A 72089-nucleotide genomic window follows, 5' to 3' on the forward strand; every position below is an offset into this window, starting at 1 on the left:
GAGAGATTTTCTGGGATGATGGGAAGTACGACGATTGGAAGGAACTCAATTTCAGAACAAAGAGGAGAGGACAATTCACACAACAGAGGGGGAGATCAGTTTGCTGGAAGCACTAGTTTTCCATGCCAGATTGGAAACTTCAACTAGGGAGGAGGCACCGTACCAAGGTATACAAGACTTGATTTTCTTACTTTTAATGGGTTAGAAGACCCTTTGATTTGGTTACATAGGTGCAAAAAAATTTTTATCCATCAAAGAACTGCAGCTAATCATATGGTAGGGTTGGCTGCATTCCGCTTGCTTGGGGAAGCACAACTTTGGTTTCATCAAGTTGAGTCGGATAGATTAGTGTTGGATTGGGAAGAGTTTAAAGAATTATGTACTATATGATTCAGTCCTCCAACCCACAGCAACCCCTGGAGATTTGGTGTTGTTACGATAAACTGGTCCAGTGGAGCTCTATCAAAATCAATTCCAGGAAAAATTGGCAAGAGCTAGCTGGATGGTTCGCATATACCAGCAGGTCAATTTATTTACAACGGGTCTTAATGAATCATTACGGTTAGAGGTGGAGCTATATGCACCTGTTGACTTAGCTCGAGCAATGAATGTAGCTCGCGCACTAGAACTTCGACAAAAAATTCAAAACAGGAGGCCAGCTTGGCAAGGGGGGCGGAACACTTCCACTAGCTGGCAAGGGAGGCGCAACAATAATACTCAACTAGCTTCTCTGGCAGGGCAACAAGTCAGAAATTATCGCAGTATTAATCCTACAGCAGATACACGACCCAACAACCCACCTGTCCAGTATATTCGAAAATTAAATAGTGGGGAGATGGCGGAGTGCAGAGCAAAAAACTTATGTTACAATTGTAATGAGACATACAGGGCAGGCCATCAGTGTAAACGATTTTTCTAGTTAGAGGTCAATGAAATCACAGAAGATATCACTGAACCACTACAGATTGATACTACTGAGGAGGATCCACCGAAAATCTCTCTGCATGTCATTATAGGACAGAAATCCACCAAAACGATGCAAGTCCGCACTCGAGTGCTGGACCAGGACCTTGTCAGCCTTGTGGATTCGGGAAGTACACATAATTTTCTCAGTTGGACACCTTCAACTGCAGATACTTCCACACTCAACAACAACTATTTCAATTGCCAATGGAGAAAAAGTTCCTAGCTTTGGCATCAGCAAAAAATTTAAGTTCTCAATCGGTATGACTTTCTTTCATTCTGAATTTTTTGTCATACCTCTAGCTGGGTTCGATATGGGTTTGAGTATTAAATGGCTGCAAACACTTGGCTCTATTTTATAGGATTTTACTGTTTTATCTATGAGTTTTGCAATAGGCGAACAACAAGTATTATTACAGGGCAGTCATGTGGACCAACCCCATCATATTCATACGATTCACTCACAGGACAATCCGGACAGCAATCTAGATAATCTCCTGGATGATTTCTCGGACTTGTTCCAAGCCCTTGGGGCTACCTCCCATCAGATATGTTTAAAACAGGGATCAAAAGTGGTGGTTGTTCGACCTTATTGGTACCCACATATCCAGAAAGATGAAATTGAACGACAGTGCCAAACAATGCTACATCAAGGCCTTATCCGCAACAGTCGTTCCCCATTCTCATCACCAGTCCTCCTCGTAAAAAAACATGATGGTACATGGCGTTTCTGTGTTGATTATTGGGAATTGAATACCCAAACTGTGAAAGATAAGTTCCCTATTCCGATGGTGGAGGAGCTTTTAGATGAATTACACGGTTCTCATATATTCACCAAGTTGGACATGTGCTGGGGATATCAACAAGTTTGTATGTACCTAGACGACATCAAGAAAACAGTTTTTCGCACTCATCATGGCCACTTTGAATTTATGGTTATGCCATTTGTGTTATCCAATACCCCATCCACATTCCAGGCATTAATGAACGAGGTATTCTGCAACTATCTTTGTAAATTTGTACTTGTTTTCTTTGATGACATACTCATTTACAGCCAATCTAGACATCAACATTTAGAGCATTTACGATTGGTATTTGAATTGTCGCATGCCCATCAATTATACGTAAAGAAATTGAAATACTCATTTGCATCATCACATGTGATCTATCTCAGCCATATTATTTCACATGATGGAGTCACAGTGGATTCCGAGAAAATTCAGGCTATTGCAGATTGGCCGCAATCTATGAATACCTCGGCTTTGTGAAGGTTTTTGGGATTGGCAGGTTATTACAGGAAATTTATCAGAAACTATGGACCGATTGTTGCACCATTGACAAACCTCCTCAAGAAAAAATTCTTTATTTGGAATGAGCAGGCTACTCAGTCCTTTTCAGATATCAAATTAGCTCTTGCATCCACACCAGTTCTGCAACTTCCCAATTTTGAAGAATTATTTGAGGTCGAGTGTGACGCATCAGGTGGGGGCATTGGGGCCGTTCTACAACAACACTTTCACCTTATTGCATATTTCAGCCGCCAACTAACAGTACGACATCACAAATTGCCAGCATATGAACGGGAGTTAATCGGGTTGGCCAAAGCTATGCAACATTGGCGGCCGTATTTATGGAGTCGTGCATTTCTTATTCGGACTGATCATTACAACCTCAAATATTTCCTGGAGCAGTGCCTCAAGAATTCTCCTCAACAACACTGGATAAGTAAATTACTGAGATTCGACTTTACGATGGAATACCGCGCCAACAGATTAAACAAGGTGGCCGATGACTTGTCCCGATGTTTGGAGACCCCGCCACTTCTATATGCTATCCGCCAGCCTCATTTTCTTCTTTTAGACTTGGTGAAGGAGGAAAATGCCAACAATCCGGTTCTTCTCGATCTACTCAAGAAAATCACAGAGGGGGCCATGGACTCTAGATGGACCATTCAAAACTCTCTTGTTTATTATCGCTCACGCTTATATATCCTACACAATTCAGATTTGGTTTCAACCATCATTTCAGCATACCATGACAGTACTCATGAAGGCATCCAAAAAACCTTGCATCACATTCGAGCAGATTTCTATTGGCAAGGTATGAAGACCTCTATTGCAGCATATGTAACATCTTGTCAAGTTTGTCAACGTAACAAGGCCAAACACTTAAGTCCAGTAGGTCTCCGACAACCTTGGACACTTCCTACACAGATATGGGCCGATATTGACTTCGTCGAAGGTTTTCCACTATCTTCTGGCAAGTCGATATTATTTGTGGTGATGGATCGATTCTCCAAATATGCTCACTTCATACCCATGGTTCAGCCATATACAACATCCAGTGGCACATATATTTCTTGAGCATATTGTTCGTTTACATAGTATTCCATAATCGATTGTCAGTGATTGGAATACGGTTTTTACTAGCACTTTTTGGCGTGAACTGTTTCATCTCTGCGACACCAAGTTGAAGTTCTCATAATCATGTCATCCTCAAACAGACAGACAAGCAGAGGTCATTAACCACACTGTGAAAATGTATCTTTGACGTCTTGTAGGCGATCGTCCTAAAACCTGGGTGCAATGGCTACCGTGGGCAAAATATTGTTACAACACATCCTTCCACACAATTTTACAATCTACTCCCTTTAGTGTTCTCTGTGGCAGAGATCCGCCTCGGCTTCTATCGTATACTTGGGGCTCCACCCTCGTGGACTCTATCGATCACGCACTTATGGAATGGGACCAGGTGCTACAGAATATTTCGGATCGCCTCCTCAAAGCACAGGTTTGTATAAAGGACTTCTACAACAAGGGACACCGGGATATCAAATACAAGGAAGGTGACTATGTCTGGTTACGACTCTATCCGTACCGTCAACACTCACAAGCGGGCTAACAACGTCATAAACTCTCCCCAAAATGCTTTGGGCCTTTCATTATTATTCGATGTATTGGGCTAGTAGCCTATCATTTGCAACTTCCCACAATGGCTAAATTGCATGATGTGTTCCATGTTTCATTACTTAAACCCTTTAAGGGTCCACCTCCGTCGGCAATTCCGTCTCTTCCTTTGGTGGACAATGGACAAGTTATTCTTACTCCAACGACGATATTGCGGGCCCATCAGATTGATGACCAATGAGAGATTCTTGTATAGTGGAAGGACACCGAAAAAGAAGGTGCGACATGGGAGCAGGCTGCCAACTTCCAACACGTCTGCCCCTCTTACGAGCTTTAAGACAAACTCTTTCTCCATGGGGGGGGGTGTTGATGTTGAGGGCTCAATTGTACACCGAGTCACCCCAAGGAGGAGGCAATGACTCACTGAGTTTATTACTTTTAAATTTCATAGTTTATATTGCTTTAAGTATAATTTTTCATTAATTATGTAATGAGTAAGTATGCAGGGGCATAATTGTCAATTTTAGCCCTAAAACACTTATGACGTCAACCCTATTTAGAGGGTAGAGAAATAGAGAAAAGGCAAGTATTGAATTAGGTTAAACAGGGTTTGGAGTTCTCCTTGACGAGCTCTAGGGTTGGGAGGTTTTCTTAATGAGCTTCAGGTATGGTTCTCTTGATTTGAGTTTTATTTCTTCTCTCTTTGAATTCTGCTTTGCATTGAGATTATCTAAGATAAAGGGAGAGCGTCTTAAGTATTGTTTTCCGAGTTCAAGGAGGGGCTTTAGCCTCTTCCACGTTTACAGTAGCAAGAGGGAAGAATTTTCCTTCAATCCGAGCAAGAAAAGGGAAGTCTTGAGTCCCTCATCGAGCAACACCTCTAAAAGAGGCAGCTTTAGCTTCTAACCGAGTAAGAGAGGGTTAGGAAGTCGTAATCTATCCTCACTGGGCAGCAACAACCTTTCTAGAGGGTCCCTACCCTCTTAGATGTGAGCAGCAAAAGGGGTTTAGCCCTTTCTGGCCGAGAAAAGCAAGATAAGTATTTTATTTACGTAGAAGACTAAGAAAAGGAAACTCCTTTTCAATCCTACCGAGAACAGGTAAGGAAATGAGGTTCTTTTCTTTATTACCGAGACCAAGAACCCTAACACAATGCTGGATTCACAATTACCTCGCCGAGTTACTAAATCAATGGCTATGGACCATAACAGAGAGTTACTCCCCTATTGGTATGTTTAACAAATATTGAATGTTCCACGTCATATTTTTGAAAAGAAACAAATAACCACTTTACTAAAATTTTCAAACCACACACGAGGAGATTGTATTAGGCCATAAATGAGGACATTTTTAATTGACATACCTTCTCCTCACCAACCACAAATTTGGGTGATTGAGACACAAACTTCCTCACGTAGAAGTCACCATTGAGAAAGGCACCATTGACATCTAGTTAATGAATTTCCCAATTAAAATTGACAATAATAATAATCCCACATATTGTATTAAGTGGCCACCAATGAGAAAGTCTCTTGACAATCAATTTGATAAGACTGTGTAACCTTTAGTGGCTAACTTGGCTTTGCAATGTGGCATCCCGAGTTGTGTTTCACTGTAAAACTCATCTACATCTCATAGTTTTTTTAGTTCATAGGTGGTAGAAGGGTCAAATCCCTAGTTTGAGTCTCATATATAGTTGCCATATCTGCTTCCTTAATAGTTCTCCATCGTGAATCCTTTAGAGCTTCATGATCAATCTTACAAATCGACATGAAGGATAAGACTTCTTAAAAAGATCAACAACTTGAAGATAATCCTAAGTCAACATAAAATTTCAAATAGTATGAGATCTTGCAGAAATTGGTATGGACTGCATACAAGAACGGGTAGGTTTGCTAAGAGTAATTGGTCTATCATCATAATGAGAGCCAAAAATAATAGGTAAAGGAGTACTTACCTCAAAGTCAGTAGACTATGTAGGTGATTGATCAACCATTGGAGAGGTTGGCCCAAGGGGTAGTTCAGAGAACGATTTCTTTGTTGGTTATGATGCAAGTTGGTCCTATGGCACAATCAATCAAGACATGCCAGAAGAAAAACTAAGACCCAGAGGAGAGTTATCAACACTAGAATAAGATAGATGATGCTCAAAGAAAATGACATCACCATAGATGTATATGTAATGAGAACCTTTTTGGTTTTAAGAATATTCAAGAAAATGCATTTTAATGCTCTTAGATCAAGTTTACCTTTCCCAAGAGATAAGGTATGTACAAAATAGACATAACTAAAGACCCATATAGAGAGAGGGAATTGATGGAGAGCATGAATAAGATAAGCAAAGGGAGTTCGAAGTCTAAGAACAATAAAGGCATTTGACTTATAACACCCTTTACTTACCTTTTTCCACGAATGAGATGACATGTAATGAGACCTGATAGGGCCAATAAATTGAGGAACATTCTTGGAAACCAATAAGTGAAGTTTGATGGATAATGCATTTTGCTTGCATAAAGATTGAAATTGATAAAATAAATATTCTTTTTCATAGCTAGAGCAGAAAATCTAGAATTTTTTTCTGAAATTGTGTTTCAATCATGGTACAAAAAGATTCAGAAATAAGGAAAACTTTAGAGCAATCTTTCATTAATTAAAGCCAAGTAAGTATAATCTTTCATAAAAAAACAAAATATCTAGCCTGAATGATATTAGAAATTTGTAATGGGCCAGGGACTACATAAAATGGATTAAGGCTGACTTTCTTAGATCTAGAAGGAAACACATTTATAAGGCTCTTGAGTACTTATCAACAAAGTAAAGGAAAAGCCATGTAATTTAACATAGATATCTGGTATTCGAAAGAAACACACTATTAACAGTTACTTGTTATCTTCTCTCTCGGTGTAACAGCAGATGGATCAGCATCCAGAAGAAACTTTACTGCTTCTCTCATAGAAGGGCGAACTGAAGGCAGCTTGGTGGTACAAAGAACAGCAACCTTCAAGACCTTGGTCATGTCCTCCTCAGCATAAGTGCGAATTCGCTTGTCAAGAACACCAAGAACATCTTTTCGATCATTAATACAAGATGAAACCCAATAGACAATATCTTTTCCTTCTCCATAACCATGTTCTAATGGCCTTCGACCTGTTACTAACTCCAACAAAACAACACCAAAACTGTAGACGTCGCTCTTCTCTGTCACCTTGAGAGAATAGGCAAGTTCTGGTGGAAGAACCGCGCAAAGTTAGCACAGGTTTGACATGAATTGCAACTTACAAATGTATAATATGCTGAGAATAAAATCAATGATATGGTTATGCTAACCACAGAGAACTCACCAGGGGCAATGTAACCATGTGTACCGGCAAAGCAGCTTGAATCAGAAGATGCAGTAGATTCTTCCACAATCTTTGCAATCCCAAAATCAGCAATCTTTGCTTCATAATCCTCATCAAGTAAAATATTGGAAGATTTTATGTCCCTGTGGATAATTGCAGGTGAGCAATCATGGTGAAGATAAGAAAGCCCTTTTGCAGCTCCAACTGCAATTTGGTACCTCCGAACCCAATCCAGCTCTGGTTGCCCACCCTTGATTTCCCGCTGAAGGGCTTGGAACAGATTTCCATTAGTCATGTACTCAAAAACAAGGAAATTTGATGCTCCTTTACTCAGACAAGCATAAAGCTTGAGAATATTTCGATGTCTGATTTTTCCAAGAATCTCCATCTCTGCAGCCAAAACCTTCGTGTCAGTTCCCTTCCATAATTGCTTCACAGCAAATGTGTTACCACTCTTCTTCAAAGCTAGACGATATACTCTCCCTGTACTTCCACTCCCGATCAAGTTCTCCTCTTCCAAGTTACTCATATCCTCAACATCAAACTCCGTCTGGTGGAAAGATTCAAGTGTCCAGTTTGGGTCTTTTTCTGGATCATGTCCGTGATTGTTTTCTTTAAGAGATTCATCAAGCATGAAGCTGCGGTAGCTCACGAAAATCAATCCAGCCAGAACAAAAACCATCACTAGGGAAAAGATGCAGACAAGAACCACTTTACTTTGCATGCTTTTCTTCTGTTCCTGGCTTGTGTTGCAAAGTCTCATATCAGAATATCTTGGGCTCCCAAATTTTGTGTCCTCACAAAGTCCATTATTCTCATAAAAAGCTTGTTCTCCTCCTATCATCAAAAGTTGAGGAGGAACTCTTCCGGAGAACTGGTTAGCAGAGAAATCTATGAAGCTTAACTTCAGCATCTGTAAATCATCAGGAATTGAACCTGAAAGCATGTTTTTAGACAGATTCAAAGAGTTCAAAGAATTCAACAGAGACAGCTTTTCAGGAATATGACCACTCAGAGAATTCTCAGCTAGATTCAGGTCTACTAATTTAGAGCATTCACTGAGTTCAGGTGGTATTGGCCCACTTAATGAATTTTGGTCTAAATGCAAAGATGATAACTGGTTAAGGTTTCCAATTTCAGAAGGTATTTTGCCAGTGAAAGAATTGTTGCTGGCCATAAGTTTCTGTAGCTGCAAGACTTTGCCTAGTTCAACAGGAAGCTCACCAGAAAATTCATTGTTTTGCAAGAGCAGTGTATTCAAGCTTGCTGAAATCTCAATCTCTGAAGTTATGCCCCCAACAAAACGGTTATCTGAAAAATCTACAATTTTGGCTTTAGGTAGACCCCAGACTCCATCTGGAATCCTCCCAAATAATTCGTTTTGGCTGATCCTTAGCCTCTCCAGTGACTTGCAATTAGCATAAGCGTTGGGCAATTCACCTGAGAAATCGTTATCCAATGCAAGCAAGAACTGCAATTTGTTGCCTTCACATAAAAACTTCGGAAAACCACCTGAAAACTGATTCTCAGATATGTCTATACTTCCAAGAGGCGAGAATCTGCCAAAATTCTCAGGAAATTCTCCAGAAAATTGGTTCTTGTAAATAGAAAATGCCACAAGATTCTGCAGTTCCCCAAATCCTTTTGGAAACTCTCCTGTAAAATAGTTTTCATACAACTGAAAAACAACCAAATGTTTCAAGTTGCCTAACTGAGGAGGCAATGTCCCTGTCATTTGGTTCTTGGAAATATCAAACTCACGCAAAAGTGTGAGGTTTTCAAACTCTGGAGGTATTTCTCCAGTGAAATTGTTTGAATAGAGTTCAATCTTCACAAGATTCCGTAAAGTTGTAATGGCTTTCGGAAAAATTCCTGAGAGCTTGTTTGTAGAAAAATCTAGTGTCTGAAGAGAACTTAACTGGAAGATCGAGTCAGGAATCTCTCCTCTGAAATTACAGTCCGCCAGATAAATCAGAGTTAAGTTTTTCAACTTCCCAATATTCTCTGGAACCTCTCCCTCATTGAAGGGATTTCCTGCAAGGCCCAGTGAAGTCAAGCCAGATAATTCTCCAACCCATCTTGGGAACTCGCCTGAGAAGTAATTCTGAGACAAGTCAAGCACCTCCAAGTTTATCAAAGCTGATAAATCTGGAATTTCTCCTGCAAAACTGTTATCTGAGAGATCAAGCTCTCGAAGACTAGTAGCATTCATTAATGCATGAGGCAGATTGCCTGAAATGGAATTAGATGTAAGTACAAGCCTAGTGAGCCCAGGGAGGTAAAAAATAAAAGGAGACAGCTCCCCAGAGAGGGACTTTCCCACAAGGGAGATCTCAGTCACTTGATCTGAAGCTGGATCACAAGATACACCAGAGAAGTTGCATGGAGAATTATAATCTCCCCAGTTGTCTAAGGCACTGGATGGGTCTTTTAACTGTTTTTTGAGTTGGAGGAGGACATGCTTCTCTACTACAAGAGACTCTGAAAGCAGGACAAGGCCAAATACAAATAAGGTCGTCAACAGAGTCAGAGATAGTTGTGTGTTCGCCATTAAGGAAGAAGTATCAATTAGGATATGACTGATTGGTCTTGGTGGCACTTGGTAAAGCATAGCATTGTCAGAGGTTCAACAGTGACCTGTAAGATAAGCATAAGGAAACTGTCAGTAGCTGCTTTCTCACTAAAAACAGATGATGAACCATTAAAGGACAAATTCCTAAGTATTTTCTGACAGGTCCATTTCACATAACAACCGTGTGACACATAACAGAACAAACAGCAAGTTGTATTTGGCTACAGAATCCCAACCTGAAATTTTTTTCTTTTGTTTTATCAGAACCTACACCAACCTGATTCCCAGACTATAACAGTCATCAGCTTCCTGTGAGTATTAACTGGGCCTGTCATGACAAGCCCATGAGGTCAAGATCTCACTTGTTTTCTGTAGTAAAAGTTGAACAGCTGGCTAGTTGGCATTGGAAATCAATAAGTGGCCCAAAAGCACCTAAAATTCTGTGCTCAGCTATCATGTAACATAATGCAACAATTTGGGCCAGATTCTAGCCAATAATAGATAAATACAACAAGAAAACCTAGAAATCAGAAAATACATGGACAGGCGATATGCCCTACATCCTTCTTAGGTCAAGAATTTGCTCAGAATTCTCCTCAATCCTCCTGATCCAATACCCTTCGGAGCAACTGCCAGGAGAGAACCTTCCACGTCAACCCTCCCCCCAAAAAAATAAAAAATAAAATAAAATAATAATCGAGCAAATGAACAACTGTAGTCGGATCTTGGACCTCCGACAATTTTTTACCATCCTCTACAGTATCCAGGACACGCTTAGTCTACAAGTCAAGCGTACGGGAGGAGAGGTAGCCGGTAAACAACTCCGTTACTCGTAAAAAATCCGAATCAGTGCCCGCTTGCCGCCGCTTTCCGGCTCGAGTGAAGAAGAGTCAACCAGAATTCAAAAAATGAAAAGCACACTCTCTTAAATCGCTTCTGACTTCTGACCGAACCGTTCCGTTTGGCTAAGAAAGTGAATGAAAGAAACCATGAATCAATACCTCTCCTAGTTCCCGTTTTCCAAATTTTATTACTATTTTTTTTTTTTTTTTTTGAAAAGAAGAATGGGGTTGAAATCCTCGAAAATAGATTTTGCCATTTTTTAATACCCGTAACGCATCCAAAATCCCTCGAAGGAAAATATCGAGTTTTAACTCTATCAGTAGATTTAATATGGAAACCAGTAACAAATCAATCAAGATATGCTGGAGAATTGACGAAGGGAGTTAATATTCCTCAAAAAAGATTTCCTGGATAAATTTCGTGGCTTTTTTGAACGATTTTTTAGGTGTTTGCTCTTCACTGTTTACAGCTTGTCAGGAAAATTTCAAACTTCAATTGCCATCTTTGATTAGAAATCGGAATAGAAAAATAAAAAAAAATACACTACTATACATTTGGAAATTCTTTTAAAAAGAAGAAAGTTATGGATTTTCAAAAACCAAACGCCATGCCATGAGATACGAACAAAAACAGAGGAAAGACAGCACCGACAAGGAACTAGAGAAAAAATTCAGCCTTTATTAGATTAAACTAGATTATTAAATTAAACTATAATTATAACAAAAAAGATGAATCAATGCAGACGATTTCTTACCCGGAGAGTATCCCGTCTGTCGATGATTTGATCTGTTAGCAGTCGAAAGTAGAGCTCCAAAATGGTTCTATTCAATAACAATGCCTTGTCATAGCGCAAAGCATCAAATACCTTCCGCTGCTACTAGAGCCTCATTCAGGATCAATCGATTCTTTGTCGCCCGAGAAATTTGAATAAACAAAAGATCTAGGACATGAGCTCGAGGAAACACGCTAGCCTCTTCTGCACATTAAGAATCCACACAAGCAGAACCGGTTCTCGTCGAAATCGCCACTGTATTCAGCCAACGTAGGAGCAAAAGAAAGCACAGCGCAAGCCTTTCCCAACGAGATCGAAGCCGGAACGGTCACTCGTCATAACGGACGGAAATCGAAGCAGTTACATTGGAGAAGTGAAGGGAGAGCGAAGCAGCGGGGGGGCAAATAACGCGACGTGGGTAGAGAGAACGAGAGGGAAGCGGTAGCATTTTGCTTCAGTCTTCAGATACTGTAAGAAGACATGTTTGCCCAAGTGAGGGAGGGGCTCAATTATTGTTATCGTCAAGATGAGTTGACCGCATTATCACTAATAAGACAATCTTCTAGAAACTTTTGAAGGGTATTTTCGTCAGTGTAAAATAATGACGTCAACCAGCTGTTCACACGAGGCAACAAAATAAGTATTATTTTTCTGAAAATTTCCTCTTCTGACAAAAAAATTAAACACGGAAAGAAAACAAATTGACGGGATATGACGATTCAGAAAACGAATTGTTTATTAAAAGCATTCATGGCCTTTCACTCAACTTGAAACCCGTTGTCTCATTTGTGATCAATAATTGAATTACTTTTATACCTGGTGTCCCACCGCGCAAATCACATTTGATCATCAATGGTTAATAATAAAGTCTGCAAGCTTTTGAAAGCTTAAAGACGGTCTAAAGATCATGTGAGAAGAAGGTCCAAGAGCTGGTTTAATGTTTCTTACAAAGGTACTGGAAGGATCGGTTTTGAGGAAAAGTACTTGTTAATTACCTTTTTTCTTCTGTGTGTTTGAAAAGCAGCCTTTCATGTCTGTCCTGACTCTTGAGTAAAGTGGGATCAAATTAATAAGCTTTCGGCAATCCTCCTCTGCCGTCTGCATCATCTTCTAAAAGAATGATTTGATGAGGATACTGAGTTTCCGTGGAACATTGATGTCACTCCACATTGCTTTATTCAGAGAAAAAACTGGATTCAATCCAATCATTCCTCAGTTTAGGCAGCACGGTAAATGCCTAATTTCACTGTTGCCCTATGAAATTTATCCTAGTTTTAAGATTGAGAATAGAAGAAGAAAAAGGAGCGATGAGGTGAGATCCAGATCCAGATTTTTTATCCATTGCAGAGCAGAAAATGAAAGCTGGAAGATGCACTTTACTCGTACTCCCCTTCAGAATTCTGGCCGGAAGTAGTCCTCTCTTATGTTTCAAAACTTGGATGTCTACATCACGAGGGGACACGTGCACAACTTCCAGGTATGGCTTTCAAGTGTCCCGTGAATGCAATATGGTCGGTCGGGTCGGTCGGGCTTATCTTTACAAGCATCTCCATCAACACATATGGCTACAATTGTAGCCCACCACTGCAATTGGGATTGGTTGGCTGTCATTAATCGCTATAGAGGGGGGGTTGAACTAGACTAGGCAGTTTACTTAGGTTCATATACATCCTAAACATTATGTAAACTCTATAGGTGACTCTAATAGATGAAGAGGACCGACACATTATTAGACAAGTGTTGGAATCATATATGTTTCTATTATTTTAATGGTGATGAATTGAATACATCGAAAATGTATTATTATGATTTTATTTGTGTAATTAGACACTATTCTTAATCAAACAATTTAGTGATCTCTGAAATTGAAGATTCGATATGCCAAGCAGACGCTCAAACTAAAAGTGGAAGATTTATTTATGTGAATAAGACAACTGAAGTGGAAGACCCTGTTGATTTCTAAGGACAAAATATAAACACAAGAGATCTTAAAGGAAGGAGAGAAGAGAATAACTATAACTCTTGGAAGAGAAGAGAAAATAAACCAAGGGAGAGAAGGAAAAGGAGAATAGAGAGAAGTCTATGGACGAATTTGAGTCAGGCTTGAATGCTCTATCCCATGCCTTGAAACTATATTTATAGTTGTGTGGAGGTGTTTACAATAACTAAAATGCCCTTAAGGTTATATGTTTCAAAAAGAAAAAGACATAAGATGACATACACTAGCTTACATAATTACAATTCTTTGTCATCTCTATGAAAAATTTTCTTAGTTACTAGTCATACCACCCCTACACATGTGAGTGTCTTTTAACACTCACCCTCAAACTGGTGTTTGTAACTCCACTTTGAAAATAATCTTGGTTAAGAAACTTGCATGCTTGAAAAAAAATTCCGATCTTGTGTGGCTTGAGAAGAAATTTTGGTTGCCTAACTTTGATTTATCTTCTTCTTGTTCACATCTTGCTTGTAGTCTTCATCTTGTTCTTATCTGGCTTCCCCCTTACTTGGATATTCTAGTCATATAAAATTTGATTACCATAACATGTGAAATTCTTCATTATTGGTTACCACTTTCTTGTACTTTTTCTTCTACTTTCCCCTCTCAAGTTGAGGATTTTTTTGTTATTTACCAAGAGACCCAACCTACACATCATAATGGTGAGAGAAGAAAAATCACTCCTAGTTGTATGACAAAACTCCATATACCAATTAAAACAAATTGAAGTAGGAATTAAGAGTGTGAATAACAATATAGTAACTCTCATACTTCAAATGGAAGGAGACACACAATGAAGTTCTTCATTCTTCCCATTAAGAAGGAGACATTTTTAGACCAATAAATAGATAAAAAGTGACCAAGTTTGACTCAAGAGGTAGATAAAAAAATAATTCCTCTATTAACATGATAATTAAGGAAACTTAAACAAATTCCAATAAGAAAGTTTTGAGATGAAACATAATAATAGAAACTTTCTAAAAAATAAAGTTTTTAAATAAAGCAATTACTTTTTAACACAACTTAACCAATTTATAAAAAAAATATTCAAGAGATAACTCTGGAATAAGGAGATTTAGTACACTTATTTGAAATCAAGAATTAGGAAACAAAAATTTCTAAATAAAAAATTTTAGACTTTATAAAATAGGAAACTAAACTCATAATAGGAAAAACTTCTCTTAAGGAAACTAATGTAACATGAGATCAAACCAAAGAAAATTTTAAGGAAGGAAAGATACTCAAGGTGGTAAAATCTTGACTAGATTTTGAAAATAAATAGGAAACTCAACCAACATTAGCAAGTCAAAAAGTGAAACAAAAAATTCGGCTTAAGTTCAGATCTTCGCATGCAATAAGATACCAACATGACCTTTGATTATTTCAATGTGGATATCTCTCTCTAAAAAGTTCAGATTGAGAAAATGTTTATTGGGATAGAATGTAGACTCACATATATTTCTTTTGAAATATAATTCTCAATATAAATCATCAGTAATTTTGGTACAAACCGTTCAAGAAGTTGAACCTTATTGCTTCTACATGAAACTTTTCTATCGCTTGACCTTTATTGTTTTAGATGTCAATTTCTCTTTCTAGAAAAATCTGATTTCAACGATTATTTTTTAGTTCGAAACTAGAATCAAATATCTTTCTAATGATATATATAATTTTATATAGGAAAGACACGGTGAGAGAGTAAAACATCTAATGAAAAAAGGAATTTGGAAAAAAAGTACTTAAAGGAAAAACGAGAAGCTCTTTTTTTTTCCTTTTCTTCTTCTTCTTCTTCTTCCTCACTTTCTTCTCCATCTTCTTCTCCTTTTCCATCTCACATATTTGTCCACTCTGATACCATGTTGATTTTTGGGGACAAGATATAAACACAAGAGATCTCAAGGGAATGAGAGAAGAGAAGAACTCTAGCTCATAGAAGAGAGAAGAGAAGAAACCAAGGGAGAACAAAAGAAGTGAATGACAAATTTGAGCCAAGAGGAAGAGGATTGAATGCTCTACCCCATGACTTGAGGCTATATTTATAGTTTTGTGAAGGTGTTTATAATGATTACAATGCCTTTAGGGCTACATGTTTCAAAAGGAAAAAAGACATGAGAGGACATACACCAACTTGTATAATTACAATTCTTTGTTATCTTTATGAAAGTTCTCCTAATCTACTAGTCTTGCCATCCCTACACACATGGGTGTCTTTTAACAAGCCCTTAAGAATTGTAAAGGGTCATTTTAATGTAAAACTTTTATTTTTTTCACTTAAAATTCTATTTTGCTTATTCTCTAAAGTGTGAATAAACTACTCAAGTGGATGAGGACATGAGCAAGAATCAAAAAAATCATTTTGAAACAATAAAAAAAAAATTTCAAAAAGAAAAAAAAAATTAAAAGAGATAGTATCCAAAATGTAAGAATTGTTGATTTTTCTTTTGACTTTCCCTAGAATTTATCAAGTCAATGAAGTTTAGTTGACTAGATGATGTATCAAGTAACTAGATATAGTCGATCAAAACCATCAAGGGAAGCTTTTTTTAAGTTGTTTATTGGGTATATCAAATTAATTTTATGTTGAATGGAGTCGACTTAATCCTCATGTTAGGCTCAAGAACCTCATTAAGCTAGTATCGATAATAACAAACACTTCAACTATTAATAATGTGTATTTAGTATACCTTGATAGTACAAAAAACTCCAAATAAAATTTCTAACAGCATAACCATTCAATCGACCAAGGGCCGTCCATATGAACTATGGAAAAAGGGAACAAACAACTCGGGCCAGAAAATAATCTATCCAAATACCGTAGCAGCACCCATTCGTTTGAACAAGAGAGAGAGCTTTTTGGAAGCAACCGTCTAGGGCACTTCTCAAATGACCAAATTGAATATTCAAAACAACAAGCAAGGTAGGCCACTCAGTCCAAATGGTATGGAGTCAACCGTCTAAACAATGAAGAGAGAAAGTTCGGCCAGATTACAAATTCTAAAAATATAGCAACTTATTTATCTCAAAATAAATATATTTTATGAACTCAAATTATACCTAGTTTTTGTCAATGTTTGAAGTGTTTTCATAAGACTAAGAATGGTGATGTCATCTCTCATAATTTGTCCTAGCTAGATTTTTCTATCATTATTTCCCAACTAGAGTGAGAGAAGTATAAGATACTAATGGTAGTATTAGTGGGGTCTAGTGTTAGTGAAGCTTGTTAGATTTTACGATTTCATACTTGAGAAGTTTAGGGTTAATGACGAAAAGAGGTAAGGTGAAGTAGAAGAGATAAAAAGAAAAGAATAAGAGAGAGGAGAGATACTCATGTGAGAGGAAGGAGAGACTTAGACAACAAGAGAGGAGCTTGAGTATGAGCGTAAACCCTCTAGAGTTCTTATTTATAAAGTTAAGTAGAAACCCTAATACATGATAAAGATAAAAAAATATTAATAATCTTTAATAATTACAAGAAATGTGATTAGTGCTTCTTTAACTCTCCCCGTCGAGTTGGTAAAAAAACATAAAAAAATTTCAAGTTTTGAACAAGTAGAAAGAAGTTGACCAACTGCTATGGTTGAAGATATCTGCTAGCTGATTTATGGTGGGAGTGTATTGCACGAATATAACACCAGGTTGTAGTTTCTCTCAAACAAAATGGAAATCAATTTTGATATGTTTTATTTTCATGGAAAACTAGATTGGTTATGATATGAATAGTTGTCTAGTTGTTAAAATGTAATTGAATGGGTTTGGTTATTGGAAAACCAAGTTTTGTTATCATACTTAAGCCACAATAATTCGCTTAATGCATGTGATATAACCCTATGTTCTGCCTTAACATGTGATTTAGCCACAACAATTTGTTTTCTTCTTCTCAAAGTGACCAAGTTTCCTTCTATTGCAGTGCAATAACCTGAAGTAGACTTTCTATCATTTCGTGAACTAGCTAAATTTGTATCTACAGAACCTTTAATAGATCAACGAAATGATTTTTACAGGTGAACGGGTTAAATGGATACGAAACCCAATTAATCAAGCGGCCACTATTTTACATATTATGTTCACACAGTATTGTATGGTGATGTGACGTCTTATTAGTTTATCATCTCATGCCCAACAACACCTCATATATCTACCATTCCAAAGTCTAATCGAACCGCCTTAAATTTTACCATTATCAAACCAAAAAAAAAAAAAAATGAGTGGGTTAAACGGTATCCAAATGACACCCACTTTCTAATGATTACAATTAAGTAGATGATCTTTATGAAATCAAATAAATGCAAAAATCAGAAAAAATGTGTATTAAATATAACAAAGAAAAGGTAAAAATTGTATTGAGTGTGACATACAAAAGGTGTTTTAAGCTTCTACAACGGCCTCCATAGATTTAACATTTTGACAATTGCTATAATCTACAATCTACCAATAAAATTTTCCGACTATTGTACATATCGCTCATTAGATAACCCTTGTGGAATGAATAAACTCTTGTAAACAACAAAGGATGGTCCAAAATCAACGTATAATACCACCTCACTAAATTGGCCTTTGTTCATTCTAAAATATTTCACCATGTAACCCTCGGAATTAAACTCTTTTTTAGCTTACAATTATTTGTAATCTAACCAAATGCAATACAATGAAATTAACACTTACCTAGAAAGAATTGTTGTATGTATATTCTAAGATTTGTTAATTAAAGCAAAACTCCAAAAAGAATTTAAATTGGAAAGGAAAAGGTAATAACCTTCTTCAAGAATTCATAATTCAGATCAAATAAAAAAGTCAGATTAAGATATTAGGAAAAATGTTGCTACCCCTAAATTTGGTCTTAACAGAGGAGGGAAAATCAGTGAAATTACATGCTTTGAAGTTTGAACACTTCTTTCATTTTTTGAAATATATTACATGCCTTAACGTGGACAACCTCTTTCCATAAGAATGTAAACATTGTACCCCGCTAGGGCATTTCAACGAGTCTGAAGCATGAAGAAAAAAACTGCCTCAACCCACCACCTCTTCCAGGCACTTGGGCAACGCGTCCTACCATTACTACAGCTATATCGACTTTTCACCATTATCTCTTGGAAAAAACTTCGTTTAATTACAGGTTTAGCTGCCTTTTCTAAGAAATACTAAATTTTGATAGTGACTAAGATGTCAAAACCATTTCTCAGATGTATACCTGCATAGAAAACTCACCAGGCTAACATCTTAAAAACACAAAAATTATTTCAGTGTTAAGGAGAAGAAAATTCCCGACCCTAAGCACTGCAATCGACGATGAGGGTCGGGGGGTGGGGACAGGGGACCACCACCCCACCCCCACCGGCTGAAAGAGGATAGGTGGGCTCCACCCTCTCTGAAATTTCCAAACAGCAGGAGGACAGACAACTCCTTCATCCACCAACGAAAGAGGGAGGGGGCAGCAGTCCCTCTCTTCTCTATAAATCAGGGTTCTAATTTAAAGAAAGCGAGCACCCCCTCCCCAAGGCAGTGTGGGGGAAGCCATCCTTGCGCCCTCCTATCAATGGAAGGGAGGGCAGAAGCAACCACCACTGGTCGAAGGAGGGGAGAGGTAGGCTCCACCTCCCCTCCGCAATTTCCAAACAGCAGGAAAGTCGACCAACGAAAGAGCAGGAGGGTGGACCACTCCTCCATCCACCAATGAAAGAGGGACGGAGCAGCGATTAAGGAAGAGCTCCCGCCATCACTGCCATGCAGCGATAACCCCTCCCATGCTGCTCCTACACGTAAATGATTGCAAATCAAGTTACTCAGTTTGCTTGTTTGACTAGCAAACTTGACCAGGTTAGCTATGATTTTTTCTTTCACCGGATCTTACAAACCTATAATCCAAACGAAGGACCAGGAACAGGTCCGGTAGAACCCGATTCAACTGGACGGTTCAGTCCGGGCATTATAATATTGTTCAATATCATATTCTGCAATAATAGCCTGGGCTGGTATCCCAAAACCGCTTACTCTGCATCTCTTGCGTCTTAATTAGGAGAGTTTTCAGAGCAAGGGTTGAGCTATGCGGCTGGTTTAAGCATGTAAAATGCAGGATATTGAAACAAGAAACTTGTTTTGCCACCCCTAGGGGGACAGATTTGCTAATTACAAATACTTCAAGAAAATATAAGCTGCATACCTTAAGCGTTCCAGTTAAATAGACCAAAGAACCTTCAAAATATCAAACCAAGTTAAATAAAACGAAAATCTTTGTCAATTATGGACTCACTTTGCTTGTCACCAAGCTTGGTTATAAAATACATCGTTGTTCTTACACAGACCAAAATGGTAAGATTTCAAACTTGATACATGTCACAGATTAAGAAAAGGTTATGTTCGATGAATCGCAGCCAATATGTTACATGTCAAAACTGTGGTTAAATCGGTTGATATGGCCCGAAGGAAATTAATGTATGTCATCAGAAAGACAGATCAGACTTTATCCATTAGACAAACGGCAGTACATACAGAAAAGTAAAAATTTCATTGCATGATTGCTACAGAAGTTCACTGAACAGCTAATACAAAGACATACTGCACATGTTCAGTAGTTACAAGGCTTGTTTACTCCTGGAAGTAGTACCATAACACATCATGGGACAAGCTGGAAGGGGTAGTGAAAAACCTTAACCTTCTTGAAGATCATTGATTTGTATGCTTTCCCAAGCATGATTAGGTTTCCTCTGTATGTATTGGCGAAGAAAAATCCGTGACATGAAAATTAGTTCAAATCATAACTTTGCCCATAGAAGTCATGGAGAACCTGTCACCCCGGGGAACAGCTCTGATATTTTGTTGAATACATCCATTACCTGGGAAAAGCATATAACAAGTCAAAAGAATGAAAGTTTGAACACATGGCTGAGAAACTCAAACAAAGCAATTGGTAGATATGTGCATACAAGTTTCAAGAACACGTAACCTATGATAAGGCAATAAAGAAAGTTTTACATCAGTGTCGTGTATCACCACTGTCTATTCCAGATAAAGGTAGTCAAGAGTGAGACCGGAGTGTTTGTAGCCATGTAGTACATAATATGGCTAATTAAAGTGAGACTAAAAGCTGGGCAGAAAATCATGACCACAACAATTCAAAAATAATTAAACGGATCAAAATTAATACAATGGATGAAAATGTAACAAGTAAATTAAGCAGCTTCTTTTTGGCATGTTATCCTGTACAGAGGTATCAGATGCTTCAGAATCACACAAATAGCGCTACATTCAGTGGAATAATAGTTGAGTACAAGATGACAATCACGCAGGTAGCCCAACGTCAATTATACATCAAGGTCAATAGAGGATACAGAAAGTGCTTTGGGTTTTCACCTCTTTATCATTTTGATACTTTGCTATACTCAGAGGGTTCTGCGAACACTGCATAAAGCCATAACTGTCAAAACCATAAAAAGAAAAAAAGAAAAAAACTTATTAGCAGAGAGCATGTTAATAGACATACATCCATGATAGCAGCTTGAACTTTGGGGTTTTGAAAGGCCATAGCAACTTCAGGATTTGCCATTATTTTTGAAATCACTTCTTCAGGAGTGAGCCCAATTTGGTCTGCAAAATTGATAGTTAAACAACAGATATATAACTTTATAAAAGAATTTGATGTTATATACTAAGAACACAGTATAATTTTCAGCTAACGGTCATAAAATCAATCATTTTCTTTAAAAATGATGAGGAAATCAAACCATACTTACTGTTGGAAGATATAGTGGACTGCTATTTTATATGGGAAAATCCTATGCACCATTTGCAGCAAACTAGGAGTTTACAATGCCCCCCCGCCCCCCCGGCTTGAGGGGGAGTGTTGGAAGATGGGCCCAAGCCTACACGTCCAAGTGTGTGGATGATGGGCTCAAGCCCATAGACCAAGGAGAAAGCCCACACAGTGGTGGCATTATGGTAAATAAAGAGTCATCTCATAAAGATGGCACTGATGTAATTAGCTTATGATTTATGTCTCTTATTCAATTTTACTAAGGTGAAGGGTATTCTTATAATATTAGTACTTTTGATATCTATAAATACAACTTAAGGGGGAGGGTTTGAAAAAGTCCATTACCCTAAAAAAAAATATCCAGTGTGCGAGGAGGCGTCCTTATCTGTGACTATAGAGTTGGCCCAAGTAGGTTTACCAAATTTTTCCCAACATTTCTCGGAAATATGATTAGTCCTACCACAATAAACACATTTCCGATCCCCACTATCATTTCGGCCACGGCCACGGCCACGGGTTGTGTAAGAGTGATCTCTACCTCTATTATTACCACCATGAAACTGACCATCAGGCTTACCAGTAGAAGATTGAAGGTTAAGAGTAGCTGCTTCTGAGAGAGCTCCACTTGACTCATTCTTATTTACAACTGCACCTTCAACTCGAAGAACTCTGTTAAAGGCTTGCTCAAGGGTAGTCACATCCTCATTGACCAATAACTGGGCTCTAATAGCATCATACTCATGCCTCAAACCATCTAAAACGGACTATTTGAATCTGATTTTCTTTCTTATGAATGTCTTCAACATTCGTAGTAAAATGATGGAATGTACTAATCTCTTGTAGTACTCCCCTCGTCTCAGTGAAATAATCAATCACTGATCTACCTTCATGCTTCATATTAAAGAACTTCACATATAACTCATAGATCCTTGACACAAAATGGAAGCCAATGTAGTCCACATTGCCTTAGCAGTACTGCAACTCAAAGTTTGTTCACTAAATCTGGATTCCATATTGTTGGCCAATCAAGCCATTATTAAATTATCTTCTGCCACCCAATCTTCAGTAACAGGAGGATCATCATTTATATATTTTGTCATTCTTCTGGCCCTCAGATACATCAAAACTGATCTAGACCAGTTTGCATAATTCGATTAATTCAACCCGATGGTAGTTATCTGAATAGACTGTGAGAATTTCACATCTAAGCTCTCAGCGGTCCTCTGGACAGCAACCCGTGTACTAGAATCAGCCATTAAATATCACCAAACACCACAATTCAATACTCTAGGGCATCAATTAACCAAAGGGAAGCATTTTTCCCAAATTTCTATGCTTGCGTAGTCAAGTGGGCCCCACACCGAATTCAATTAGGGCAATTCAGCACCCAATTCATTCAATTTAGAACCAATAGTGATCAATTCTAGCAATAGAGACCATAAATCGATGAAAGAATGACCTAATTGCAAGAAACCAGGATGACATAGACTATATGGATGCTGATGCAAGCATTGGGTTGATAACGTAGGCAGATATGATAAATTTCCTCAAATTGGGATCATCAAACACTAAATCCCAACAATTAATCAAATAGAAGCAGTAATCATTAGCCAATAGGCTAAGATAGGCAGAAAAAGGGAAAAAAATGGAATTTTTACCCTACCAGTTCAGAAATATGGGAAAAACATTCAAGAAAATTGCTGAAAATGGAGAGACGATCTACAAAATCGAAAGAAACTTGCCCAAGACTTGCGTTACTGCTTTGATACCATGTTGGAAAATGGGCCCAAACCCACACAACCAAGGAAGGCCCACACGTCCTAGTGTGTGGAAGATGGGTTTATGCCTATAGATCAAGGAGAAGGCTCACAGGCCCACACAGTGGTGGCATTATGGTAAATAAAGAGTCATCTCATAAAGATGGCACTGATGTAATTAGCTTATGATTTATGTCTCTTATTCAATTTTACTAAGGTGAAGGGTATTCTTATAATATTAGTACTTTTGATATCTATAAATACAACTTAAGGGGGAGGGTTTGAAAAAGTCCATTACCCTAAAAAAAAATATCCAGTGTGCGAGGAGGCGTCCTTATCTGTGACTATAGAGTTGGCCCAAGTAGGTTTACCAAATTTTTCCCAACATTTCTCGGAAATATGATTAGTCCTACCACAATAAACACATTTCCGATCCCCACTATCATTTCGGCCACGGCCACGGCCACGGGTTGTGTAAGAGTGATCTCTACCTCTATTATTACCACCATGAAACTGACCATCAGGCTTACCAGTAGAAGATTGAAGGTTAAGAGTAGCTGCTTCTGAGAGAGCTCCACTTGACTCATTCTTATTTACAACTGCACCTTCAACTCGAAGAACTCTGTTAAAGGCTTGCTCAAGGGTAGTCACATCCTCATTGACCAATAACTGGGCTCTAATAGCATCATACTCATGCCTCAAACCATCTAAAACGGACTATTTGAATCTGATTTTCTTTCTTATGAATGTCTTCAACATTCGTAGTAAAATGATGGAATGTACTAATCTCTTGTAGTACTCCCCTCGTCTCAGTGAAATAATCAATCACTGATCTACCTTCATGCTTCATATTAAAGAACTTCACATATAACTCATAGATCCTTGACACAAAATGGAAGCCAATGTAGTCCACATTGCCTTAGCAGTACTGCAACTCAAAGTTTGTTCACTAAATCTGGATTCCATATTGTTGGCCAATCAAGCCATTATTAAATTATCTTCTGCCACCCAATCTTCAGTAACAGGAGGATCATCATTTATATATTTTGTCATTCTTCTGGCCCTCAGATACATCAAAACTGATCTAGACCAGTTTGCATAATTCGATTAATTCAACCCGATGGTAGTTATCTGAATAGACTGTGAGAATTTCACATCTAAGCTCTCAGCGGTCCTCTGGACAGCAACCCGTGTACTAGAATCAGCCATTAAATATCACCAAACACCACAATTCAATACTCTAGGGCATCAATTAACCAAAGGGAAGCATTTTTCCCAAATTTCTATGCTTGCGTAGTCAAGTGGGCCCCACACCGAATTCAATTAGGGCAATTCAGCACCCAATTCATTCAATTTAGAACCAATAGTGATCAATTCTAGCAATAGAGACCATAAATCGATGAAAGAATGACCTAATTGCAAGAAACCAGGATGACATAGACTATATGGATGCTGATGCAAGCATTGGGTTGATAACGTAGGCAGATATGATAAATTTCCTCAAATTGGGATCATCAAACACTAAATCCCAACAATTAATCAAATAGAAGCAGTAATCATTAGCCAATAGGCTAAGATAGGCAGAAAAAGGGAAAAAAATGGAATTTTTACCCTACCAGTTCAGAAATATGGGAAAAACATTCAAGAAAATTGCTGAAAATGGAGAGACGATCTACAAAATCGAAAGAAACTTGCCCAAGACTTGCGTTACTGCTTTGATACCATGTTGGAAAATGGGCCCAAACCCACACAACCAAGGAAGGCCCACACGTCCTAGTGTGTGGAAGATGGGTTTATGCCTATAGATCAAGGAGAAGGCTCACAGGCCCACACAGTGGTGGCATTATGGTAAATAAAGAGTCATCTCATAAAGATGGCACTGATGTAATTAGCTTATGATTTATGTCTCTTATTCAATTTTACTAAGGTGAAGGGTATTCTTATAATATTAGTACTTTTGATATCTATAAATACAACTTAAGGGGGAGGGTTTGAAAAAGTCCATTACCCTAAAAAAAAATATCCAGTGTGCGAGGAGGCGTCCTTATCTGTGACTATAGAGTTGGCCCAAGTAGGTTTACCAAATTTTTCCCAACATTTCTCGGAAATATGATTAGTCCTACCACAATAAACACATTTCCGATCCCCACTATCATTTCGGCCACGGCCACGGGTTGTGTAAGAGTGATCTCTACCTCTATTATTACCACCATGAAACTAACCATCAGGCTTACCAGTAGAAGATTGAAGGTTAAGATTAGCTGCTTCTGAGAGAGCTCCACTTGACTCATTCTTATTTACAACTGCACCTTCAACTCGAAGAACTCTGTTAAAGGCTTGCTCAAGGGTAGTCACATCCTCATTGACCAATAACTGGGCTCTAATAGCATCATACTCATGCCCCAAACCATCTAAAACGAACTATTTGAATCTGATTTTCTTTCTTATGAATGTCTTCAACATTCGTAGTAAAATGATGGAATGTACTAATCTCTTGTAGTACTCCCCTCGTCTCAGTGAAATAATCTATCACTGATCTACCTTCATGCTTCATATTAAAGAACTTCACATATAACTCATAGATCCTTGACACAAAATGGAAGCCAATGTAGTCCACATTGCCTTAGCAATACTGCAACTCAAAGTTTGTTCACTAAATCTGGATTCCATATTGTTGGCCAATCAAGCCATTATTAAATTATCTTCTGCCACCCAATCTTCAGTAACAGGGGGATCATCATTTATATATTTTGTCATTCTTCTGGCCCTCAGATACATCAAAACTGATCTAGACCAGTTTGCATAATTCGATTAATTCAACCCGATGGTAGTTATCTGAATAGACTGTGAGAATTTCACATCTAAGCTCTCAGCGGTCCTCTGGACAGCAACCCGTGTACTAGAATCAGCCATTAAATATCACCAAACACCACAATTCAATACTCTAGGGCATCAATTAACCAAAGGGAAGCATTTTTCCCAAATTTCTATGCTTGCGTAGTCAAGTGGGCCCCACACCGAATTCAATTAAGGCAATTCAACACCCAATTCATTCAATTTAGAACCAATAGTGATCAATTCTAGCAATAGAGACCATAAATCAATGAAAGAATGACCTAATTGCAAGAAACCAGGATGACATAGACTATATGGATACTGACGCAAGCATTGGGTTGATAACGTAGGCAGATATGATAAATTTCCTCAAATTGGGATCATCAAACACTAAATCCCAACAATTAATCAAATAGAAGCAGTAATCATTAGCCAATAGGCTAAGATAGGCAGAAAAAGGGGAAAAAATGGAATTTTTACCCTACCAGTTCAGAAATATGGGAAAAACATTCAAGAAAATTGCTGAAAATGGAGAGACGATCTACAAAATCGAAAGAAACTTGCCCAAGACTTGCGTTACTGCTTTGATACCATGTTGGAAAATGGGCCCAAACCCACACAACCAAGGAAGGCCCACACGTCCTAGTGTGTGGAAGATGGGTTTATGCCTATAGATCAAGGAGAAGGCTCACAGGCCCACACAGTGGTGGCATTATGGTAAATAAAGAGTCATCTCATAAAGATGGCACTGATGTAATTAGTTTATGATTTATGTCTCTTATTCACTCTTACCTAAAAGAAAAAAAAAGTAAAAAGTAAACCCTACAACTCGAGAAACAGATACATCATCCAGCATATAGGCCTCCCTTCTCATATCCTGAACCCTAATCTCCCTCTTCTTTTCTCCAAATTCGTCACTCTTCCTTTTCTCCTCCTAAACCGTCTCTCCACAACTCTTCTTTTTCTTCTCACCCCTTAATCCTCTTCTATTGCGATTATACATAATGAAATCCTAAGTTTCAACATAGTATCGGAGTGGGTACTCATATATGGGCCTACACCTAAATTATCCACTTGTAGAGTCATAAAAGAGGGCATATACCCTAAATTATCCACTTGTAGAGACACAAAAGAGGGCATACACTTAAAATTATCCACTTATAGAGCCACAAAAGAGGGCCTACACATAAATTATCCACTTGTAGAGCCACAAAAAGAGGGCTTACACCTCAAACTTATCCACATGTTGAACCACAAAAGAGGGCATACACCTAAAAGTATCCACTTGTAAAGCCACAAAAGAGAGCATACACCTAAATTATCCACTTGTAGAGCGACAAAAGAGGGCCTACACGTGAGGGGGAGTGTTAAGGAATAGTCCCACATGGAGTAGTGAGTACAAAGATCTTGAATTTATTAACTGGGAAAGAGGTTTCCTAAGTTGGCTCATCATTTGGACCCAAGTTTACACTTATCAACTGAAAGATAGACCATGATAAAGTCAAATATGGTCGAAATTTTGATACCGTTGCTAGTCCATTACTGGTTTCTGAATCTCCAAACAACACCAATATTAAGCAACATGCACAGAATCCAAGGAAAAATTGAACCAGTTAAGTATCCAATACTTTACATTATCCTTTGGAATATAGTATAGTTATCCAATACATTACATTAACCATTATAATAAAGAAAACTGAACAACCACGCATATAGGCACAAATAACTACAGTTTTACATTCATTTGCCAACTTACTTAAACAATAATTATGCGTGTGTGCTAGAGAACAAGGAAAAGCACATATGCATTTTTTGTTTTTTAAATGGAGATGACAGAAATGTAAGAGAGAGGACTTAATCCTCAATGAATGAGGACTAGAATAAAACACATTAGTTTAGAGAACAATTTTCAATTCCTCGTCACCATTATCAGCAATTTAATCAGATTTTTTCAATATTTACCATGTAAACTATAGTTTTTTTTAAAAAATAGTGCTGAGAATTGTATAAAACAGACCAAGTTAGCTATAGTGAAACTCCATGTTATGGTTAGTACAGCCATAACAGGATGTAGGCAACAAGCTCTGCCCACTTGCTGCCAAGAACAGACATGAAAAACCTGACACCTAATAACTAAAGTGCTTTATAGAAGGTTTCAACACTTGTGAAATCATTGAACCGGTTAAATGATTTAATTCAAGTTATTCAACAACAATTTATCATTCCATGGATTACTTGTGGCAACATAACATATCTGTTATCATTCAAGTGAAAGTAGTCATAACTGCTTTTCAAAAAAGGTAATCACAAACTCACCAAACTGTTGTTTGACTTCTGGACTGCTTAAATCAAAGTTTTTTAAGGAATCCATTACCCGATTGTCCCATTCTGTGCTTCCACCCATATTATTTCTGAAAACAAAGCAACATTTGAATTTAGCAGGACACAGCAAACAAACAATTTTATAGAAGTTTTGACTGGAATAAATAATAGAAGCCTATCAGCATGGAGCAAGAGCTTGAAAAAATTCTAGGACAAACTATCTTGTTTAACAATTTAGATTTGTTCAACGTCACCATAACAATTCCAATGTGGAAATGGCTGCAATGGTTGTAATGGGAGGCTCCCTTAGTTTGTAATTTTCTTCTTTTTAATACATTACCACTTTTATCAAAAAAAATGTGGAAATGGCTGCACAGATGTCAATATGCAAAGACCATATAAACTGAGAAAAACTGGTAACAAGTAATTCAAATGCATGGTAATTCTTTGAAGCCACATATTTAAAGACAATCAAGATCAATTTTCAAATATCTGAAATCCACAGTTTAAAAGTAGAAACATATCAGTCCACTGTGGATTCTGACAGCAAGTCGGTTCCTCATTTTAGAACTGGTGGCACAGGTGTTAAACCACTGGGTCCCATAATTTTCTCATGCAAATGAGTATTACAATTGCAAGGACGACCAGCATTTTATGTCATCCACAAAAAATGTCTGGATTTCCTATAAAATGTGAACCAATATCTAGATTAAAGGAAAAAACCTTCACACCCTGTGATCACAGTTACCGACTGTATCATCAATGCGGAACTCAACCAACATCTAGTAACTTAACAAGAAAGAAGACATGAGACAGAATTGGCCTGCCATGACATGAACCAAATTATCTTTTTCTAACAAATAAACAATCATTGTTTCCGCCCCTCCTCTAGTCTTGCAATCTCAAACAAACAAAACGCCAAAAAAAAAAACAATCAATGTTTCAAAGAGGATTTGACATCAACATTCAATATCAGTAAAAGAAAAATCTTACAGCATATCTTGCAACTGTTGACGGTACTGTGGATTTTGCAGCATCCCTGAAAAAATATAGTTCAATACAGCAGATCACTACCACACAAGTTGTCCTGAAGGTTAAACTAAGACCTCATATGCATTATATGAAAAAACTGCAGATAGAAAGAACAATAATGGCTTGTTTAATTCAATCATTGTTCATCGCAGAAAAGCTCTTTGCAGAGAGGAAAAAGAAATTAGATAGAAAAATTTTGCTCCATGAGATTTCTTTCCCTTTAAAAAAAAAAGATGCTGATTTTTATAAAGAGAAAGCTCAATCGAGCAAATTACAAGGGTGGGAAGCTTTCCCAAACAATGAAAAATTGTTGGGAGGTTCCGAATTTTTCCAATTTATTAGCCAAAGAATTGGCTGATCGAGAAATTCTTTCCCAAACAATGAAAGATTGTTGGGAGGTTCCGAATTTTGCCAATTTATCAGCCAAAGAATTGGCTGATCGAGAAATTCTTTCCCTCTCTTTAACAGACTCTATTTGTCATAGGGATTCAAAGAAAATTCCAAAATAAGAAATTGCTGAAAAGTATTTTCTGGGCTTTAATCTAAATTAGAGTGCCTAAACAACTGAAGAGAACAAATTAAAATTCCACACTATAGATGCAGATGCAGAACAACATTAACAATAAGATGGTGCTCTGTGACCAGACTTAGGGCAATCATTAGCCATCACCTGTGCTTGAAAGTAATTGCTTTGCAGCTCAAAACTGGGTCGACTCATACAATATTCAAGTTGACCCATGAGATGTTAAACATAGGCCCAGATCATTTTGAGAGAGCATAAAAATGCAGCTAAAAAAAAGATAGTGGCTTACATTTGAAAGTAGAAGGGTTTCTCATCTCCTCAGGTAAATAGCTGCCCAAAATATAATAAATAAATAAAAGAAAGAAAAAACATATCAGAAAGACTGAAGGGAGGAAAATGTTAAAACCCAATCAGACAGTAGTATCAACACTAACAAATACCCCGGCATACAAATTAATTTATTCATCGATATCACGACAATATATATCCTTTTTTCCTGATTGAAAACAGGATATCAAACTAAAGACATTCACATGATTCCTAAGTGCCGAGGAATGCAAAAGGTATGCTAATTAAGGATGGGCCATTGATACAATTCATAATGATACAAATTGAAAACAGAGAATTATCATATAATAAATGATGCGAGACGAATACGTGATGCGGCGTGAATTTTAATTGACGTATCAGATATCAGCAATTGGGAACGAGAAATAAGAGAATTGAGAAGAATAATTTAGAAGAAGAAGAAGAGGGAGAAGAAGAGGAAAGGGGAGGGAGAGGGAGATATCAAAAATTCATTATCAAAACTGAATTCAACATTCTATTATAACCTATAAATAACTAAAATTAAAATTTTAAATTCAAAATAGATAAGATCACTATCTGATCAAATCCAATAAAATAAGAAAAGATAAACTAAAATTTAAATTGAAATTTAAAATTCAAAATAGATAAGATCACTATTTGATCAAATCCAGTAAAATCAGGAAAGATAAAATAAAATAATTTTAACCATAATTGGAGAGTCCACTAGGATCCAATGGGCATACTGGCATCCCCACCAATGAATGAGTGAGAAAGGGTAGAAAATGGGGTGAAATGTAGTTGATACCAATTCTAGAAGGTACCCATGTCCTAATTCTGCAAAACAGAGTAATTTGGGCATGGATTTGGCTTCCTTAGAAGTAGGCCAGCCTTCTCTTTTATTACATCTTTCATTCTCAAAAAAATTACAAATTTGCCCTTACATAATTAAAGACTGAATCAAAACCTACTTTGTTTTTTTAGCAAAACCTATTGCTTGCAAATTAACTGATCATTCCAAGAGATTGATTGATCAAAGGTTCTACAAAAAACGTGCTGCTCTCTGGTTTATCGAACAATAACAAGACTAATGATCCATCAATGCCCAAAGTGAAACACATAACAACTAAGGTTAAAAAACATATGAGCTAATCTAATGGACCAGATAGGTATCTTCCCGCCTTGGACGAAATCAAAATACTGCAGCACTAGCCAGGCACCTTGCTACCCCGCCTTGTGTCAGATTTTCCTTTGGATTACCAGCCTTAGATAACTTGCAGCTCCGTGGAAACCTGGGTCCTGACCCCACTTGCCCACACTACAATACCGTGACCCCACTTACCCACACTACAATTCTGATAGTGAGACCGTCAGCCACCTCCACATTCACTGCCAATATGCTTGGAAGGTGTGGTCCATCTTACTTGATTGAATCGGCCTGCAATTGTGCGCCACTCTTGACATTCCATCCACCCTCCAATCAGCATGATCCTTCAATGTAGCTGCCTAGGGTTCATCCTTTGGTGTGGAAAGAAAGAAAGAACCAGTGTTTCAAATGCAAATGCAGAAGCGTCGATCTCTGAAACAATTGTTAGCCATGCTTCCTCTAGGCTGCTCACAAGGAAGTAGTTCCAGCAACTTCAGGACACAACTTTGAACAACAAATGGCATAATGTGGCTCAGATGCGCCTCTCATCCAGAGCACCGAACAGGCCTCAAATTAAATTTTGATGGCAATGCTCTTGGGTGACCGGGCCCTACTGGCTTAGGTGGTGCCATCCACAATTTTGAGGGTACTCTTCTTACTGCATATGTTGGACTATTGGGCATCTCAGACTCCACCACTACTGAACTCGTCGGTGTTCTCCAATGTCTCACCATCTATCACCACCGCTTCTCCGAGCCATTGATTGTGAAAGGTGACTACAAAGTAGTAATTGATTGGTGTGCAAATGCTAAGGAGCCGCCTTGAAGGCATTGAGCAACCTATTATGACATCTATACTATTTCTTCCATCTTATGTTACACTTGGAATCATATCCCCCATTTAGCAAATTCCTTTGCTGACGGCCAAGCCAAAATAAGAACCTCCCTTCAATCCTTGTTGTAATGGGAGAGTATCCCTAATTTGTATTTCTCTCCTCTTAATATATTCACATCATATTAAAGAAAAAAAAACGAAACTTTATATCAGAAATTATATATCCAAAGAAAGATTGATGAGACTAATGTGTAACACAAAAAAGGATTTTTCATTTTGATTTTCTACAGAGAGAAAGCAACATCAAAAGAAGCATAGGTCATTCTGGCAGCAGGTTTCAAGCAACAGGTTACGAGCAGCAACACGATTTTTTCTTATCTGTCTATGCTAGTGGCAACACGTCCTCTGGAGAACAAAAAGGTTGCTGCCTATTTTGATGAAATCAGCTCCCATAGTGCTGCCATGGATAAAAGAAGGTCTAGAACTGAGGAAAAAATTTCAAAGATCGAGGCGACCATGAGAAACATCAAGTAAACCTTAATGGAGTTAATATTACAATTCCAGTATGAAATAAAGGCAGACCAGACCCAAATTGATGCTCAAGAGGCCCCCACCACTCATGCTGCCATCCACCACCCGTCGCCCCTTCCCTATGCTACCCTTACTCCTATGCCCCCACCCATACTTCCTACTCACCCAACCCTAGCCACTTGTCACATGCAACACTACCGCACTCCCAAGTCTATGTGACCAACTCCCATGCAACCCCTAACTCTTCACACGTCCATGCCTTCAACCCCCCTGCAAACCATCACACCCATCACCCTCGGCCTCCATCCTTTTTCTCACTGCCAGCCATGCCTCAACCTCCCCAAATTTAAGAACACTGAGATGGGAGATAATTTTCCAGCTTATCAACAAGAGGCTTATTAGCCAAACTCATGGTTTCGTCCAGCCCAGGAGCACCCATCTTGATCCCCTATCATGTCAGTATGACAATCAGAAAGTAAGTTGCTTTATAGTTGGTCCAAAAGTTGAGCTCCTCACACCAGTCGAAACTTCGAACTGGTTGCTGAAATTTTTTCCTTGCACACACAAAGTGTTGTCGGACTTTTTATGCACAAGGTTGCATGTCTTTTTAGTATCCTTTCCAGTCGCTTATAACACCGTCCGTTAGAGCTTAAACCTTTTGGTGGTCAATGAATCACGTAGACCTCCGCTCTCCTTTGGGTGTAGACGTCTTTAACAATGCCAGCCCATGGGAAGGATTATAACCACACCAATGGTCACATCCAAACCTTCAGGTCGAGGTTCCTCAAGAAGAGGTGGAATTTCAGTATCCAAGTAATGTAGGGGTAAATTAGTAAAAAGGGTAGAGGAGGGCAAATGGTCATTAAAATTTTACTAGAAGGGTAAGCAGTCTAGAAATTGGGATTTGAATTGATGTCTGAATTTAGAAAGTAGTTAGCATCTAAGTTGGTTTAGGAGTTCCAATCTTTACATGTTAAGTGACGCCAAAGTTTAAGAGCTAGTGTGTCAGTTAGCTTAAGATTAGTTAATTTCCATTTCCCATTCAAACTCCATGTAGTCTTTTATTTAATGAATGCTTAAATAGAGTGTATTATACTTGGGTAAAACCTAATTCTCTTCCTCTCTCTCTCTCTCTCTCTTCTGTTCTCCAACTCGTCCAAACCATAACCTCTTCTTCTCTTTTCTTCTCTCCTCTATCTTTTTCAGAATTCGAGTTCACAACATTTTTAAGGCCTCTAATGCTAGAAAGAGAATCTTCCTAAGTCATTTCTTGTTCTGGTGCTTCCATCCCGGTTAGGCAGCTCCACTCTTTCTATGATGTGATGATGCACTTGTGCTCTGCCTTTACATATGATGAAATCAGGTTTTAAGATCAGCCAATCATGTTGTTGATGTCTTAGCTAAGTCAGGTGTCACAAGATCATGTTTATCTGTTGGAGATTCTCTCTCCGTTGGTGTCTAAGAACTCTCCTCTCCTCTCCCCTCTTCATTGTGTACTCCTTTCATTTATTTATTTTTCATTTATTAGTGATTCACCATTTTCAAAAAAAAAATATAAAAATAGAACACAAGATATAAAACATAATTATGTATTTAAGCTCTTTCTGACTAAAGAATCTTTGAATTAAGTCTCCTCTATATTAAAGACAGAATTTTTTTTTTAACTTACTTGAGCAGGGATTAAAAAATCACAACGTTACCGCATTCTCAATTAAAGTAAATGGACAATCAGATATGAAATAACCTTTAACCAAATTTGTTCCATTTAATAAATGAGATCAAGGTAAACATGTATAAACTTACACATGTAAAGATTTCTGTTCCATATCATTACTTAAATGGACAAGTTTTTTTGTTTTTAGAAAATGAGTAATTTGATGAAGTAAAAAAGGCAAGGAGAAGGGAACATTAAAAAGGGGGGTATCTAGAAATAAGAGATTGAAAGGAGACCCCCTCTTTAGCAAGAGAATCAGCTAAACTATTAGCTGATCTAGGAGTACGACTCCATATACAAACAGAAAAATAAATAAATAAAAAGAAAAAAATATCTTGGATTTCATGAAAGTAATGCCAAACACACCCTAAATAGACACGTAAAACGATAGAACAGATAATCAAGTAAAAGTGCCACCCATAATGGCTGATAGTATGAGGATTTCCTTGTCTCAATTTTTAAATATCATCTGGTTAAATGGAGTAGGGTCTGAAAGCCCAAATCCATTGGAGGGCTTGAAATTGAGCTTTTTTTAAAAAAAAATATTGATTACACACACACACTTACACCTGGTGATACTTAAACTCAAGACTTCAAACATGAAACCCCTCATGTGACCATTATGACAAAGGCCCAAGTCACTAGAATAAAGCATATTAAAAGCATGAACTTTCTTGACAAATAGCTATGGAAGTATGGTAGTGAAAAGAATATGAAATGGAGAAGAGTCAACATGTGTAAAAGGAAAAGATTTCCTCCTCTACTCACTCCCATCTATGCTTCAAGTTTTTTAAATCTATCTGTAAACTTACAATATATTTTGATGATGGATTCACCATTCATGCTAGGGATGGTGAATTTCTTTTGGCTTGTTACATGGGTAAGGGGTAATCACTTTTCTTCAGCCTTTACTTCATTATTTAGATACGTCAGAGATCAAAACAGTACATTTATGAAGTGTCAAACATTTCTTGGTGGCACATCTTTATAAGTGCTCACAGGTTTGCAAACACTCTAGCAAAGATATTATTGTTGTAGACAACACTGTTCCTATTTTATTTTTCTTCTTTTTGATGTGTATATTCCTTTTGATATAATCTTCTCCACTTAGAGTAGTTTCCTTTAATGAAATCACACTTCTCATTACATTCAAAAAAAAAGAAAAAAAAATTGCAGCACTTCTCTAGCCCTAATCCTAATGTTCCAGAAAGGATACAAACAATACAGACAGAAAACATCCCCAAAAGAGGAAGTGATGAAAGCATGCCTGTACATCTAGAAATCATGAGTATTCCAAAATAAAAATAAAAAATACACATGAAGCTAGAGTTAGGCCTCCATCAACAAACAAGATACCTATCACAAGAAAACAAAGGACTACATTCATCTAGATTATCATTGAAAGATTTTATTATGTATTTGTGGAATAGCATGATAAATGTTAAAAAAAGGATGTATGAAATAAACAAAAAGCCTACATGCATTTTGAAAGTAAGAAAAAGGAAAAACATATAGTCCTATGATACTACCTTAAACCTCAATATTTGGAAATAAAATGATCATTATCAGAAAAAAGAAAAAAAAAGTTAACAAAACTGAGAAATTAATAGGTGATATTTACTCGCATAAGAGAGAGAGAAGCTCACTTACGGATAGACCATTTTCTGCACAGTTGGATCTTCCATCATTTTCTCCAAAGCTTCCACGGAGAGGTTAGGACTAGATGTTCCTGTTGATGAACAGTCTGCTTTACTTAAATATTCGAAAGAAGACAATCATGACACTGATTTTGTTTTTTGAAAATGGTGATATGCTTTTATTAAATTAAGATGAGAAAACGGAGGCCTCCGCATAGTGTACACAATATAGTACAGGCTAGCTCAAAGTGAGTGTGAGGGCAAGAGATGGCCCAAAGACCAGACATTCCCTAGAAACTCCATCTTTGGCAAGGTTGTCTAAAATTGAGTTTGCTGATCTTGGTACCTTTCTCCAAGCAATATACCACTCGGATGAAAGGTCAGTTACTTCATCTAATATGTGCCTTAGATTCTAAGGGAGAGATGATATGACATCTTTCAGAAAACAGCAAACACAGGCAGGTCAAAAATCTCGAGATCTACCATCAGATGCATCTCAAAAAATATTTACAACTACTGAACACGTAGAAACATGCGAGTATGATTAAGCAGTGAACAGGGAACTGCATCAAGGAGAAATCTGCTAGGGGACAACGAGAGAAAATATTTGTTTGCTGGCAGAGCTAATTCATAGGGCAGTGGAAGTTAATAAATGGGGAAGAGAAAAGGTAATTAACCACATAATCAAATTTAATACAATCTCTCTGCTTCTCAGAATTGAGCAGTTTATAGAACAAAGTCCCTAAAAAAGAACTTCTTTTGCAAAGAGAAGGCATAAAAAAAAGATAAATGGATGACGAACAGAGAAATTTTGAGGGAAAAACACTGGCTGGGTAAATGGACAAGTCGATTGAAAGGTCGATTCTGCACCACAGCTTAAGTGAGACATACACTTTTCACAAACAAGAGGTATGCTTGACAGTAATGCAGTGTACAAAATTGAGATTGTAAGGTTTGTAAAGATGCATATGATTCTGAGGATCAGTTATTTATTCATTGCCCTTCTGCCTCCTCGATTTGGAATGCCATGCAGTGAAAATTTTCTTTTCACTTATGCCTTCCTCCTTCCCGGATTTAATGCTTCAGAAGGTTAAAAGACCTCTTCCCATCCAGAAGGTTAATGCAGAAGACTGCTTTTGCTAAGCGATTTCAGAAGAACAGAATAGTAGGACTTTTGAAGGAATATCTAGAATTTCCAACCCCCCGGGGAAAACTCAAAAAAATTCATTGCCAAACTACAATCAGAACACAAATATGATGAAGAGACCTGGAACCAAATGATGCAGCTTGCAAAACTAATGGGAGCCATTTACTCGGGGCCGCTCTCTAGCATCCATCGGAATTCATGGTGGGTCCACTGAATTGGTGGGGGCCCTAGTATGCCCATCAAGCCCTAGTGGACCCACCAATTATGATTAAAATTATTTTTATAATTCCTTATATTTTTAGTTTATCTTTCCTATTTGACTAGATCTGATCAGATAGTGATCTTATCTATTTTGAATTTTAAATTTTATTTTTATTTTTAGTTTATCTTTCAAGGAATAGTCCCACATGGATTAGTGAGTAGAAAGATATTGAGTTTATTAGTTGGAAAAGAGGCTTCCTACATTGGCTAGGCATTTTGGGATGGGTCTGAGACCCAACTTCACATGATATCCAAGCAAGTACTCATATGTGGGCCTCCACCCAAATTATCCACATGTAGAGCCACAAAAAGGGCTTACACGTGAGGGGGAGTGTTAAGAAATAGTCCTACATGGATTAGTGAGTAGAAAGATGTTGAATTTATTAGTTGGAAAAGAGGTTTCCTAAGTTGGCTAGTCAATTTGGGATGGGTCTTGGACCCAACTTCACAATTGGATTTGATCAAATAGTAATCTTATCTATTTTGAATTTTAAATTTCGATTTTAGTTATTTATAAGTTGTAACTTGAAGTTTATTTCAAAAAAAAAAAAACAGTATGTTGAAGGTAGCTTTGAAGATTAATTAATAAAATCCCTTGTTTTCTGGTCTATCCCTCCCCCATCTTCTTCTTCCTTCTCTATTCTTCTTCTTCTAAATTATTCTTCTCAATTCTCCTATTTCTCATTTGCCTTGTCCCGCATCAAAATTGGTGGGGGTGCTAGTATGCCCATTGGGCCCTAGTGGACCACCAATTATGGTCAAAAGTATGGTGCTGGGGGAAAATATTAGGGGTCGTTCCGAAGATGTAAACCTTTCAGATGAGCCTGACATGATTCAAAGGTATCAAGATGACAGGCAAGGGGAAGGTTGGTTTTCAAAGGCAGAGGTTTGTGGTTTGAATTTGAAATACAGGAGGTGTTGCAGAAGCATGAAGAGTGAGTTGTCAGAGTGGTGGCAGCAGCATTGAAGAGCAAGTTGGAGTGCAGTTTGGGTGGGAATCGGATCTAGTTGGGTGAGTCTCCAACGAACGAGTGAGCTGGATGAGGCCCTCCCTGTGTCCGTCCGTCGGTAATCGCTCTGCTTGATTCACTGATCGATCCTGATCTAGTAAACGTTATTCTCTGCCATAAGGTTCAGGAGAGATTGCTCAATATGTGGAGTAGATCAGGGTTGATGAGGATTCTAGCAATGTCCAGTTGGATCATGCTAGCCGTACTATCGTCCATCTGGATCAACGAGTTGAATGCACTAGCGATAAATTGGAAAACATGCTCATCCCAAAGCTTAGGTGGCATACCCATAATTTAATGCCAATGGCCAAAGATCCGATTGTAGGAGATTGGGTTCCAGTCTCGCTCACTAACCCCAATCAAATCCGTAGTAGTTGGGATTTTAGTAGCCATCCATTGATCACTAATGGATCGGAATTTGATAAGCCAATCACCAGGTCCCAAGTAGGAGCATGGAGGGTGATGGTCCAGCTCAAGCTGCTAGGCAAAACCAAAGAGACACGTCCGCTCTAGTATAGCATGAGATGTTCGTGTTGGCAATGGCTGCAAACGCTAGTTTCTCCAAACCATTGTGAAACAGTTGGGAGGAAGGATGATAGCAAGGTGTTTAAAATTTTCAGGTGGGCTTGGTTGCAGGTTTTTCTCAGCATTGGCGGAGTTTAGAGGGGAGCAATTAGTTGGGGCGGGTGATTGTGCTATTGGCTTTGCGGTTGCGGTCAGGTGGCAGGGGCAATTTGAGGCTTCGCAAATGAAGGAAATAGTTCCATCCATAATTTGAGTTGGTGGCTTTAGGGATAGAGATATGCGCCATAGTGGTGCAACCTCTATATTGAACAATTTGGTATTCTCTGGTATTCCTCAAGTGGATTGTGACAAAAGTGGGGAGCTCTATTGTCCTCAATGTGCTGGATTGGTGCGAAGCAATGGCCGCCATGAACTGGTGAATAAAATATTCGCGAGCTATCATGGGGATGGATATAAATGATCTCTTTTCTCCATTTCGGAGAATCACGCGAATACAAGGATTGGTTTTCAAATCCTTCTAGGTGATTGTGAGAAGAATGTGACCATAGGAGAAGCGGAAGTTGTTGGAGCTTAGAGGAGATGAGTCCCGGTGGGTTTTGGCACGAGTTGGTCTTCGGCGGGCAGTAGTCCATTCTCCTTCATCCTCTTCGGTTTTAGCGGTCCCCAAATTGTCACTTTGAATGCCATTCCGGAATGTCTGATGCTCGCAATCTGCATCGCGATGTTGATTCAAACTCTTAGAGCAAAGTTCCTCTTGTCTATGTTAGTCTTTATTAGTCGAGCCGTTGTCCAATACCGGTCTTCTCTATTAAGTTGTGGAGCCTAATCAACACTTACGCCTTACGTGGATCGACCTTTGCAATAAGGTTGCCATGAGGTTTGGAAGGGGGGGCCAAAATGTCCACGATATATTGACTGTTGTTTCATTAAGAGTAGTTTGAAGATTTCACTCTTGTACTGTGGTTGCCCTAGTTTTCTCTTTATATTTGGGGCACTGCTTTTAGGGTTTATTTTCATTGAGAAGGATTATCAGTTGCGGCTGAGATTGGTTAGAGAAAAACACGAGTGTGTGTGATTTCTCTTGTAAACTATTTCATCTTCATAGTGGATTATTGTAGCGGCAGAAGACAGGACGTAATCTCACCTTGAGGCAAACCTGTATAAATCATGTGTTCTTGGTGCTTGCTTTTTCTTTTTCTGCAATTATTATTGCTCTCGTTAGTTTTGAATTACGAAGTCTAATTCCTAACATTCTCTACCAATTCCGTCTAGTCGCTGACGGGTCATCATCCTCAATTCTTTGGTTGCTTCATCTTCAAGATGCCCGCTCGACGGTGCTCCTTCTTAGCTCACCGTCAGTCTGTTGAGTTGGTCTTCTTCCGCGATCATCGGCATGGTCATGATTAGAAAGAGATTTCGACCATCACTGAACGTCGCCATGGCGATGTCGGTTCGCATCTCCCATCGCCATGAAGATAGAATACTCACCTCCCGTCGCCATGAAGATAGAATACTCACCGCAATGGCTTCTTAGGATGTCAACCCAGCACTCTACCCATGACCCACCTTGGCCTCCCCCCGTTCCCATAAGCAGCTCTGGAACCCAGTAATTGAAAAGTTGAAAATTGGCCACCTGGAGAGGACACCACCTCTCTACTATTGGTAGACTCACCCTATTGAAATTCGCCATAGCCGGGATACTCAACTATTTCCAATCTTTCCTCCACTGCCCAACAGCCATCTGCCAGCAAAATGACTAGCTCCGAAGGTGATTCCTTTGGAAGGGATCCAATGATGCTTTCAACTATCACCTAGTTAACTGAACTGAGGTGTGTCGGCCCAAGGCGCTTGGTGGTCTTGGTCTTCGGCAGACCAGAGACATGAATCAAGCATGTCTCCTAAAATGGTTCTAGACGTTCAATTACAAACCCAACGCCGTCTGGAGGCAATTGCTCACGGCCAAACTTGGTTGGGCCAATTGCTAGTGGACTTCGGGGGGTCAATGCCCATTATGGCGTTCATTCTTCCCCCTCCTCAACACTTTTGAGCGAGGTATCAGGTTTTTTGCTGGTTGTGGTGACTCATTGAACTTTTGGTTTGACTGTTGGAGTGACGGAGGTCCACTCTACAATACATACGCCCCTCTTCTTCAAATCAGCACTTCTGGACTCCTCATGCCAGCTAGAATCTATAGTTCTGAAGGAAGCTAATGGATTATGAAGCTCAGCTGGTTACTATGCTCCTGAAAGACCTCCAAGCAATCACCATCAAATCCACCAGCAAAGACAAAATTGTCTGCCAACCTGACACCAACAGGCCCTTCTCTGTTGCCACGGTTGACAAACACATCATTGGCTGGAATCACAATGCCACCCAGCATGCAGCTACCATTGCATGGAAGCACTCGGCTCCCCCCAAAGACAATTTTTTTCTTCTGGTATGCCCTCTTGAACAAGATCTTCACAACTGACAATCTTAGGAGGTATGGAAACACATCCCCAGGCAGTCTATGCCCCTTTAACAACCAAAGTGATGGACGGTCCCCCACTTGCTGCTACATTGTCACTTCTCCTGGCATGTTTGCTCCTTGGTGCCATTAGTCAGTCTTCCATCGCATATCTGATATTGTATCCCTTTTTCCTTGTTCCTGGATCAATGTACCTCGTTCAGCTAATTCCTTAGCTAACTCCTTGGCCAAGCAAGGAACCTCCCTCCAATCCCTTGTTGTAAAGGGAGGGTTCCTATAGCTGGCTTTTTTTGTTTTTATGTTGTCATTTCTCTCAAAAAAAAAAAAAAAAAAGGAATATCTAGAATGATTAGCGGTGTTATTGAATAAATGATTCAAATACTGCTAAAGTGAGTGCTCTTCTATTCAGCCTCCAAATCTTCAAAGAGTGTCTCAATGGCAAGCTGTTTATTGAAGGAGACTCAAAGACTGTCATCAACTGGTGTTCAAAAGATAGCTCCCCCCCTTAGCGCCACTGGCCTATCATTGATTGTATTGCTGACATTGTGTCATCCATTCATTGTAATTGAATCCTCGTTCCTAGATCAGCCAATTCTTTGGCTGATAAATTGGTAAAATTCGGAACCTCCCAATAATCTCTCAATGTTTGGGAAGGCTCCCCCCCCCCCCCCCCCCCCCCCCCCCCCCCTCCTTGTAATCTGCTCATTTGAGTTTCTCTTAATAAAATTCAACATCATTTCAAAAAAAAAAAAAAAAAAAAAACCCTCCAACATAGTACAGTCCTCAAAGAGCATTGGCAGAATGTGCTTGCTTTTTCCCATGCATGCCTCAGTTCTTCCATCCCCCCCCCCCCCCCTCCCTATTTTCACATTCTCAGGAGGGATGGGTGAAACTTAACTTTGATGGAAGTTCTAGAAGGAACCTTAAAACTGCAGAAGCAGGAGGTGTCTTTGGAATCATTCAGGTATAGGTTTTCATGTTTACTCTGCTCCCTTTGGAGTGTGTGACTCTACAGAGATAAAGTTATGTTCTTCTCCTTGGTTTAAGGCTTTATACGCAATTTTTTCTTCCCGCATTCTCATGAAAGGGAATTTGGCGGTGGTAATTCATTGGCTTACATCACCAGGGTCTTAGAGTGGCTTCCCTCGGCACCTTCCAGCTAGTACGGCCAATGGGTTACTATTACCGGACTTCTTGCTGAGCTCTGGCAGAACGCAGTTTTCTCAAGAGTCGTCTCTGAGTTTGGCTCCATCATTGCTTTGCACCCGCTCATGGAGCACTAGCACCGTCTTGATGAGGCATGGATCCTCATCAACCCTCTTCGCCCTTGTGAAGGGCAATATTTCAAATGCATTATGGTGGACAAAGCGCGGTACTGGATCCGCATCAGCATTGCAAAGATGGATGACTTTAGAGATGTGGAGCCTAAAACCACAGCCAAGCCTCGGGAAACCACACAGCCAGTCAATGCTCTATGAGTAGCACCTCTAGACTCTGCTGCCTTCCCCCCCCCCGGCAACTTTATAGTTGGCACGGGATCTATTCTCGCTAACCCCCTAGCTTTTTGTCCCACCTATCTGACACATCACTCACCCACCCATCCCAGTCTCCCACAGAAAATTTCCCTAGCCCAGACAGAACCTACCCCAAACTTCCAATTGCCGTCGTCCACCCCCCCCCCCCGGGGTCTAAACGCCAGAAATAACTTCACCCTCAACTTCCCCTCCCATTGAGACACCCACCCACAGGCCCCCCTATAAATCATCCCCATAGCCCTCACACCCCTCATGATTCCCACCTCCGAGAAATCCCCACTCCGAAAATTACCTCTCCAACGCAGAGTTCGAAACTAGTGAGCGCGCTCCCCGTGATCACATGCAAAACCTTTCTCCTCCTCCCATTGTCACCCACCAATGCCGAGACAGCTTCTCTAGGGAGGACCCAGTCCCACCACTTGATACCCCCACAACCCAGAGACGGGAGATTTCATCCTTCCAGAGTCGGGTGAAAGAGCGCAAAAGTTTGTGGCTGCTCTCTAGTCAGAACAGCATAAATACGACCCAAAAACCTAGGCCCAGATAGTGGAACTTGACAAGGTGATGGGCATCGTCTTCACAGAGCCTCTCCCGGAAGAACCACCCATCTGAGAAGTCAAAAAAATAGAAAAATGACCAATGATTATTCTCCCCAGGTATGTTCGTGGAATTGGGTCCTTGCGCCTCCATTTCGGACCTCCTTGCCTCTACCAATGCAAATGTAGCTGTTCTTTAAGAAACCAAGGCGACTTCTCTTCCCCTTGGATATATCCGAGAGTTGTGGCCCCTCAAGGAGCCCAGCTGGGCTTCAGTGGATGCTATGGGATCGGCTGGCGACATCCTACTGGTGTGGGACACCAGTACTATTGAGGTGCTTGATCGTTGTTGTAACTTTTACTCCCTTGGCATCAAGCTACGAGACAAAAGGTTCGGGGAACATTTGGTGCCTAGTAGATGTCTACGGCCCTACCAAACACCACAAGCGCCACCTTTTTTGGGATGACCTACTGAGGACTTGTTAGATGTGGCATATTCCTCTAATGCTTGGGGGGTGACTTCAATGCTACTCGCTTCTGCCATGAGAAATCCCTGTCGTCCCGGAGAATCACAACCCCATGAGGCTTGTTGTTGATTTTATTGGCAGCTGGGACCTGACAAGATTACCCTATTTAGGAAGACCTACACTTGGTCAAATGGCAAACAGCGCCCCGTCCTCTGCAAGCTTGACCGCTTCTTAGCCAGCAATGATTGGCTTCAGCTCTACAGCAATGTCTCTAGCTCTACAGCAATGTCTCTAGCAAAGTGCTCAATCGAGTCGTCTCTGATCATTGGCCGATTATGGTTGATACCCATTTTGGCAATTGCCCCCCCTCCTCCCTCTTTTAGATTCAATAATAATTGGATGGTGGAGCCCTCTTTTGATCTCTCTATCCAATCCTTCTGGGAGAATATGATCGTTGCTGGCCCGAGCAAGTGGACCTTCCCAATCAAGCTCAAGATGTTGAAGTCGTTGTTGCGGTCTTGGGCCTCTTCCTCGGCGGAGAGAGCCAACGCCCTTGCTCAGATAGCCGCTCTTGATTCAAAGGAGGAGTCTAGAGGTCTCTCTTCTCCAGAAGTCTCTCAGAAGTATGCCCTTCAAGGGCAATTGCAGTCCTTGGCCCACAACGAGCTCATGCACTAGAAGCAACGTGCAATATTCAAATGGCTCTTTGATAGGGATGCTAATACTTTCTTCCATGCAGTCGCCTCTACTCGAAGAGGGGCCAACCACATCACCATGCTCAGTGTCAATGGTGAGACCACCTCGGACCAAATCCTTATTTTAGACTCATTGGTGAAATTTTTTGCAGATTTATACTCTGATCACCAGCAAGTCCGCCCTTTCTTCCAAAGGGTTCACTTCCAGATTATTCCATCAGTTGCAGCAAGCCTCATCGAGCTCCCCTTCTCTTGTCGGAAAATTGAAATCGCAGCCCTTGGTTATCCTCTAGATCGCGCTCCAGGCCAGGACGGATTCAACAGGGAATTTTATCGCCGTTGTTGGCCCTTCATCAGAGACGACATTTCCGGCATGGCCTGCTCTTTTTATCAGCATGGCATCAGATATGGGAGCATTGAAGTCACGTTCTTTACCCTCATCCCTAAAAAAGATAGGGCAGAGCTCTCATCCGACTTCCAACCGATCAATCTCACCACCAGTGCATTTTTTTTTTATGATGTATTTTTATCAACAAGATAAAATTAAAAAGGTGGAAAGAGCAAATCCCTTACAACAAGAGATTACAAGAAAGCTCCCTCTTTGGCAAGCACATCTGCTGCCGAATTTGCAGATCTCGGAATGTGAGACCAAATACATGAAAAAGAAGATACAATATCCACAATCTCCTGGAATATGTCCCAGTGCCTCCATGGGGGAGTAGTATTGCGCTTGCACCAACCAATCACCACCTTGGAATCCCCTTCAATGTGGATAGGCCCACTACATTTGTCTCTGAACACCCGCAGCCCATTAAGAAGGCCATGTAATTCGGCCGACGTTGAGTCGGAAGTGCCTAAGACCAGCATAGGAAAAACAACGATTTCCATATGAATCCGAAATGACGCCCCCAAAACCCGCGATCCCTGGATTGCCAAGAGAAGATCCATCAAAATTCAGTTTTAGGAAACCAGTTTCCGGGGGGGTCCATTCCTTCATAACTGGAATTTTGGTTCCAATGTGCATCCTTGCCAAATTGCTCCAGTTGTCTCGAATGTCGGTGCCCTTGAAAAAGGAGAAAGGTTTTTTTGTCAATAGCCAAGTGGATATTTGCCCTATCACTCTATCAACAACTCTAGCCTTAGATTCGCTTTTAGCATCAAACCGCCTTCTATTCCGTTCATTCCAAAGCCCCCATGGAACGAAACTAGCACATGCTGAGATAATCAATTTGCCGAGGACAAGAAGGGGATTTCCCAATATCAACTTGCAGAAGCTTATCAGGTCAGCAGCAATACAAAACTGAATCTCCAACTTGTATAAAACAGAGGTCTACACATTCCATGAGAACTGACACTGAAGAAGAGTATGACTGGCGGATTCATCTTCATTCTGGCAGAAAGGACATAGTGGATCTATAGATGGGTGACCTCTTCTTCTGAGCACATCAGCCGTGAGAATTTTACTTTGACAAGCACTCCACATGAAGAATTTTACCTTGGGGGGGGGGGGGGGGGGGGGCACATAGTTTCCAGACAAAGTTGATATCATGCTCCCTTTGCGTCGGATTACAACCATTGATGTATCCATATGCCGAAGCAACTGAGAATTTCCCGCTTTTGTCAGGCCACCAAATGAGCTTGTCTTCATTGGAAGGCCTAATTTTGACATGATTCAAAGCATCTAAAAGGCTGCTGGCTTCCATGGCCTCCGTGTCTGATTAACCCCTTCGGGGGTGTAGGTTCACACCCCCTCCCTCAAAAGCATCTGCAACTGAAATTTCCATGTGAGTGGAGAGAAGGAAAAGAGTGTTGAAAGAGTTCCGTAAAGGTGCCTGCCCTGTCCACCAGTCATCCCAGAATTTAAGAGATCTGCCATTTCCAACAAAGAATCTACAAGCTGATGAAAAGTTCTGAAGAAGCAAAAAAATAGATCTCCATATCGATTTCCTCTAGACATCCACCATGACATATTCCAGCCCAACTTGACCCGAACCATATTCTTCCAAAGATTGGAGGAATTAGTGTTGAACTTCCAAATCCATTTAAGCAGTAGGGCTTTGTTCATTTCTTTTGATTTCCGAATCCCTAATCCACCCAATCTCTTAGGTAGGCAGACTTCATCCCATTTGACCAAGTGATATTTGAAAGAGTCACTTGATCTTCTCCAGAGGAATCTTCTTTTCATTTTATCTATGGCTTTGCATACTGAGGATGGGCAAGGCATAAAAGATAAAGAATAGTTAGGAATGCCAGAAACACAAGACTTAAGGATAATTAGTCTGCCTGCCTTACTAAGTAAACGCCCTTTCCAACTGGCTAACCGGGACTCAATCTTTTCAACCACTGGGATCCACAGACTTTGGGAGACACGCCCATGAAACAGAGGAAGACCAAGATATATCGCTAGAAGCGTAGCCGTAGAGCATCCAAATAAACTTGCCACCGCTTCAAGGTTTTCTGGGTTCACATTAAAACCTATGAGAGAGGTCTTCCGCCAATTAACTTTCTAACCAGATGCAATTTCAAAGAGCCCTAATATTGCTTTTATCCTCCTAGCAGTATCCATATCACCAATGCCAAAAATAATGGTATCATCCGCATATTGCAAAATCGGTATATTAAAAGCCTGATGAGAACTGGTTGGGGAGAGCCATCCAAGGTCAACCGCGGAATAAAACATAGCTGAAAGAAATTTTGCTACTATGTTAAATAAAAGTGGAGAGAGAGGGTCACCTTGTCTTATCCCCCTCACCACCAGTGCATATAAGGTGATTGCGCGCCTCCTTGCTAATCGCCTCAAGGCGGTTCTCTCTATTGCCATTCACCATGGCCAAAGTGCTTTTTATTAAGGGAATGAACATTCTTGATTCGGTCATGGCACATCACAAACTTATCCACCATTTCAAGGTTCTCAAGCTCCCCAGATTCATCCTCAAGCTTGACTTCGAAAAAGCATTTGACAGAGTTAACTGGAAATTTCTGGACACCCTCTTGGGGAAGATGGGATTCGAGGGAAAATGGCGCTTCTGGATCCAAAGTTGCATCTCCTCTGCAAGTTAACTTCGTCCTTCTCAACGGAACAGTTTGTGGGTATTTTAAGGGAACCAGGGGAATCAGACAGGGAGACCCCCTTTCCCCCTTGCTCTTCAATGTGGTGGCAGAATATCTATCCTCCTTGATCTACTCGGCCAAGAACATGGGATGGCTCCTCCCAACAATGAATTGCATAGCCTTTGATATTCTGATCCTCCAGTTTGTAGATGATACTATTTGTTTCAGGGTTGGTACAATGGATCAGATCAAAAAATTGCGTGTTGTTCTGGGATTATTTGAATTGGCTTCTGATCAGAACATAAACTAGAAAAAAAAAAAAAAACACTCTACTAGACTACCACATCGATCCAGCTAGGCTTCGGGATATGGTAGAGTACTTGGGATGTTCTGTGGGAAATCTGCCAGCTACATATCTTGGGCTCCCACTTTTTGATTCTCGGCCTTCGGCGTCACTCTGGTCCCCCCTCATTGAGAAATTTGAAAAGAGGTTAGCCACTTGGAGGGGTAAGCTCCTATCTACAGCGGAGCATCTCACTCTCCTCAAGTCTTGTCTGGCAAGGCTGCCAAATTATCTGCTATCATTTATACACTGTCAAGCCTCCGTTTGCTCCAAGATTGACATCATCCGTCGACGATTTCTTTGGAGAGGATCAGAAGACACCTTCATATACCATTTGGTTAGTTGGAAGGATATTTGCATGCCTCGTAATAGGGGAGGATTAGGCATCCGGCTTACAAAAGAAATGAACAAAGCTCTTATCAAATGGATTTGGAACTTCAACATCAAGAATAATAGTCTATGGAGGAATATGGTCAAATTCTACCTTCAGCTTTCGGGTGCCTAGTGGAGAAAGGGTGGGGTCGCTCGCCTCCTATCCCCGATATGGAAATCAATTTATAAGTTCCTCCCAGTATTCAAAGATGCTACTTTGTTTCACACGGGCAATGGAAGGAGCCTCCTCTTCTGGTCGGATGAATGGTGTGGCCCCCCTCCCTCTCGGAGGACTTCCCGAGGCTGTATAGGGTGGCTAGAGACCTCCCTTGCTCAGTGGCTGATTCTTGGAGGGATCAGTCGTGGAGTCTCCCGTTCAGCTGGGGACTAAATGATGAGGAATCTTCGGCTTTTTGCTCTCTCCTTACCAGACTCAGTAGTATTATTATCTGAGTGCATATAGTTTATAAGCTGCTTGGAAGCCCAGTATTAATGGCCAATTCACTATTGCTTCTGCTTACTCTCATATCAGAAAACAGGACTACAATATGCATGAGCACAAGGCAAATTTGGCTTAGAAACTCTCAGCGCCAAGCAAAATCAAATTTTTCTTGTGGTCGGCTATCAGATAACAGATCCTTACTTCTAACAACCTTCATAGAAGAGGCTTCACCACCCCTGATCTTTCTTGTCCCCTTTGTGGTGTGTGTAATGAGACAGTCTAGCACATCCTCTTACACTGTGGATTTTCTTGGCAAATTTGGATGAAAAATTTTCAGAAGATTAGGCTCCCAATGGGGCTACATCAGGACCTCTTCGGCACCTCTGAGATGGTTAGAGGGATTCGCCTTCCTCGGTTGGGCAAGTTAATACTTTCGGCCTATCTTACACATGTTCCATGGTGCATTTGGCTCAAGCGAAATAACTGAAGATTTAATTCCAAAGTTTGCACTTCGGACAACACGACTTCACATGTCGTTGGCCTTATCTCGAGTTGGCTTCATACAAGGAAGGAATTTTCCGCTCTATCAGGTGTTTTGATCGCTCATATGACTGGCCCCTACAAGACTTCAACTATGGCTATCTGGGATCCTCCCCCTTGTGACTCCATCAAACTCAATTTCGATGGTAGTGCTATTGGCTGTCATGGGCCGGCTGGAGCAGGTGGCGTTTTCAAAGGTCACAATGGAGACCCTATTCTTTCTTATGTTGGGCCAGTGGGCATTGCTGAATTTAATATTGCTGAAGTTAGTGCTCTTCTATTCGGCCTCCAAATTTTCAAGGAACATCTCCATGGCAAGTTAATCATTGAAGGAGACTCGAAGACTGTCATCAGTTGGTGTTCCAAAGACAGCTCCCCCCCCCCTTGGCACCACTGGCCTATCACATATTGTATTGCTGACATTGTATCATCTATCCATTGTAATTGGAATCTCATTCCTAGATCAGCCAACTCTTTGGCTGATAAATTGGCAAAATTCGGAGCTTCCCAGTAATCTCTCATTGTTTGGGAAGGCTTCCCTCCCTTGTAATTTGCTCTTTTGAGCTTTTGTCTTAATAAAATTCAGCATAATTTCAAAAATAAAATAAAATTCATTGGCTTACATCTTCAACACGTCCTCCTCGGAGGTTACTTCATCATCATCATGAGAACCATTACATGTGGTTGGGGGTTTCCTTTGTTGACTATGTAAGGATTGCAAAATGAATTTCATTTACACCCTTGTGGCTTTCTTCCAGTATTTGGTTGTAGATGATTCATTCCCAATAGATAATAGTTGAGTTTAGCATTTTAGGGAATGCTTCTAGTTTTAGTGTAATATTTCCTGTATATTCTTTCTCATGATAGATTCCTCACTTTACTCCATGAAAAAATAAAATAAAATAAAAGTTTTTAAGCTATGCAATAGAACGCTGCAAAGAACATCACTTACCTGTGGCTTCTGTGCTCTTGGTAGAAGCATAGTCACCCTGTATAGTAGCTGCTCCATTTGTTGTGACCTTTTACAGATATAATACAAAAAACTTTAAGATCCAGTAAGATTTCATGCACATATAATCTCTAATCCAATAAACAAATCATTACACCGGCTTACATTCTCAGCAGAATGAAAATCTTGAGGACTTCCCACGTTTGACATATTAGAATATCCAAAAGGATCTTGTTGCATGGTCTCTTCTGGAGTAACATCAACAAAAGCTGCAAATAAAAAGACACTAATAGCTTGTATCTGTTGTATGTTATTTCATTTATTTTTGTGAAAAGCAAAAATTAAACTTTTTCATGGGCATCAACCATCTATAAGATTACATTGATAACTTTCAAAATATAGCACATATACATCTGTTACATGATCCTGCAAAAAAATAACCATGAAATGATTATCTAAAGGTAAGTCATTTTCTCAATTCCTGCAGATTCTACATACAGAGACTTCATATATCTCAATAAATTGTAGAAATCTAAGCAGCACAAACATACGTTCTTACTAATTAGAATACAAGACAAAATCATGGAAGAAGACTTTTTATTTTTTTAAAATGATGCTGAATTTTATTATGAGAGCTCAAATTAGCAGATTACAAGAGGGGAAGCCCATGGAGGAAGACTAACAGAAGAAAAACAACAATAGAGTAGAAAACATACAAGGTCAGAAAGAGAGAACACCACGATGGCCAGATGTTCCTAATGTTCAACAAGACGTGGATGACATCTTTCAGTGAAATGAGCACCCATCTTTAAAGCCCTTTTTCAAATATACCACAGCGAAGGAAACTCAAAAGTTCGACTATTAAAATGTTCAGGCTTTCACTCAAAGAAAAGTGTTTATTCTCAAGGTGAAAAAATAAAATAACCAATATAAACCTTTAAAGGACAGAAAACACGGGCCGGCTGGAGCAGGCAGTGTGTTCAAAGGTTACAATGGAGACCCTATTCTTTCTTATGCTGGTCCGGTGGGCATTGCCGATTCTAATACTGCTAAAGTTAGTGCTCTGCTGTTAGGCCTCCAAATCTTCAGGGATCGAAGACTGTTATTAGTTGGTGTTCCAAAGACAGCTCCTCCTCCTCCCCCCCCCCCCCCCCGGCGTCACTGGCCCATCATTGATAGAATTGTTGACATTGTTTCTTCTACTCATTGTAATTGGAATCTCATTCCTAAATCAGTCAACTCTTTGGCTGATAAATTGGCAAAATTTGAAACTACCCAGCAATCTCTCATTGTTTGGGAAGGCTTCCCTCCTTTGTAAATTGCTCTTTTGAACTTTTGTCTTAATAAAAATCAGCTTCATTTAAAAAAAAAAAAAAGACAGCACAGATAAGTATTTATTCTCAAGGTGGAAAAATTAAATGACCAGTATAAAGCTTTAAAGAACAGAAAAGCAAAATTCCCCTATCAAAAAGCATAGAACACTCTCCAACACCTTGTTCTGGAGGAAGGCGCTCCGACCTAGGTTTGTTTGTACCTACTCTTCTCTTTTAATCTATTTACACACTTCTTAAAAAAAAAAAAAAAGCATAGAACATTCTTTTTTTTAAAACAAATTAACTCTTCCATCCATCCAACTCTTCTCAAAATTTTCACGCTAATACAAATAATTGACAAGAAATAATTTTGTGGAAAAAAAATCCACTAAGAAAGCACTCTGTGACAGACAGAGTGCAGATACATACCAGGGTTCAAATGAATAAAAGATACTAGAAAACAATCAAGCAAAGAAGAGAAACTTGATGCAATACAAAATATTGAAGAAAGAGAAACACTAGAAAGGGTGCTTCTCAGGGTATTAATAGTTGAGATGGGCAACTTAGAGAGCCAACTCATGAGGCAAACCCTGGCATAGTGTTCAAACCATTTAAGGAAAAGCATTGTATCAACATTTTAAAAAGAAAAGTGACATCAAATTTAGTGGGTAATCTAGCAATGTCAATCAGCTTAAATACCATATTTCTTCACTTCCTCTTTTGTTTCGGCCTCCTTGACACCTGCTTTGACTTCAGAAACAGGAGCAGTTTCCACCATTGTTGGAGTGACATCTACAGTTACTTCAGGCTGTGAAGCCACTGTAGACACGGACGAGGACCCTGAGGCCGATGTTGGAGGTGGTGGAAAAGGGAAAGATGACCCTGGTGAGAAGGCAGGAGGATTGAACTGGGCATTCTGTGATGATGGCATCTGGCCCATCAGAGTTTTGAAAGCTTGCTGCATTGCATATTTCTGGGAGAAAATTCCAATGACCGGTTTTCAATAGTAATCAAGTAGAAGTTTTTTTTTCCTTTCTTAGAATATCAAAGCACAAAACTGTGGCACTCATGAAAAGGTCAACCTGGATACAATAACCGGCACTATGATATTGCTATAAACTTTTAAGAAACCAAATATAGCAAACCTATATCCCCCGTCTCCCTTGTGCACAAGGCACTTTTACCAATAACAGTTGAACTATATCCACTGTCTCCCTTGTTCACGAGGCATTTTAAGAAGCATACCCTATAATCAATGGCCTATAATGTAAAATAGTAACATAATCTCACCTTTAGACTTGATGCCGCCTGAAATATGCAAAAAAGATTGTTAATGCCTAACCTAAATGAAAAGATAGTACTATAAAATCATGTAATTTGCACATAAATAGGATTACATTGTTGAAAAGCAAACAAACATGTTCATAATCCTCTCACCCATGAGAACAAAGCTGAGAAGGCAACTCCTACACCAATCCAGAAAAGAGGCGACCCACTGAGGAAGTTAAGCAGGAAAAATCACTACTAAAGTAAATTATGTGCTTAAGATCACAAATTTAGAAGACACTAAATGAGATTACAAAGACGTTGATGACGGTGGCAATGAGGGTTGTGGATTAACAGCGACTGCAGATGTCTCTTGACTGCTTGAAGAGGAAATGCTTGCAAAAGCCTTAAAGTCTTTTAATGCTGCAGCATGAGGACAAACAGGCAATCAGAAACCAGAACAACCGATACAAATAAAGACAGACAACAAATTTAGTATTACACAAAAAGGAATCAGTAAAAAAAGTAAATTGTGGCTGTGTGAATTCTCAAAAAAAGGCTTTGAAACTAGACTGCAACATGACAGTTCGGGAGCACATGATTGGTAAAAATTAGAAGAAGAAAAGAGTGAAAGAAATTAAGGTTTTCTGACTTTTCTTCTCTATTTATAATGTAAACAATTATCAAAATTACATCCATATCCCTACAGCCATAAACCCTAGGAATCTAGTTTCTCAGATAATATTTTCTAGAAAAAAAGTAAACCTGATTATATCTTCCAATACTCCCCCTCAAGCTGGAGTATATAACTTCAGCTTATTAGAAAATTTGTCTCAATCCCTATAAGCATAAAAAGAAAACACATATTTGGCTTCAAAAATTGATCTTCATGTGGCTTTAACAACTTAAAAAATCGTAACACCTTTGGTTCAAAATAAATTTCACCGGACACCACCATATTCCTCTACTTCTCCCTCTCATGCTAGAGATCCAAATCACACAGAGACCCAACTTGGACCAAAGAAAAAAAAAACATCCATCTCTTCCAAATAGTAAACTACCTCCAAACAACCAAAAAAGTGACAAATAAATACAAATATAACTGAAGAAAATGACTCTCAAAAACCTGCTTAAAGGGTACAACCCGAAATAAAACAAAAAGAAGGATGGGTGACAAATAAAATCAAAGCCAACACTAAGGCCACCTCCCTCACTCTGCTTCATCTCTTCTTAGAGCTCCCTTCTCCCATAAGGAAATTGAAAAGGCAGTCCTGGGCATGGCTTGCGATCGGGCACTGGGCCCAGATAGATTCAACGGTGAATTCTACCACCGAGCTTGGCCAATTATCAAGGGAAATATTTCTATGATGGTTGAGGGTTTTTTTAAGAATGGCATCTCCTTCCGCAACATGGGGGCTTCTTTCATCTCTCTGATCCCCAAGAAGAGAAATGTTGAGACCCCTGGTGACTTTCGTCCTATTAGTCTGATCTCGAACACTTTTTTTTAAAAAAAATCTGATCTCGAACACTTACAAGATTATTGCTAGACTCCTTGCAAATCGGCTCAAAATAGTGCTCCCTCTAGTTATCAACCATGGTCAGAGTGCATTCTTGAAAGGTAGAAGCATTTTGAACTCCACTATAGGGGGGTTAGTCAACCTAAGTAATTACTTGAAGTTCAACTTCAACTTCAAAATCAAGGCAATGATTTAATTCTACTTCAACTTCAAGTTGGGTGTTCGTGTAGACGAGTTCAAGTGCACTGGAAAACAGATTCCAATGTTAGTGCCCCAAAATGAAAAATATGATGTAAACAAGAAAATTAGTAACTTTTTATAATATACTTAAATATAACAAATACCTAAACATATAATTAACCAAATTAAACATGGTTACTACACTAATAAGTGATTTAATGTAGAATTAAAATATATTAATATACTAATTAATGAAATACAATATTATATTAATTAATGATTGCAGTTTATTGTACATTAATACAATAATTACGTACAATAATATAATTTATTATTAATTGTGTACTATTAACTGTATTATTAATTAATACAGTAATTACATATAATTAATTATTACAGTTTATTGTGTATTAATACAATAATTTGGATTTCAGTGTTTTTGGTAGATAGATGGATGAACTACTGACACACAATTGACATAAAAAATCTGTGATGGCTGCATTGAAAGAGTTATTTAATGTCGGATTTGAAAACTCCCATCTAGTAAACAAAAAGCAAAGTAGTGAGAAAACACATAATTGAAACAGATTCATAAAATGTTATTCTTTTCACGTTAAAGGAAGATATTGGGCAGCCAAATCGCATAGAAAGAGAGAGGTAAAGCAGATATTGGTAAATTACTAACTAGTATCCCTAATAAAATAAAAATTCATACTTTCTGAAGTTAGACGAATAGCTGGAATATTAACTGAAATTAGAAGAACAACTGGAATACTAATCAAATAAACTACTTGGCCCAATAAATGAAAATGACAGAAAGATTAAACATCCTCAAACATAACAAAACATCACTCCAAACACAACCCAATACAATCAGTAAACAGAAAGAGAAAAAAAGAAAAAGATACAAAATGAACCCCATATCGAAAACAAGCAAAATAAACTAGGAAGCACCAGGAACAAACTCTCTTCCCTTACCGGAACAAACAGAACCTTGCCGTAGCGCAGATAGCAGAAATTAAAATTGTATACTCTTTTCCCCTTCCCTGTAATTGGATTTATTTAACGGATGTAGAAAGCAAACAATCATAAATGCGTCGGAGCACACACAAGAGGAAGGAAATTTCTATCCTCTGATTATATCGCTGGCAGTTGATAAACCAGTAGTTGCCCTGCAATCTCCTATTGTGGGTGTTGTAGCTTCTAAAACGTCCTTTCTTCAGGGCAGCAGGTTCTTCCACTCCCCCACCCTCTTTGTATTCATTTCTTTCAGATTATCGATAATAATCATCCAAAATGAAAAGAAGAAAACCTTACATCTCTCATAACCAAATCTTGCAAATAAAAAGAAAGGACAAAGCATGATCGTGAGCCAATTTATTCCTTGTATATTCAATAAATCAATCTGAAAATAACATATAAACATGAAACAGTAGTAATAAAATCAAACAACATAAATATCAATTGTGCACATATACATTTCAAACACGTCCTGAATTTTCGTATATTTAAGGAAACTAAATAACATAATGAGGAGTTTCACCATAGAAAATATTAGCAACCGACACAAGCGTTTTTTGATTCACAGTTCAAGCGAATGAAAGTCACACCAGTAACTGTTATCACATGAGACTCTAAATTTACCAAACTCTACATCAACGAATGAGTTTAAATTGATTATCTACTCCTAAAACTAACCAAAAAAGTAAAAACAGACCTCAAAAGTGGAAACGAACTTTATATACAAGTTGAAATCTATCCCAAAAAAAAAAATCAGAATTTTTAAAAAACAAAAAACTAGAAGTAAAACAGAAAATGAATTAACATCAAAGAGAAGACATAGATAGTTCCAAATTACCGATTCCTAACGTCTTTCGAGGAGCACGATCTCCAATCATTTCCGAAACAACATTTCTACTTCTAACTTGCCGAGGTCTTCCTCTTGAAATTCGGGGAAGAGCTAGAGTGCGTCTCACTGGAATACCTGAGATACTCACAGAGCCGCCGATTAGTACTGTCGGAGATACTAGGGCAAGATTTTCCATTACGGTGACAGCGAGAAAGAGGGAGGGAGAGAGAGAGAGAGAGAGAGAGTGTGTGAGTGATGTTCGAGTCCTGGTGGGTTTCCGACGCAGGCAAAAGCCGCGGAACGGAAGAAAGAGACACGATGATAATAGCTGGTGGATTTGCTTCACTATCCCTATGTATACGAGGAATTTACAATTAATGTGGTTGATCCGGGAGGCCATGAAAGCGTTTAGTTTGGCTTGTGAATTTACAATTTTTTTTATGAACTTCTCTGGACAAGAGAAATTTATTTTGGAAAAAATGAAAAATATTTAGTTCATAAATATACCCTTATAATACTATAAAATTTCATACATATTTGTCATATCAATGGTTAACATAAGCAGAAATCTCAACTTTATATGATCTCAAACATCTTATTTGAGACCGACCACAATAAGTTACCTAATATGGATCTACGTGATGTGGGCCTCACTAATCCTCCAAACTGGTGAGCCTATAATCTAGTCTTTAAATTGGTTATGCAATTTATTTATTTTATTTTATATAAAACTTTATGTACAGCTAAGGTATTTTGTTAATTTACCTTTAAAATATATCTTTATCTATTATATTTATTTTGTTGTAAAGCTTAAGCTACTAAGCGCATATTAGTAATTTACCTTTAAAGATTATGCGTTATATTATTATAACTAAATCTAAGGCATAATTTTTTACTTAATGTACTCTTGAATAAATTGTGGTCAAACAATATTTTCTCTATTAAAGAGGTCTTCTTTGAGAAAAAACTCTTTAATAAAGGCCTTCTCAAGAAGGTCTTGTACAAGAAGTTGGCCAAGCGCAATCGATGTATTTATCAAATTTTATGAACTATTTTATTTGTAATCTACATACTACAATATAAAAACATGTTTAAAGAGAAAATAAGTCCAACTAAACCCAATCTACCGAGAATAGCCACATGGTTGACCAAAAATGACATTGAAGAAACTTAAATAATATTTTAAGGAGGGCTCCCTCGTTCTACAAGAAAATACTGCCCCTCCCTTGTTCTCCTCGTGATAGAGGGAAGGACCCATGCCCTTTGCTCTTCCAAGTAGGTGCAACAACAATGATGTCACAAGGACCCCTCCCCTATCACCCAAGGAAAAGAAAGAAACCAATAGCCCCCTCTAGGATGGAAAGGACTCCTCCCCCACCAGTAAAAAAAAAAAAAAAGCGATAGAGACCTAAAATTACCCCAAAGAAGATGAGAAGAAGAAGAAAAGAGGAATAAGATAAAAAGAAGAAGAAATAAAAGAAAATTAGTGCCACTACAAAATAGAAAGTGGTCCCACCTCCATGAAAGAAGGGAGATGGGGGCATAAGGGGCAAAACTAAAAAATAGGGCATGAGGGCAAAAGGGAAAAATGCCCACTCTTCTTGATAAGATAAAATATTACTATATTAGATTTATCTTTAATTGATGTAATCTTTCAATTCCTAGAAATATACCTAGATTGATATAATCCTTTCAATTTCGTAGGATCTCTCACTGGATTATGCAATCCTAGTTGATTAAGGAGTTTCCCAAACAAATCAATAAACATGAGTGTGGCTAAAAAAAGATATTAATCAACCCTGTTTTAAAATCTCTCTTGCTCCTCTTTTCGCTCTCAAATTCGTGCTCTAACACCTCTACTCTTTTTTCCCCTCTCCTCTTCTCTCTTTTTCTTCTAGCTCTCTCTCTCTATCTCCCTTTTTTCCACTACTCTACTTCCATCTTCTTCCTTCTCTGTTATCCCAACCCTCTAACTTCTCTCTTTCAAATATTCCTTTTCACTTTCTTCAAAAGATAAGGACATTAAACAAGTGGGGGTAAATATGAGAAGGACAAAGATGCCTTCTTCCTCTCTTGATATGTGCCAACTTATGACAAGATAGGTCACCCGGTTCAATTATTAAATTGGGAAACCTCACTAGGTCACCCGGTTTTGAGCCTCCCATGAGTTTTATAAGTATTAGTCCTAGACAAAGGATGAGTATAATTGAACCCTTTCACCTGATCAATCCAATTCAGGTTGTGTAACAACGCTCAATACACAAAAAAGTGAAAAGTTAATTTTGACAAGTAGACATAGGAATATGATTTTTTTTATTGTAGCATCTAATGTTAACCTACATATTCTAGAAATTGGAATTTTCTTTTAGAATAAATATTTTTCAAGGAACTCTTCATCAACATCTCTCAGTCAACCTTTACACCCAAGAAAACTTACAATCTATTTATCAATTCCTTCATTCTTGGTATATATAAATTTAGATTATAATAATAAAATAAATATAACCTAGACATAGAATTTATTTCTCTTTCCCATCCTTTAGACAAATCCTTCCATTTGTTAAAAGATAAGTGTCAATGGTTTAAGCATTGAAGCTTGAATGAGGAAAGGTCTTAAGTTAAAAGGGGCCTAATTGTTGAAGATCAAACATCTAGAAACTCACGTTAATTAAAGAAAAAGTACATACACTAAGCTCAACCACCCAAAAACTAAAGAGTCCAAGTAACAAAAGGTCATAGCATACCATGATAAGGTTTAGGGTTTAGGTAACTAAATTTTGATGATAACAAACATAGGATTATGTTTATTTGTTGCGTGATTATGAATAGAGAAAATAAGGTTGTATAACTAAATTTGTAAAAGCAATTGATTCCATACAATAGGAGTCAAGCCCACATGTAAGAAGTAGAGAAGGAATTCAAAAAGTCGTTAAAAGCAAGTTTTGGAAGAAAAAAAAGGAGTATAGTACAAAAACATGGACTCAAGTACATGCTTAAGTAGTTGAGCACTTAAGGAAGAAGTCGAACCCATATGTAAGAAAACCGAATTAGTAGTAAGTTCTAAAGCAGAAGAAGAATCGGGTACACCTTCAAGGAATCGACCATATCACTAGAGAATTAAGTCATGCAAAAGATTTGAGTGTATCACAAGAGAATTAAGTAAAATTCAATCCTGGAATTTAAAAAAGAGTCGAGTCCATAAGGAAGGAGCTAGTCCCATAGAGAAAGCAAAATGAAGGAAGAAGTCTAACTCTACAAACTATAAGTTTTAAAATTAAAAAGGATTCAACCCTAGCAGGATGACCACATGAGAAGATTTCAACACTTGCTCAAGAAGAAGAACATGGCGGATTTGACCCAAATTAGTGGAGTCGACCCTATAGGAAGCAAAAGACAAAGATTTGAGTCAAAGAAATGATTCATCCATTAAACGAGTTGTTGATGTTGGGACTATGGACACTACCTATCTCTACATTGGTATGATATTGTCCACTTTAGGCCTAAGCCCTCATGGGTTTGCTCTTATGTTTTACCCCCAAAAAGGCCCATACCAATAGAGATAGTGTCCACACTTATATATCCAAGATCTTCCCCACTTCTAACCAATGTGGGACTTTTTGTCGTATACCTAACAATTGAAAGCAAAAAGAATTCACCTCTAGGCAAAGTATTCAACCCCATGTTGCACATATGGAAAATCCTGACTTTCCATAGTCCATAACAAGAGTTATAGGTCTTCAAATCTTGTAAGTGACCTACCAAAATGTTTAGTAGCACAAGTATAATTTAACAAATATTTTTCATAAGTTGTGGAATATTTTTCACTGCTTTTTAAGAAAGGCTAGGAATATGACTAATCTTATGCAGTGATGAGTTTATTGAATTGAAATTTTGTGGTATAAAGACTTTCCAAGCTAAACATCAATTGCTTGCATGAATTTTCGAAGCTTTGAAGTCTATTCTCAGTGTCTCTCAAGTCTTTTGATTATTAGAATCCAAGAAGAAAGTATCTTCTCAAGGTTTTTCTTCAAAAAACTAAGTATTCCTATTTTATATATTCATACATACTCATAATACTTTTTTTTTCATTTGAGAGTTCTAATACTTTTTGTATTTAACCTTTTACTATGAATTTCAAAACTTCTCTTTAGGCATTCTCAATTTAATTTTGAAGTCATTATTGGTAGTTTCATCTAGGAGTAAAGTGTAGTTGAATTGTATTGGTTTTGATATTGCCTTTCAAGAGGCTTTGTGAGTTGAATTTTAAAGCAAGTATCATTGATCTTGTTATTTAAAAAATCTTTTTGGGTCTAGGTGTTTGAACCTAGACTTGTTGGTCATAAGTGTTTGGGTAGTTGTTGTAACTTGAACCATTATGGTTCTACGTGGTAAATGTCGTTTTACAAGTTATAGTAAAGTTTTTAATTCTAGGACAAAGGCTTTGTAGAAGTGGAGTAGCAATCTGAAATAGTAATTGTGTAGTAGCAACGTTTGAAGAAAGGTGAATGTTGTAACAAAACTCTCTAATAGAAAGTTCAACAAAAAAAAAAAAAAAAAGTTGAACAAAGTCAAATGTTAAAAAAAAATGCTCCAACAAAAAGTTAAGCAAAATAAAAGGTTTATTCAACATTCCCTACACTAGTACAAGAAAGAGGAAAGAGGCCCAACAAATTTTCTCAGCTTTTCTATTTTCTATTTTCTCTCTAATTTTTTTTTTTTTTGAGAAAATCCTTTAACAACAATTGTGGTGTTGAAGAGGTGAAAAAAAATTAGGTATTCAAACTACCAACCCAACATATGCAGGCACCATATCTAACCAGCCCCTCCAGACCTCTAGCTTGTGTCTAATGTTAAGAAATAATGTTAAGAAATATTATAAGTATAACAACCACGTATAGTTTTTCATTTTGGTTCAATTATTAATCAAATCCAATCAGAACCGAGTGACATAAAAATTGGTCATTCTTCTGGTTTGAAGGCGGATTCAATTTAAAAAACATTGGTTCAACACTAAATTGAATTCAGTAATGGAAATAAAAAAAAAGATCCAAGTAATTGAATAAAAATCCCACAATTTTGTCGGGTCGGTCCAATCGTATAAATCATAACACGAGTATTATTGCGGGTAAGGGGAAACCCATCCATCAAGTCACTCAATTTGTTGCAACTACTGGCCTAATTCACCTGATAGTAATGCAACAAAGTGATTCCTAAATTGAGACCTAGGCTAATTGGGGCTGTAAAGGTCCTTTTATTAATTGCTGACGAGAGTAGCAAGTAACACTTACTGAGGTGCACATTCATGCTGGCCAACACTAGTAATATACCTGGAGTAGAAGATTTTATAGAATGCTTCACTATATGATCTCAGAGAAACTTTTGATAAGATGCAAAGACTCTTTACAACTTGACCTAGAAACCCATTCCAGTGTTTTGCATAGACATGCTTTAATAGCATGAAAACAAGAGCAAAGTGTTAGCAAAAATCCAAACCAGAGGAAGCTTGTGCCCTATCCCTTGACAAATCTCACTTACAAATAATGTTTAGGGTAGGTCAAGTAATTGAACTAGTACCCCTATCCCTTGACAAATCTCACTTACAAATAATGTTTAGGGTAGGTCAAGTAACTGAACTAGTACAAGTGTGGTAGTTAAAAAAATTGAACCAATTACAGAGGTAGTAGTTTTAATACCTAAAGCAAGTATGTGAATTTCAGCAAACATACTATTGGAGAAGTCCCGTCGTCTGTCTTTAATATTCACGTTATGCCTTCTCTAACAGGTCGATCTTTTAGAGTAACTGGTTTCAATACATACCTACGGTATACAAGTTCCTCCTATATGCCCACAAGTATCTATTACATCTAAGAAAAGAAAATGAGATAATACCTCTTAAAATTGGAACAAAATTGCATTATATATAGAGTCAATGGACTCAAATTGTGCTACAAAGCTCATTTCATGATTATAAATTCACCTTCCCAATACCCATTTTAGGCACCTAATTTTCCCTTGGTTTATATCATTTAGACATAAAGTTTTCTTTCTTTTATGACGATACCTTGAGCAATTACTTCAACAACCTAAAAAATAGATGAGAAAAAGAAGAAATTAGTATCAAATGGATAGGAAAAACATGCAATGATAAAGGAAAAATAATGAAATTCCATAGTTAAGAAAAGCATATGCTCAAAACAGATTCAATGATACTACCTCATGAGTGGGATCCATAGGTAGATAGATGCATTGATAAACAAATGTCCCTCTAACCACATAATTTATATGAGTCATATATTGTTTGATACCCTCAAAGGACGTTAGAAACTTTTTTAGAGTGATCTTTTCCAAAGTACAAAACGGTAATTTGGGAAGAAGAAACAAACTCTAGAAAAATATGGATGCCTCCTAGAATACAAGCTTATATATAGAGGTGACTTGGCAAAAATAGAAGAAAGATGGAGATTTAGGAAGGAAGTGTAAGCATAAACAAATTTCTACATTCATCATGAAATTCATAAATGGAATTGAAACGGAAGCATGAACGCTTACCTCTAGCCATGGCGATCAAATTTCAGAAGTTGCAGAAGATTGTCTCGTCTGTTTAGAAACTCCTCAATGGAGAGGTCACATGTTGCCTAGATCTGTATTTCATAAACCCCTCTCTTCCTATCAAAAGGGGAAGTGGTTACTACTGCCCATTATCCATACATCTAAGGAAATAATGGGTCAAACTAAAAAATAGGGAATAACTAACATTCTCCCACTTGACCCATTCAATACTTAATATATATCATTCAATATTGATATGTTCTCAAAAAAAAATTCCCATAGACATAATATCCTTATACCCAAACCAAAAAATCTTAATTGCATGAATCATGAGGGTAATTCCTTTAGATCAAGTATTAGTTTCCATGTATTACAATGCAAAAATCTCCTTTTGAACGAGAACCATATGTGGCATATATCTTTATGAATGAACATCCAGATGCTCATTCAAGATCATCAAATTTAAACTTAAATTGTCATTTTCTAAACTTTATGTATAAAATTAAATAAGAGAAGTCATCTATGAAATTAATGGAGTTTTTCAATTGACAAAAATGTGAGACAAACATAAAGGGAATCTCAATCACATAAAATTACTTAGCAGTACTGAGTCTCATGTATTCAACATGTCTCTTATAAGCAATGGGTGGTAGACCTTTTGTCAACAGATCAATAATCATTAATCCAGTGCTGATATACTACACAACCACTGTGTTTTCTTTGACATATTTTCGAATAGATAAATACTTCATGTCAATATGTTTACTACGACTTATTTTTCTTGGCCAAAAAACACTGCAACGGAATTATCGCAATAGATCCTCAATGGTTTGGAAATTGTGTCAACAATTTCAAACCCAGAAATAAAACTCCTTAACCATATAGCCTACGATGTTGCTTCAAAACATGCTACAAATTATGCTTCTGTGGTAGAAGTAGTAATTAAAGATTGTTTTGCACTTCTCCAAGAAATGGTCTCTCCAGCTAATAAGAAAACATATCCCGATATTGACTTTCTTGAGTCAAGGAAGCCAACAAAATCAGAGTTTGAATATCCAATCACCTCCAGATGATCGGATCAACTATATGTAAGCTTGTAGTCTTTAGTCCCTTGAAGGTATCACATGATTGTCTTAGCAACTCTCTAGTGGTCCAAACTTGGGTTACTTTGAGATCTACGCAACATTCTCACTGCATATGCTATGTCAGGTCTTGTGCAAACCTGAGTATACATTAAATTCCCAACCGCATAAGCATATGGAATGTTTTTCATTTGTTCCCTCTCCAAATCATTTCTTCGACCTTGTTCCAAACTTAATTTGTCACCTTTGACAATAGGTGCAATACCAGATGAACAATTCTTCATCTGAAATCTCTCTGAAATTTTATTGATATAGATTTCTTGAGACAAACCTAATGTCTTTCGGGATCTGTCTCTCTCAATCTTCATGCCTATGACAAAAGAAGTTTTGCCCATATCTTTCATATCAAATTGCATTGAGGAAAACCATTTAACCTCATGAAATAATCTTAAATCACTTGAAACAAGTAGAATATCATCTACATATAGGACTAAAAAAAATATTTTTCTCCCATTGACCTTATAGTATATACATTGATCCTTGATATTCTCAGTAAAACCAAATGAATAATTAACATCATGGAAATTTAAATACCACTGACGGGAGTCTTGTTTCAATCCATATATAAATTTCTTAAGCTTACAAACCAAGTGATCATTCCCCTCTGAAATGAAACCTTCAGGTAGCTTCATGTAAACTTCTTCATCTAGGTCTCCATTGAGGAAAACCGTTTTCACATCCATTTGATATAACTCCATATCAAAATGAGCTACTAATGCCATGATTATTTGAAATGAATCCTTCTTTGAAACAAGAGAGAAAGTATCATAATAATCAACTAGTTGAGTAAACCCTTCGGCTACATGTTTTGCCTTATATATTTCAATATTGCCTACAGAGTTTCTTTTGGTTTTAAAAACCCACTTACAGCCAATGGCCTTCACCTTTTAGGCAATTGAACAAGATCACAAATTTGGTTTTTAGCCATTGAATCCAACTCTTCCTTCATGGCATCGTTCTATAATGGGAATATATTTCCACTCACAGCTTGTGAAAACGTAATAGGATCATCTTTAACAATAATGTCCAAGTCAGATTCTTGAAGGTACACTTCATACTCAGAAGAAATTGTAGGTTTCCTAACTCTTGAAGATCTTCTTAATGGTACTTCAACATTTTCAGGTTGAGAATACTAACTGGATCTATAGGAATATCCTCATGATGATATGCTTCTTAAACTATTGGTTCTTCTTGAGGAATCAAGTCTTGATCATTATCTTGAAACACAACCAATCTATGTGAAGATTATGCTACTCAAAAACTAAGTTTCGAGGTTGCCTACTCCCACAAATCTCACCTCTCTCAAGGAACCTGGCACTCTTAGATTCCACAATTCTTGTCGCACGAGATGGACAATAAAATTTATATCCCTTTTTTCGCGTTGCCAATGAAATTTCCACTGACTGTTTTGGAGTCTAACTTTGTCTCATGCAGATTATAGATTCTAACTTTAGATGGACAACCCCAAACATGTACATGCCTTAAACTAGGTTTTCAATCTTTCAATAATTCAAATGGAGTTTTGTGAATTGCCTTGGTTGGAACCCTATTTAGTACATAGGTGACATTTTTTAGAGCTTCACTCCATAAAGACACTGGGAGATCAGAGGTACTAATCATACTCCTTACCAAGTCCATTAATGTTCGATTTCACCTTTCAGCCACACCATTTTGAGATGGTGAGTTTGGCATTGTGTATTGTGCCACTTGTCAAACGCCTAGCTAATACTCCCGAAAAGGCCAACTTGTTAGGGAGCGGAAAGCCAAACTCTAACAAGAGTGGACGAAACCACTCTGATACCCACTGTTCCATTCCCTATAGCTTCCTCTGGGATTTGAACACGGAACGTGGTGCCCAGCTCTGATACTATGTCAAACGCCTAGCCAATACTCCCGAAAAGGCCGACCTGTTAGGGAGTGAAAAACCAAACTCTAATAAGAGAGGACGAAACCACTCTAACACCCATTGTTCCCATTCCCTACCACTTCCTACAGGATTGGAATGCGGAACATGGTGCCCAACTCTGATACCATGTCAAACTCCTAGCCAATACTCTCGAAAAGGCTGACCTGTTCGGGACCAGAAAGCCAAACTCTAACAAGAGTGGACGAAACCACTCTGACACCTACCGTTCTCGTTCCCTACCATTTCTTTTAGGATTCGAACGTGGACCGTGGTGCCCAGCTCTGAGACCATGTTAAATGCCTAGCCAATACTCCTGAAAAGGTCGACCTGTTAGGGAGTGGAAAGCCAAACTCTAACAAGAGTGGACGAAACCACTCGGACACCCATTGTTCCCATTCCCTACAGCTTCCTCCAGGATTCGAACTCAGAACGTGGTGCCCAGCTCTGATATTATGTCAAACGCCTAGCCAATACTCCCAAAAAGGCCAACCTGTTAGGGAGTGGAAAGCCAAACTCTAACAAGAGTGGACGGAACACTTTGACACCACTATACCTTGTTCCTCAAGAAACCTTGCAAATGGACCTGGAAATTGTCCTTTTTCCATGTACCAATTCTATCAGACTTCACGATGTTATTAAATGTGCCTAATTGTTTCTCTACTTCTTCTTTATAGACCTTAAAAGCATCTAGTGCTTCACTTTTATCAAAAAGCAAATATATATATATATATATATATATCGTGTATAGTCATAAAAAAAAGTAATGAAATATTTCTGACCATTAAAACATGCAATATAAGGACCTGAAATATCAATGTGTATAACTTCTAAAACATCAGAAGTCCTCCTGGCACCTTTTTTGTACTTGTTACTTTGCTTTCCATCAATGCAATCCACACAAATACCAAAATCAGTAAAGTCAAGAGCTTTAAGGACTCCATAATTTACTAATCTTTTAAATCTATCAATGGAGATATAACCTAATCTCCTGTGTTACAACATGGAGGATTTCTCATATATAACCCCACGTTTAATGCCAACATTTGAACCATGCATAGTTGTAAGACTACAATAAAAGGTAGAAGTTAAAAAGAGTTTAAACAACGCATCATCCAAAATGTCATTTCCTACAAGAATATTCTCTTTTATACAAATGAAGAGAATTACAAAGGAAATTGAAAGAAACCAAAAGGTGAAAGTCTGGAAACTGAGATAAGGTTTTTAGAAAAGGATGGAACATAAAAGTCATTTCAAGGTCTAAAACAAAATCAATATTGCGTCTCCACATGTGAACCCCTCTTGTTTCCTGAATAGATGGAAGATTCACTTTTTGTCGATTTTTGTTGGTTTAAGAAGCTTTGCATGGTGTTGGCAACAAGGATTGTAGTTCCATAATCAATCCACCAAGTGTTATGAGAAACATTAACCATTATAGATTCAAAATACACTATAGAGATGAGATTACCTTTATTTTTAAGCCATTGCTTGAATTTGGGACAGGTCTTGCATTTACATCGCCCTTACTAACTTGTTTAAGATGCATTTTCCCTTCCTTTTCTTAAGTTGTTTCTTACCGCGAGTCGTCAAATATACACTTTCAATCCTCTCCTTCAGCCTCCCTTCCTCTTGCACACTCATGGTCAGAAGTTCATTAATCAATCATTTTTCCTTATATGTGTTATAAGAGATCTTTAAGGGTTTGTATTCAGACGAAAGTGAGTTAAGGATGAAGTGAACCAAAACTGACTCAGACATCTCAATCTCCTTCGATTTTAGTCTTGTGGTCATATCCCACATCTGCAAAATGTACTCACGCACACCTTTGGTGCTAGTAAATTTTATGGAACACTTTTTGGTCATCAGGGTGCTCGCAAATGCCTTGTCAGAAGTCTCATATTGATCCTGAATAGCTTGAAGATATTCCTTTGCTTTGGCATAATCAGGAATGGATCCACTGATACTCTTCCCAATAGGAAACTTAATAAATATAAAACTTAAGCGATTGGATCTCTCCCAAAGATCAAATGATGTTTTGTCAATTTGGGTACTAGATTCTATGGGTCATGGAGGTTCATCCACTCGAAGTGCCAAGTCAAGGTCCATGCACCTCAAGGACAGGAGAATTTTCTCCTTCCACTCAATATAATTGTCTTCATTCAGAGGAATAATGGAGGAATAATCAAAATATTGAACATTTACCCATGTAAATAAATTCAAATAAAGAAATCAACTTGTCATTATAATCTTTCCTTTGGGCTTAGATTTTAAGATATAAACGAATTTATGTCACTTTATGATGGTATACAAAATTTGTCTGTAAAGGAATATACTAGGCCTGTGGGCAACTAGATTTTTTTTAAAATATTTTTATCCCATCCTGATTAATCACTTAAATATAACATTTATCCCATGAGGTTATATTATTATATCTTCATGATTAATCACAATTTTTATGTCTTTAACTTTATGTGACTAAGCTTAATGTCATTAGACAATTTTTTTTATAATTAAGAATGTTGTGGCAATTTCTCAATTATTCAAATGTAAACAAAATTATGACATCAAAATAAGTGACTAAAATTGATGAAAATTATTAATTCATTATATTTAGGTCAACCAAAAATATGCATAAAACCTAGACAAAAAAAATTATAAGAGAAAAGTTATCATAAATATGCATTTATACATTCATATATGTATGTAAATAATTTCATTCATATGAATTAAATGAGAAATGGCACAAAAAACAAATATATAGATTTTCCAGTGATTTAATTTTCCTTCAAATGTATCCAATAATATCATATAAAGGTGAGATGGCCTAATGATAATTTTGCTAGACCTTAAGTTGAGGTCGCAGGTTCAAATCCTACCTTCAACAAAAAAAAATTATGTGAACCGAGTCGTCCTAGCCTTTGCTCAGACGACTTGGTCGCGCAGGTTGGAATGGACGAGTCACTGCCAACTCAACCCATCCGAACCAACTCAGCATTTTAATGCCGCACTCAACCATACTAATTGTTAAATTTTTTTTTTCTGTTTTTGTGGATTGGAAGTCGTCTTCTACCTCCAATCATGCTTAAAAGGTAGTGCCATGCACTGGCCTCTAACACAACCTCGACGTCGTCCACCATCGTAATCAACACCAGCACACCCTGCACCAACCAGCACCGACTCAATTAGTCTTAGAGCCAAGATCGCGTCAGATGAACGGAGTTGTCTCATCGCCGGAGCACCGAGTGCCGGTCTTAGCTATCCCACAACTACGCCTCTGCACCGTCTCCTTTCTCCTTTCCCCGGTAGTGCCATCTCATTTCTTTGGCACCGTTGTGCCTCCAACAAGCACACAACTACAACACTCACATGCATCTGTCTCGTGACACTCTGCAACTGCCACTTAACACTGCATTTTAGCGGGGCAAGAATCGGCTCTCATGCCAAGAATCAATTCCACATCGTAAATTGCTAAGAGAAGAGCACGCATTCTTAAAAAATTGACGGCGTGCGCAACCACTACTGGTGCATTCAACGCCTCTCTCGGCTCACTACCAAGGGTTGGCTGGCTTTGCAAACTAGTCTCATGCAGCGCATGATCACAGAAGACAACGTTTTTTTTTTTTTAGACGAGCTTGAACCTCTCATAGAGAGCTCGCTCAATTTCTCCTCTAATAGAATTGAAAGCAGGTTAAAGGTATCGCTTTGATACCATAATGTAAGCATAAACGAATTTCTGCATTCATCACGAAATTCATAAATAGAATTGAAACGGAAGCATGAATGCTTACCTCCTGCCATGGCAATCGAATTCCAAAAGTTGCAGAAGATCGTCGCATCTATTTAGAAGTTCCTCGATGGAGAAGTCACATACTGCCTCTACTAGATCAGATCCATATTTCATAAACCTTTTTTTTCCATAAAAAAAAAGTGGTTACTACATGCCATTATCTCTACATATAGAGAATAATGGGTCAAAATAAAAAAAATAGGGAATGACTAACAGAAAGAGGAGAGAAATGGAAGAGAATGATTGAGAAAAATGTTGTCAAAGATGTAGTTGCGGGAATAAAGGACCCATGGGAGAGAGGGGAGAGAGATATCTGCAAGTCTGATAAAGAATCTTCTTGTAAAAGACTCGTTGAGGGAGGAAATAGAGTTGGAGACAATAAGGCCACCACACAAATTAGAGGAAGCCATTTGAGAGAAATAGGGAGCTTGATAAAAATGATTTTCCTTTTTTTTTTTCCTTCTCTCTCTTTTCCATCATTTAAGGAAAGAAAAACATAGTAACTTTCTCTTTTACTTCCTTTATCTCAATGATTTTTTGTTGACAAATAACAAGAAGTTAACTTTTTTCTTTTATTTTCTTTCCTTTTCTGTGGCTGCCAAACACACCCTTAAACAACCATTTAAATGAGAGAGAGATTCACCTTTGGAATTTTATGTGGCTTGGTCAGGTCAAGGGTGTGCATCTTCCCCATTTGAAAATCTGAGATATCTCACCTAGGCGAGAAACCTGCCTTTGGACCTAATTGTAATGATGAAAACAAAACCCACCCTTGGACCTAATTGTAATGATGAGCAAAAAGTAGGAGCAATGTGTTTACTGATGGAATTAAATCTCTATTACTTAAAAATAAAGAACCCAAACTTTTTCAGGGAGTGGCTCTCTTAACTGGGAAAAGTGGGTGAAAGATGCCGATTAGGTTAACACGGGCCGGTATCCTTTTCCAAGTAACTATAAGCCATTAATAAAATAAAAGAATGTACTACCAGGCTTGAAATAATTGATTCAAGTAAACATTGAAGATTAACCGAACTCTGTCGGACAAGACTTATGCATTGTTGTCTACTTCTTAAAGAAATTGGGCAAAAGGAGTTATCTTTCCTTAAAATGGATATTTGATTCTGAGTTGCAGGGTGCATCAGATAAGCACAGCACACCAACATCTCAAATTTATATTAAAATAAAAAATTGACACAATTAATCAACTTTACAGCAGTAATTTTGAATGAAAACCAACACAAATTAAACAACTTGGCTTCTATCAGCTTTTAATGGACACAGTGGCCATGGATGATGAATTAGCTTCTCTTTTGCTCGAAAACTCTGGTTAATGCTGCATCAATTTCTGAAAAAACATCTTCCTTGGAGGCATTGCCATCGATCTGCAATCACAAAGACAATGAGTAAAATTTGAGATAATGCAAGCACATGTGAACCGCTAGGTGGTGGCAATCCCTAAATAAAATGCTTATGTTCCTCAATTGTTAAAAAACCCTTATTCATATTGTTGAGCACTGTATTGTCTTTCCATTGGAGACTTTAGAAGGTTCGTAGCAATTGGTATTAAAGTAGCTCATTCTTGGGATAAAGAGAGTCTGGTTTTCTAGTGCAAGTCTTAGAGTTTCAGCAAAAGTTTTTGTGGGCAACAAACCCTTTACTTCCATAATTTTTTATTGTGAATTACACCTATAAAAAAGATCTTTGAGTCTTATTTCCAACACCAGAAACGACTTTTCATTCCAATTTTTCTACAAAGAGAAATCGACATTATAAGCAATGCAGGTCAAACAAAAAGAAGGTTGCAAACAGTAGAATGAGGCTTCCATCAAATGATGATTTTTGCCATCAAAAGTAGAACTTTAAATTATAAAGTTTATCTTCAAAGAAAGCTTGGTGAGTCTACTTTCTAACGAAAAAACAACTTCTGAATCCAATTCTTGTGCAAGGAGAAATAATTGTTAGACAAAGCAAAGGTCATGTGGAAGTAGGTAGTGCCCAACGAAAGATGACTTCATCACCTCAACCTTATGTGACTAGGTAGTTACCAAAGAACACACAGGGCTACTCCATGCCTTGGAAAACTTCAAAATCAAGCTAGAAGAGATTCTTCAAGAGAGAACAGAGTGCATCTACCAAATCATCACTCGCTATTAACAACAAAGGAAGCTCAAAATCTCAAGCAATCACCAGGACGAACAAAATATTTATGACACTGGCCAGGCTATTGAGCACGAAAGGGCCAACCGGCCAAAGTTCACAATCTTGACTCCACCTCAGCCAAAGAAAACCCATGTCAACAACCCAAATTGAAGCTCCCAAGCACAAAACCATAAGTTTTAAGTGGAATGCTTTGTAGGTGCCTTGAAGTCAGAGCTCCATCAAATTTACAACCATAAGTGAGAGGTTTAGCATCTCTTCTTACTGACTACTAGTGGCCCAAACGTCGAGTGCCCTTTGAT

At 38.3% G+C, this 72089-nt stretch overlaps 3 protein-coding genes across 4 annotated transcripts in view; all 3 read right to left on the bottom strand.

Annotated features, from left to right (window-relative positions):
- Positions 1-5445: 5445 nt before the first annotated feature.
- LOC137949609 (receptor protein-tyrosine kinase CEPR2-like) lies at positions 5446-11846 on the bottom strand. Of its 2 annotated transcripts, XM_068795705.1 has the most exons (5): positions 11380-11846; positions 7211-9847; positions 6753-7094; positions 5827-5931; positions 5446-5685 (listed from the first exon to the last, which is right to left on the bottom strand). In XM_068795705.1, the coding sequence occupies exons 2-4, from the start codon at positions 9819-9821 to the stop codon at positions 5891-5893; spliced, it is 2994 nt and encodes a 997-aa protein (XP_068651806.1). In that variant the 5' UTR covers positions 9822-9847; positions 11380-11846; the 3' UTR covers positions 5446-5685; positions 5827-5890. The 2 variants fall into 2 exon arrangements, with proteins under 2 accessions (XP_068651806.1, XP_068651807.1); XM_068795706.1 differs by lacking the exons at positions 5446-5685; positions 5827-5931 and having other exon boundaries at positions 6489-7094; positions 11380-11845.
- A 7768-nt stretch (positions 11847-19614) lies between these two features.
- LOC137950013 (protein TIC 40, chloroplastic-like) lies at positions 19615-56581 on the bottom strand. Its single transcript, XM_068796347.1, has 14 exons — positions 56259-56581; positions 53018-53126; positions 52875-52932; positions 52728-52745; positions 52137-52410; positions 50290-50393; positions 50128-50194; positions 35798-35876; positions 29905-29945; positions 29054-29099; positions 28055-28149; positions 20877-20980; positions 20747-20794; positions 19615-20229 (listed from the first exon to the last, which is right to left on the bottom strand). The coding sequence occupies exons 1-14, from the start codon at positions 56443-56445 to the stop codon at positions 20170-20172; spliced, it is 1290 nt and encodes a 429-aa protein (XP_068652448.1). The 5' UTR covers positions 56446-56581; the 3' UTR covers positions 19615-20169.
- Positions 56582-70781: 14200 nt separating this feature from the next.
- Positions 70782-72089, bottom strand: part of LOC137950724 (adenylate kinase, chloroplastic-like) — a 4963-nt gene continuing 3655 nt past the window's right edge. The window contains 2 exon segments of the mRNA XM_068797329.1: positions 70782-70942; positions 70944-71012. Coding sequence (XP_068653430.1) covers positions 70892-70942; positions 70944-71012 — 120 coding nt within the window. The 3' untranslated portion in view covers positions 70782-70891.

This window comes from Aristolochia californica, unplaced genomic scaffold (genome assembly GCF_029961685.1).
Source record: "Aristolochia californica isolate CCGP_79_NKW_82.1479 unplaced genomic scaffold, dmAriCali1.0.hap1 SCAF_14, whole genome shotgun sequence".
NCBI lineage: Eukaryota > Viridiplantae > Streptophyta > Magnoliopsida > Piperales > Aristolochiaceae > Aristolochia > Aristolochia californica.

Bases quoted from the DNA above. Each gene is read 5' to 3' on its own strand.
- LOC137949609 (XM_068795705.1), bottom strand. From the start codon at position 9,821: ATGCTTTACCAAGTGCCACCAAGACCAATCAGTCATATCCTAATTGAT. The intron at 7,095-7,210 runs GTGAGTTCTCTG...TTCTTCCACCAG, and splicing joins ACATGGTTACATTGCCCCTG to AACTTGCCTATTCTCTCAAG. The intron at 5,932-6,752 runs GTAACTGTTAAT...ATTGTGCCATAG, and splicing joins ACCGAGAGAGAAGATAACAA to GACCAACTTGCATCATAACC.
- LOC137950013 (XM_068796347.1), bottom strand. From the start codon at position 56,445: ATGGAAAATCTTGCCCTAGTATCTCCGACAGTACTAATCGGCGGCTCT. The intron at 28,150-29,053 runs GTAAGATTTTTC...CTTTGTTTTCAG, and splicing joins CAACAGTTGCAAGATATGCT to AAATAATATGGGTGGAAGCA. The intron at 20,230-20,746 runs GTGAAAACCCAA...TGCTTTTCCCAG, and splicing joins AGTATCAAAATGATAAAGAG to GTAATGGATGTATTCAACAA.